Source organism: Oreochromis aureus, linkage group 18 (assembly GCF_013358895.1).
Source record: "Oreochromis aureus strain Israel breed Guangdong linkage group 18, ZZ_aureus, whole genome shotgun sequence".
Lineage (NCBI taxonomy): Eukaryota > Metazoa > Chordata > Actinopteri > Cichliformes > Cichlidae > Oreochromis > Oreochromis aureus.
Window position 1 is genome coordinate 13,075,178 of NC_052959.1, and position 68,636 is coordinate 13,143,813.

General features: G+C 41.2%; 1 protein-coding gene across 1 annotated transcript; it reads right to left on the reverse strand.

The window, feature by feature from the left end:
• Positions 1 to 11,753: 11,753 nt before the first annotated feature.
• On the reverse strand, positions 11,754 to 54,588 carry LOC116318672 (leucine-rich repeat and immunoglobulin-like domain-containing nogo receptor-interacting protein 3). Its single transcript, XM_031737761.2, has 4 exons — positions 54,410 to 54,588; positions 16,845 to 17,454; positions 15,321 to 16,064; positions 11,754 to 15,177 (listed from the first exon to the last, which is right to left on the reverse strand). The coding sequence occupies exons 2-4, from the start codon at positions 17,397 to 17,399 to the stop codon at positions 14,608 to 14,610; spliced, it is 1,869 nt and encodes a 622-aa protein (XP_031593621.2). The 5' UTR covers positions 17,400 to 17,454; positions 54,410 to 54,588; the 3' UTR covers positions 11,754 to 14,607.
• Positions 54,589 to 68,636: the final 14,048 nt, after the last annotated feature.

Genomic DNA, 68,636 nt, shown 5'->3' on the forward strand with positions numbered 1-68,636 from the left:
TCTACTCTCTTGATATGTGTCTTTCTTTCATTTTCTTTTCCCCCTCCCCAACTAATTGATGCGGGTAATAATAGTACCATAGACACATGGTTTCTTTCTCGTGACTACTGTGCTATGTCGTGCTGAAACAATATATAAAGAAGCACCTTGTTGACAAAATGTAAGAACTTAAAGATAAAAAAAATGAAACAAAAACAAAACAGACAAATCATCATGTCATAGACTGATCCTATGCACAGACAAGGAAGGGATACCAAACAGAGACAAACTGTGCATATTTGTGAATACCTGTTTGATGGAACAAAAGGACTGTGTGGATGTGAAGGACCTCTTCCTTGATCTTTAAACTTTGACCTCTTTGAAATGGACAGTCACTGCATTCCTCTGCTGATGGTTTTCTTTGGTCACCATATGAATTGCCTGATTTCTTTGTGTCTTTTTATAACATTTTTTTCTGTGTGTGTGTGTGTGTGTGGGCAAAGCCACTTGTTGTGTAGCATCTTCTAGCGGGAGATAATCATATAAGGGAGGAGACACAGACAGGAGGGGGAAGGGTGCAGCAGGGGAGGCGGGAGCATCAGAGGCCCATCATGAGACTGGAAGGTAGCAAGTGATATTCCTCCATAAACCCATAAACTGGGAGGTGTAGTGCTCGGAAACAGGTTGTTGTCATTTGGGAATGATTTTGGAGTGTAGAGGGAGGAAAACTGCATTTTTAAAAAAAAGTTCAAACCCAAAGCAGAGTGTTGGTGAGGGAAATATGTGTGTGTGTGGCTACCTCACAGAAAATAACCAGACAGTGACCCAGCAGTAAATACCAAAGATAATCCATGCCTGCTGTGTTCACACTGGACCTGGGATGTATATACACACACACACACACATGCAGAGTTGCAGACAGATGCAGATTTGGATGCACGCACTTCCACGGAGCAGTCGTGCTGCATAGCAAACACAGCCTGTTTGTTATGTGGGAAGAGTTGAGTGCCTTTTTCCTTCAACCAGGGGATGGACTGCTCTGATCACACACAAATATGCACACACATGTTTAAATGAGGGGGTGTGGGGGGAGGACACACTGGGTGAAGGGGGTGCAGCACTGGAGGGGTCCTCGTGATATTAAAGGGCCACTTTTTCGGACTCTGAGCACTTCTTTTCACACGGTGAGGGGAAACGATCGCTTGCCATTCTGTTTTTTTTTTTTTTACACACCGATGAGATCATGTCATCTCACCAAGTCCTCTCTTCACGATACACACACGCACACACACTCCTTCCAGAGATATTTTTGTGTCATTTGTAATCCGAGAGTCGGTGTGTGTGTGTGTGTGTATTTAACTGTTTACAATGCCCTGCACTCCTGCTCTTTCCTGTCTCTCGTTGGCCACCGTTTCAATTTAACTGGTCTAAAAACAGAAAAAACAGAAACAAGTAAACAAAAAAAAGAAACCTTCCATCTCCTGACGACACATGATGTACATTGGTGATCCTCCCCCGCTCCCCCCTCTTTGCTGGTCCCTCTTTCCAGGGTAGCATTACAACAAGGCAGGCATGGGTAGACAGTTCATCTTGATATACCTCAAATCTTGACTGTAAAAGTTAATGTAGTGAAACAATAAGGACAATGTTTAGCAATGAGCGTGACATTAAAGTCACAACAAAATGATTGTTTGGGGGTTTTATTTAGAATTTTTACGAAAAAGCGTGGTAAGCTTTTGGTTTGACAGCTTTCCAGTTTTTTATTTCTTTTTTTAAAAATTGTGTGTAGATTTGCACGGAGTCCTTTTTTTGGACTGAAAGAAGGGGTATGACTGGGGGTAGAAAAGTGCATAAGGGATAAATAAAGAGGCAAGCAATGACATAATACACATGCAGCCAAAGAAAAGAAGAAATCAATATATAACAACACATCAAAGACAGAATCATTTCTGTTTTGCATCATTTTCTTTTTGTTCGTTTGTGTTTGAAAATTGTTTCCTATGTGTGTTGAAGTGATTCACATATTAAAACAAAAAGAACGAACCAAAGCACCTCTGTCATTTAGGAGTGGGATGAGCGATTCTTTTTATGCATGGATCCTATATTAGTGTATATAACCTGCGGGATGAACTGTACCTCTACAGGTGGAGGTGAGGGGGAGAAACTGGGGGGAAAACAAACAAAAAACAAACAAACAAACAAACAAAAAAAGCCGAGTTTTGGTTTTCAAGTACTTTTTTTTTTTTTTTTTTTACCCCTGTGTGTTTTATGTGCTGTTTGTGTATTTGTATAAAATATGTGTATTTGTATGTCTTTGAGATTCATTACTGTGTGTTTCCCCCTCTTGTTGTAACCTTTCCCTTTGTGTCCAGTAGTCCCTGCACTTCCATCTCTATATATCTTTGTTTCATACCACAGGCGCGAGTGTGAGTTTGTGTGTGGAGTTTCTCTGCTTTTATTTTTCTGCATTTAATCTAAATTTGATCACCCTGGCTGTTTGTCTGCTTTAGGAAACAGTCGATGCTGAAACAAACAGACAGCCAGGCAGCTGAAATATGCTTCCTTCCAGTGTTTTAAAATGGCGTCATTTGCTTTTTCCTTCAGTCAGACCTTAGAGCTCTTGAAGCCCCAGTGTCGATGTTCTCTCCCTCTTCCCTTACCAATCAATCAATCAGAGCCAAGTGTCTTTGTGATGGTAGAGACAATCAATTTCAAATAGAACGGAGACAAAAAAAGAGGAAAGATGAAGGGAGAGAGAAAGAGAGTGATGGAGGAGGGCAGAGAAACTGACTGCACAGGAGAGATGGGAGCAGAGGGGGAGTGATACTTTCAGTCTGTGTGTGTGTGTGTGTGTGCATGATCACCTTCAACCCTTGCAGAGTGACCTTTACGGTGGGGGTCGAGGCACCCTGGACCCTCCCCCGGCAATGAGGGAGATAGTGGTGGGGATCTGACTTGTTAAGTGGACATCTAATCGAAGATGTTGATCAAATGCCTGCACACATGTGCACAGTGCACACACACACACGCACACATGAACACAGATGCATGCGACCATCAAGATGAGAGCCTTTCCTCTGATCCTGATCTCACTGATACAGTGAGGGTGGTGTCAGTCATGTGGGTCTGCCTTCAGCTTTTGGAGGAAGAATCAAGTAATAACTCGAGCAAATAATACACAAGGTGAAAACCAGTGTTGGTAAATTGTGTGTTTTGACTAAAACAAATAAAGAATGAAGCAATTGGATGAATGATTTTTTACTTTTGTGTGATGCTTTTTACTATCTACTGTGGTACTCTGCTGCCACCTGGTGGCTCAAAAATAAAAGTATATGTTTAGAAAATGTTTGATCAGAAACCAGAAGGAGGGTCCTCAATTTACAGCTTCTCTCTACTCAGGTCAAATATCTCTAAATTCTGATTCTCCATAGTTCAACCATAGCCCCCTTTGTTTTTGTTACACTTATAATAACTAAGGATTTAAACTTAAACAGCTAAGTTTAAAAAGTACCCACTGTGCATTTAAACGTGCACTAACAAAACAAACCTCCCATCTTTACACAAAATAGACAAAAGTAAAGCCTCTAAAAATGTCTACAATATAATATGGAATGATTATAACATTTTCTGTAGTTTTCCTGACTTTGTTGTGCAATTTAGAGATGGTGGCTCTGACAAAAACTGAAGATGGAGCTGGAGGTGGCAGAGTTAAAGACGTTGGAAGTGATGGAGAAGATTAGAAATGAGTATAGCAGAAGGTTTGGAGACAAAATTAGAGGCAAGGCTGAGATGGTTTGAACATGTGCAGAAGAAGGATAGTGGATATACTGGACAAAGGATGTTCCATGTGGAGCTGCTAGGCAGGAGGACAAGAGGAGGACCTCAGAGGAAGTCCATGGATGTAGTGAAGAAGGACATTAGAGGAAGATGATTGTCTCTGGCGACCCCTAAAGGCAGCAGCTGGCAGAAGAAGAAGAGGAAGAACTCCCTGACTTTGTTGTATCGATTTGTCTAAATTAATTTAAACATGCTGACATCTAAAATATTTAAACTTTTATGAAGTCCAAGATAAATATCATTTAAAAAATATTAAAGCTAACAGTGCATATATAAATAAGGGTTTGTTTCCATCCGTGCTCAGTTTCAGGTCTCCAGAAGTTGAGTCATCCATCCTTAAAATAAACACAGACGACAGAGAAGCACAATACAACCGAATGATGATATCACATCAAAGCTAAGATTTGCTTCACTGCACATGATGCAAAATTGAGTTTTTCTTGTGGAAAATCTAGACTGAGCCCGTCCAAATAAATATATGTACATAATAAAAAAAAAAATCAGAATGTGATGTTTTTCTGAATCTTTGTTAACAAGCAGGGTAGGTACAGACTAATTATAATAAGTAGCTCTGTGGTCTTTTATCAACAAAGACTTTGGTTTAAAAAAAGGACAACATAAACACTTTCTGATTTTTTCTAAAAAAAAAAAAGTTCTGCTGGAGAATTGTTTAATTTCTGAGAATGAAACCTGGTTAATTTTGGAAAGTTATTATTTTACTGATTGGTTGTGGGTATTTACATAATTGCTTTTTTAAGTGTGTGTAATTTATTTGTTCAATCTAAAACACATTAGGTCTCCAAAATTAATTACACCTTGTGTTTGAGTGTTCCTGGAGCCGTGGTGCTAAATCTTGAGAGAAGCGGGATTGGCTGTCAGAGCGTCACATTAATGCTCACAAACCTAACCGTACAACTGCACAATCAGGCTTGCTTTGTAATTTTACCTCCATGTGTCATACAGTGGTTTTTAAATTAAACAGTCGAGATGTGACTGAAGTGCATAGTTTCAGCTTTAATTCTAGGGCCTTAACAAAATTTTGCTATAGGAATTTCTATATATAGTCTCCTATTTTCAGCTGCTCAAAAGTAACTGGACAAACCAATGAACATTTTCACAATGGCTGCCTGAAGTCCTGAAACCATGGATATTACCAGATGCTGTGTTTCCTCTCTGCTGCTTGTCTGGCAAAGTCTAATCTGGCCTTCTCGTTCTTGTGTGTAACCAGTGGTTTGGACCTCGCTGTAAATATTTGTGAAGGTGTCTCTTAATTGCAGACTAACTGTAGATACTACTACCTTCTCCACAGAGTTCTTGACTTGGTTGATATTGTGAAGTTGTTTTTAACCATGCCATCATGCATGTTAGTTATCCTCTGAGCCGAGGTGGTCTGTGCATTCTTTCTTTTAAAGAATGAATCACATTGTTGATTTGGCTGCTTCTACAGGTTTTGCTTTGTCTCCGAAAGGTTTTTGGTTTGGTAGTCTGATGATGGCCTCCTTCACTTGTACAGATGTGTCTTTGAGCTCTTTGAACCAGATGTTTGATTGCCTTAATTAATCATGAAATAATAGGATAACAGGCCTAACTATCATCAATTGTCCAGGTAATTCTGAGCTTCTGAAAATTGGGAACTGGGAATAGAAATGGCTGTAACTCACTTACTATGGTAATTAATATCAATATCAATATCAATTTCAAGCAATGATCAACTTTTAATTAAAAAAGAAACAAAACAAAACAAAAAACGGTTCCATCATTACAATACAATACACTACACTTGAATTAGTATTAGCTTTTTTGCGTGGTTCAGTTTGCTAAATGTCATATTTTACTACTCATAATTATCATTTGGATGCATGTTTTATGTATATTATTTTCATTATTATTTGTTCAAAAATAACCATTAAAACATGAGAACATTGTTTTAGAATAGAATAGAATAAAATAGAATAGAATAGCCTTTCACTGTCATTGTACATGAACAATGAAAATGTGGATTATTCACTTTCTTTGTGACCAAGAAATTTCTGTAATGTCTATTACTCAGCAATAGTTTGCCCCAAAGTCACATAACCAGCATCAAATGATTTCAGCCCCTTATGTGGAGCAAATTTTAAATACAGTGTGTTGAGTTTCTTCTTCTCTTCTTTGACATTTCTTCAGTGTGACTGTATCCACAGAGAGCGTTTCACTGCTCATCAACTGTGACACCAACATGTTGTGTACTTGCTTTAGATGTTAGTTTGACAGAAATGTAGAGACCTTTTATTTAAATGTGAGTTGATTAAGACCATAAGCACATAGGAAATGAAAGAAATGCCAACCATGTTACCTGTCAGCCTTGGGGAACACAGCTGACAGGTTATCAGGGAACAGGCCTGTTGTCATAGTTTATTCCTACATTTAGTGTTTGTCATTAAAAATAATACATTACCTACTATAAAACCTTAAAAAAGTATAATTTCATAGTAATTCACTGGATACTTTTAGAAAGGATTAACGTAGCTGATCTAAACTGTAGTTCATAGTCTAGGTACAGCATTTATATTACACTGAGTGAATAATTACACTAAACTTCACTACCTGATTAAAGGAGCATTTGTGTTCCATCTGTATTATCTTCAGCAATATATCAACAAAGCAATTATTTCATGAAACATGGCTCATTCTGATATGATTCAGTGGTTTGATGAGGTGGCTTCCCGCTGACATTTGCACAATCTGATCCACAACTGCAAAGTGCTCCTTTAAATCATTACATTCATGCTCAGTGTTTATAGAAACACAGAGAGAAAATGAAAACGTCTTTATTCTTTTATTTTTCTCCTGTGATTTTTGTGTGATCAATCTTATAAATGTTGGCTGAACGGCAATAAAATTGATGAAGTAGATTTGTAGAGGGGGGGAATAGTATATAGATGTTATTAAACCCTCTAAATTCAGAGTAATGCAGATTTAGGTTGATATCAGCTCTCAGAAATCCATCATCAAGCCCAAACTTCATACTTTCAAAACCTCCAAAATGAATGCGTCATTCACGTCTTCTATGACTAAGATTCTCTTTAACCAAATATTAAATGTTCATTTTATTTAAATATTTCAGATGTACACACACACACACACACACACACACACACACAAAATTGTCAGAGCTTCAGCTTGACAGTTAAAGGTACTCTTTTTGAACACTATTCATGTGACCACAATAAAAGAGCAGGTTGTGAGCAACTGGGGAAACAACATGCGTTTGTTCAGTTCTTGCTTAGTGCACGTGAAACAAAATAACACTGATTTCTTCACATTGTTTTAACGCTCCAGATATGAATTCTAAACCTGACTATAGAATCACTCTGATGAGTTAAAGGATTTTGAACACACGGGTAATGTGACAACACAGTAAAAAAACACTGATTTCTTCACTTTTTGGCTGGAATTCTAAACAGGATTCAGTCAAAACAGGGAGGTCACATCATGCTTTTATGACGAAAAAGGAGCTCATTTACAAGACAGACGGTATATAAAACATACATTTAAATTAAAAAAGAAGTCATATGTGTTCTATAGACAAATACATTATTGTCTTATCCTTCCCTTTGAGACCAAGCAGCCATGGGACTGAGCAAAACATGGGCGATCCCCGGAGAAAAGAAACAGCCGATAAATCCTATTTTACTATACCTACACTATTTACAGTTCAACAGTCATTTTCCTCTGTCAGACATGGCAAGGAGGTCTACAGATTGGATGACATGATATGGCTAATAGAGCTAATATGTACAGTTCCTGTTCTTCTTCTCCAAGGATCCACTTGCTATGGCACAAAATTTACATGCTAGAAATATTCACGTACACACAGACGCTCAAGAAGCCGGAGAGGATCAGAGTCCAGGTTTGGTATTGATTGTATAACAGTCTCTTTGATATTAATGATTGATCGTTTTAACGCCATTCGACCTGATAAGCTGCTGTTTTTACATTGGCTCTGCATTTAGTTGGAGCTCTCGGCACCCATTCCTAGGTTTCAGCGGTCAGCGACAGTCACATGAAAGAGGAACAAATATCAAAGAGTGATGGATGAAAGATGTTCTGAGATACTCAACGAGGTCAGTGCCAGGCTGATAGATAGATAGATAGATAGATAGATAGATAGATAGATAGATAGATAGATAGATAGATAGATAGATAGATAGATAGATAGATAGATAGATAGATAGATAGATAGATAGACAGATAGATACTTTAAGTATTAGTATTATTTTACCTGTTTGTATTGAATAAGAGAGCGCCAAGAAATACAGAGCTATACCAAATGAAAGCTTCCTCTAAAGAGTGGGAGAGGCAACAGAGCGTTTTATTACCCCAGACCTGGAAAAAAAAAGCATAAAAGCTGGCACCATCTCGTTTTAAGAGGAAATCATTACAACAACAAAAAAAAAAGAGGAGCAGAAACCTAGGAATGAGTGCCAACCAGGTCTATGTGAGCTCTGTATGCCTCCTCCTACTCCAGAGAGACTTTGAGAGAGTGACAAGGTTCAAGATAGATCAATGAAAGTATGCCATTAATAATCCTGTCCCCACACAGCATGATTGATCAGTCCCACCATCCTGCTTGGAATATCAATAGCTTTATCAACAGCTTACACATCAGAGCAGATCATCTGTTTGAAGATAGATATGTGTAAAAGTACAATCATCCCAAGTAAACAAATGCTTCTTTATATATATATTCGTGAATGCCGGTGACTCTTTGCCCCCTGGCTTTAACTTGTACCAGATTAAAACACACGTTAGTCGTTTCAGCCAGTCCCATGGCCAGCGACGATGGCACCCATGGCTCTCTGTACAAGTGTAGGTGAGAGTTTGGCAAGACCAATCACTGTATACAAAAGGCATGCATAGATTTAATCTGCTAAGACCACAAGAAAGAAACTTGTTTTTTCTTCTTCTCTAGAGAGTAGCCGATCATTTGCTGAGCAGCACTTAATCATATACAGAGAAAGAATAATGCTGTGAAGTTTTTTGGGGGGAGGGTTTGGTGAGACTGGTGGTGGGGGTTTAAGTGTGTAATCTCCAGACTGAGTCAGAGCAGTTTGCTTTTTGATGAGATGGAGGCCTCTCCTGCTCCCACTGCAGGCAGAAACACACCCAGTGCCAAGACGGGGGACACGCTATGGCTATAAGAAAATCAGTGAAGCACTGACTTATGAAGCTAACAGTCAATTTTCTCGCTTACCTGCTTGAGACCCCGAGCTGTTGCTTTGGTACAACAGCATTCAGGATTTGTTTCTCATACTCACAGTGACCACTGGGGGTCAGTATTGTCACACAGAAGGAAGTGGAGGTGATTTTTTTGTGTGTGTGTGTGTGTGTGGGTCTGTTGGGTGGGGGTGGGGGTCTGGTCAAGGTTAAGATGAAGCATTTGTCTGTCCGAGGTGCTTTAAAGTGTTTCAGCAAAGCTCTGCAGCATGCTCACAGCGATTGTTTGCATCACCGCCTCTTTGCCTGAGAAACTCATCACAGGTCACATCTCTGTCTGACACTGATGCTGTTAAACAGCTAAAAGTCTATTTGCATGACACTCTGTCTGAGAGGCCTGTTATGGAAATGGGACTAATAAGGCAAGTAATCACCCAATCAAGCCAGGCTCGCTCCTCTGTCATCCTATTACTGCTCGTCTCAGCTCTGATAAATCTCAAGTCTAATCCAATCAAAACCAGCAGCTGTAGGATGCGGAGCAAGAGATGGATTTATTTAGAGCTAACATGGAATCAGAAATGACAGGAGACAAAATGTAGTCCTGGAGATAAGACTGACATGGTTCTTTTTTGCTGTTGTTGTGGCCAAAATTGTAAGCTTAAAGCGTTTAAAGGAAAGCCTCCCTCAGTGTGCTAATGGAATGGAAACAATGAGACACACACCAAAAAACCAAAAATGAATAATTCAGGCTTGACGCCACGACTGTGGTGTGTGTCCAAAGGGTTTTTTTCTTCTTGTTTTGTTGTGGGTCTTTGAAGAGTTTCCTCAGTGGAAGGTACGCTAACGGTGAGGTTGCTTCTGCTCCTGCTGTAAATGGGACGTCTAGACTACGGTGTACCAACCGCAGGCAAGGACAAACCAGCGGAGGGAGCGGGGGATATCTCAGCCTACTTTCTCAAGAATCGTGGCAGAGGAGATGAATCAAGCTCGCCTCCACTGGTATCTACAAACACAGAGAGTCTGTCAGTCAGAGTCAGACAGGCAGCGGCTCAGCTGCAAAGCTGTGTTGTGTGCTGCCGCCTTTTTGAGGAGAGCTGTTGAGGATTTTTTTTTGGAAAAGTGTCTTTTTTTTTTTAATCAATTAAACTCTTTAGCATACCAATAAAACCTTTGAAAGCAAACCTCTGCTAGGAAATTTAAGATGCAGGACATTTTTTTTAAACAGCATCTAGCTTGAAGCAAGCTTTTGGAGCTTGAATAGACACAAGTGCTTCGTTCCAACCCCGATCAGCTGGAGGTGTCAGGTTTTTAATGAATGGACTACCTCCTTGTCAAGATGACTCAGTGTACCTCAGTAGGCAGAAAGCGAGCGTATAGGCGTTTAGTCACGGCTCTGCAACAACCCAACCTCCTTTCTGCATTTGCAAGTTAAAATGTGTCAAGATATCATGAAGAGAAAGTATACAGTACAGTTCACGGGGTTTCACACGCAGAGAAAGATCCCAGAGTGGCACTGTGCAGAGAGGGAAAAGTTCCAGACATTTTTTATTTTAAGGAATGGGTGTGTGAAAAATGGGAACCAGTGGGTTTTTTTGTTGGTTTTTTTGTTTGTTTGTTTTGATTTTCAGGGAACCTGGGTCACCCCTTCCTTTCATCTTTTGTCTCCAATGATCTAATCACTGCTCCGCGTTTGATGGTATCACGAGGAGCAACACATCATAAGACAACAACACTTACTCACCAGTCACAGTGAACACGTGTCTACTACCGCACAACCATATTCCAGCCTAATACTGTGAACAGGGACAACGAGGAGATGAAGAAAGAAGACGGGGGCGGGGGAAGGGAGAGGGGGCCACGAGGACGGTAAAGAGGGAAGAAGGAGAAGAAGGCCAAAAAATGAAAACACACCTTCATCTACACTTACAATTTGAAATCCATGTTTACACAATAACACCATCCACAATCGCTACGCACATTCTCACTGTCATCTAAACCTAAGTTTGCACTGAGAAGTACCGGGGGATGGAAACACAGAAGGAAGGGCTGAGGGAGAAGAGATATCCACGAAGGCAACGTCCTGTTCTCAACACCACCAGAGCCAAAATGGCTGCAGACCCTGTCAAAGACGCTGTTAAAAAACCCCCCCAAAAAACCAAAAAAAAAACAGGCTAATTTGTTCATCTATTCTTGTTCGGCCTCATGAATCTTTAAGAGCTGTTCAGTTATTCATTCTGACAGAGAGGCTGTGGTTTCATCATTCGTTACAAGCCACAAAAATGGAGTTTGCAAGATTTATTTCGCAAAGGAGTCTGAGGGTGTCTCTTACCTGGGGGAAATGATTTTCAAACCATTAAGTTGCTATATAAAGCACCGTTAGACCCTCTGCAACCCCTGACATGTGTAAATAGCAGCTATTTTTCCAATCTAACTAATCTTTTGGCCTTTTGTTATTGCTATATCCATCCATCCATCCTCTTCCGCTTATCCATAGTCTACCATGGTTTTCTTTATTTGTTTTCTTTTTTAATTCTATGAAACAACATTTAGTTTTAACATATTTTCCATTACTTTAACGTTCTCTTGAGTTTAGAGGCCATACCTGTAAGGTATGCCAAGGGGCATTAGCAGTGATAGCTATATGTAAATAGACATATTTACCTCACCACAAATGTTTTGGTTCTTTCATTTATTTTATTATTATTTTTAATCATTATTATTATTATATATATATATATATATATATATATATTTAACAGGATTTCACCAGATAACAGGACACCAACCCATTTCTCTCTCCCCCCTTTTTTTGTGGCTTTGATTCATTGCTCATACCGAGGCTCTCTGAGCTCTGGATAGCTTTAGCTATATCCACTTTTCCATTGTTAGTTTCTTTAAAATATTCATGTTCAGCTTGGTGATTGAAGTATCTGATTAGGTCTGTCATTACAAAAGTTTTTGGGGTGTTCCTCCCCTGCGTTTAACTTTGGCGAACTTTGCTTATTTGCCTATGCTGCTGTGCACGTGTTGTGCATGCTGAAACGTCCACACATGAGGCTCATTGGCTGGTCACTGCTGAAAATCCGCCGATTCCTGTCCCCAGCTGATCGATCGGCGCACCTCTAATTTGTTCTCATTCAGGATTTGGTTGTTTTAAAAGACACCGCAGTGTGTGAGCTGCTCAGTTTTTCATGTAATTAAAGTTAACATCACATTTATTATTACAGTGTGATGTATGGACATGTCCATTTAAAAAAAAAAAATGGCAGCAGCTAAAATGTCAAATTTGAGTATTCAATAAGCCAAAGCTGTCATCAGGATGAGTGAATCAGGCTGCGTTTTACAGTCTATGGTAAATCGATGATTTACTTTAGTGTGTAAAGTTTTAATTTCACAGCTTTTAGTAACTAGTAACTATCCGTTTAATCTTTTAACTTTGAAAACATTTTTTTCTTCTCAACAGAACAGCTTTAGATCAAGTCTCAGCTGTGAATGAACTTAATGCTCTGCCTGCTTTAGGCTTACGTGCACCTTGAGATCTGAAAGGGTGCTACTGCATGAGGTGTTGAGAAGAGAACAATCCCACATGGAGGACGAAGAACATTAAAACGGTAAACAGCCAAAAGGTCACAGAGAACAACAACTGAAAAAAAAGAAAAAGAAAATAAACTGAAGGACAAACAGAACACTTTAAAACAAGAACATTTTTTGTCTTTTTGTCTTTTTTTTTCCCATTTTAAAACCACAGTACTACTCTCCACTATACGATGCACATGGCGTGGGTAGGGTTAACACGACTTCATTTACATTTTAAATCCTCGGTCTCCAGCCAGGGACCCCTCCCAAAGGAGGACCCAGTGGGGGTGTGTGGGGGATGTGGGTGAGGAGGGGGGGAAGCACTGGGCTAGGGGGGCAGAGACATTCGCACACCGGCCCTCTGAGAGACAGACAGAGAGCAGCGAGTGCCGCACTTTGTGGATTTTCATTGGTCCGTGTGTCGCTGAGTGTTGTTCCTATCAGCCCAAATAACCTCGATGTGGTTTTATCTCCTCTGAGTGTGTGCGTGCGTGTGTGTGCGTGCTATGAGGTGAAACTTTATGCAAGCCCGGTGACAGCAGATGGTCTTGTGATCATTGCGACAGCTTGTAAGATGGCAGTGGCAATAATTATATAACTGAATCATGCACACACTACTGTATAAAAATACAACCTACACAACTATGGCTTAGCTTATGCACTTACGAATTCACATCACTTCTCTCTCGGAGAATGGACTTTTAGCTTTATGGCTCCACATAAAGTATTGCTGGAATGTTTTACAGTTTATCAGAGTAAATATGCATAACCATTCTCACTCTGTAGGCTAGTTATTTCACTTTTCCTGAGAAAAGAGGCTGTACGTGTGCCGCCTTCCACTCGTAGGATGAGGGTGTTTATGTGCGTTAATGTGAACACCTCCTAGTGGGACCGTGTGTCCTCTGTCTGCCTCTAAGTATGAACCAACTCGCCAGGCTGCTCCCCCCTGGCAGCGCTGGTAGGGTTGGGTGTCCACCAACACAGCAGGGACGAGGGGCAGGAGGCAGGTTGACCCTCTTGTGTTGAAGAAGAGCACGAAGGGGAGGCAGGGCAGAGGGAACAGAAGTCACCCTCCTCTTCTACCCAGCAACCCTCCTGTGGCCACCATCCTGGTCCCTCCTGTGTTGGTTGGCATGGTTACAGTGGTGGCCTGTGACCGGTGGGCACGACTTTCAAACCAAACCCACCGGGCCACAGGCAGCTACAGCAACTCTCAGCCGGTGCGCTCGTCCCAAACTCACACAGCTAATGTTGTAAAACCTCACAAAGAAGAAAAAGCCAGATTTTTTTTCTTGCTTTATGCAAATCTTATTATTTTTCAGCTTTTGTGCATAAAAGCAAAGGCCATATGATAATATTCATAAAACGTTTTGCTCTTTGTAATCCTTACTCCTCAGCGGTGGTCAGAATAAATAGAAAAACATATTTAACTGTCTTTCAAAGCTATGTGTTTTTATAAGTGGTACAAACTTACAGCTTAAAGCTACATGCATGATTAGCAGCACGGCAGGCTTTAGAGAGAGTAATTAATGGACAGAAGCTCTCTGTACTGAATTTCTTTTCAAATCCCTGACTCTACAAAAAAAAGAGAAATTGAAATTAAAAAGGAAACCTTATCATTTCTCATTAAAGTAAATGAGAAACAGGACTATCACTGTTCCACAGGCCAGTGATCGTGCCAATTTACATCTTATCACCTATATGTTCTTTCTTCTGTGCCTATTAAGCATAAATGACAAGTAGCTAGCACTCCTTAAGGTATAATTTAAGGAAATTTTGACCACAAGCTGAATAAAACTGCTGAGAGATCAGGGTCAGATTGTTTTTGTTCACAAATCGGACCAAATTGAGAAGTGGCTCCGGTTTTGTTGTGGGTGCTCGAATGAGTGGAGCCACGGACAGGGACTTGTGCTGTCAAGCTTCTTTGCGAGTCAGAGGCTGTGTGCGTTTGCGTGTGTCAAACACGTTTATGGGACGTGCTCATGCCTCCCCCGAGGGACCCCTGGCTGCGTTGTTTCATATCATTTTCATGTTAAACTTCCTGGTCCCTCCTGAAGAGCTTCCAGTGGCGGGTTCAGATTTCCGGAAGGAGTACTCCACTGTGAAGTTGTTCCTGCGTTGCCCGCGTCCCCGGCTCCACACGAACAACAGCAGGAAACAGAAGAGGACAACCCCGAGGAACGTGATGCAGCCCATTGCCGTGGAGACCAAGATGGTGGTCAGGTCAAAGGTGAACTTGAGGAAAACGCGTGTGCTGTTTAGATTTGTGTCGTTGAAGAACTCGCTGCTGTACAGCGAGCGGTTGAGAAAGAAGGCTGAGGCGGCATCCAGCGGTTGGCCACGCACCGTGAGTGTGGCAAAGTAGGTGTCATTGCCTCCGGCGTTACTGGCTATGCAGATGTATGTCCCACTGTCAGTGAGCTGGGCGTAGCGGATCTCCAGGGTGCCACTTGGGTGAACTATAATGCGCCCTGAACTCTTAGTTGTGATCCGCCTGCGCTGTGGAGAAATCCAGACAATAGAAGGGGGAGGGTCTCCTTCGGCTCGACACAGAAAACTCACCGCTTGGCCTTCACGAGCGATCATCTGGAGAAAAAGAGTGAGCGGATGAATAAATACACAAGTTTAAAAAAAGCACAGCAGAAATCTATATGTAGGAATATTTTAAAACCTTAAAACAACCTTGTTTATGGTTGTAGAAAGTTTAACAAACCGTCACCATTCATTACCTGCTGCAGTTTTCGGTTGCGTATCTTAGGTTTCTGGCATGTGAAGTGATCGAAGAGTGCAGAATCGGTGAAGGAGCTGAGGCTGACGCCTTGCACCTCCACCGGCCCCGCACACACCGGCACTCTGCCGTCAAAATTGAGGGTCTTGCGCCTTTGCAGGATCCACAACAGACGGCAGTCACACATCAGGGGGTTCCCGTCCACTCTGAGGGTCTCCAGACTGTTGACAGAATGGAAGGAGCCCTCTTCCAGTGTCTGTAGGTCGTTTGAGGAGAAGTTGAGCACGCGGATCTGTCGGAGGCCTCCGAGGGCATGGGGCTCCACTGTCATCAAACCTGTGCTTACCATGATGAGCTCCTTCAGCCTCAGCAAGTCTTTGAAGGCCCAAGGCTCTAATGTGGTGATTGGATTGTAGGACAGGTTAAGGTGGGTGAGGTGGACAAGGTTCTTAAAGGAGGCCGAGGGGACAGAAGTTATGTTGGTGTTGGTGATGGAGAGCCAGTGGAGGTCCAAGCCCTGAAAACTAAGAGGGGAAATGTACTCCAGGTACGGCCAGTGGTCGATATCCAAACCCCGCAAGCTTGATAGCTTGCGAAAGTTCTGGTCCTCCAGGGCAGTGATGCTGAGGTGGCGAAGGCGAAGAGTGACCAGGCTGCGGAGGTAGGACAGCGTCTGACCAGAGATGGATGTCAGGTTGCAGCGCTCTATTGTGAGGTCCTCCAACCCCAGCAGACCTGAGAATGCCTGGAGATAAGAAAAACATAATGGGAATTTAGGAATCACTGTTTGCTTATACATAAACATATATATATTTATTTATTTATGTTTAAGTAAGACAAACAGACAAAAGTTGGTTCAGTATTTCACCAGAACACCGTTTTGTTGTTGCTACTGTATGTGAGGTACATGCCAAGAAAAGTACACACAGACTTGTTTAATTTTTAATATTTCATAATCATTCTCAAAGGAAAATATCAGATTTGTGGCCATAGCAACCAGCTCTGAGTATGACGAGTTTTAAAAGTGCTGAGACATGTTTCTGGTTTTCTCTGAGGTCTAACTATAGTTGGTGTTTTAATAGTGCCTTAATCTCTTAATACGTAATTAGAAACAATAAATTCAAATAAAAGTAACAGAATCAATTTTTACACACTCTACTGTATTTGAATGTGTGCTGCTGTTAAGCTGTTTGTTAGTATTTGAACAATAAAACAATATTTAAATGTATCATTTTATTTTTTGACACAAAAAATATTCAGATGTGTCTGTAGTGTAAATGTAGTCTAAGTAACAAACCAAACACTGAGCTGAGTGCTTTTTTACTTATTCATGGGGAAGCTGGAAATGTGTTACATGGATGCTGTGTAACTGGTATCAATGTTTTTATCTTGGCAAGGAAAACCAATAGACTTTGCCAAAATGTCACACCAGGATTTTTTTTTAAATAAAGTGCAAATTCTTGTATCCATTTCCCATTTCATCAATAAGCTCAGTTCACTACTAGCCAGATGCTTAAGAGCTTACCTTGTGGGATATATAAACCAGGTCGTTGTCTCCGACCTCCAGGTGTTTTAGACTTTTCAGGTCCTGGAAGGTGTAGTCCAATAAAATCACCATCTTGTTCTCACTAAGGTCTAGGCTGGTAAGATTGCCAAGCTTGGCAAAGGCTCCCATGGGCACCAACTTCAACTGGTTCCCCCTTAACTTCAGCACTTTAAGATTCTGGAGGGTGGAGAAGGCATTCTGTTCTAAGGTGGAGATGAGGTTCTCACTGAAGTCCACTTCCTCCAGTCGTGGGTACGGTGCCAGGTCTCCCGCCTGCACCCAGCGGAGCCGGTTCTTGCTGAGGTCCAGGAGCCGCGTCTCTGTAGGAATACCCTCTGGGATGTTGGTGAGCCGCCGTCGCTGGCACGACACTGACCTTAGCTGGGCTGAACACTCGCACCGTGGCGGACAGGCGTGGCTGTTTCCTGGCAGTGTCAAGGTTATCATGGTAACCAGTGAAGTCGCCAGGACCCATCGCCACAGCTTCGGCCATGGCACTAAGGCACGCCCACCATGGCCAGGAGAGCCAGTCATGGCCCTGGTCCTCTGACTCCTCGCCTGTTACAGGCAGGGTGAGTGCGCCAGACACCTGCAAGACGAGACAAAGGGAAAACCGGAGTTACAGAAAAGAAGTGAAGGGAGAAATAGAAAACAAGTACGGAATAAATATGTGATGAAGAAGGGAAAGAGGATGTAAGAAAGAAAGATGGAGCCTATAATATAACCTATCAGCTCCCAAGCTCATTAAAACAGACCTAAATCCACAATGTTGTAAATTATCAATGTCTCCAGCAGTTTAAGTAAAGGAGTTTACTGCGGAGATTTGGGGCATTTCGTGACACAACACTTAAACATAGCAGATGAGATCCCGTCACAGGAACAAGGAGCGCTTTAAGATAGTTTAGAAGATTTGTCTTTTCACTAATTTATCTGTGGTTTCAGTTGGAGAACTGGGACGCCTGGAGCTTCTTGCTTCAGCTGAATTCATGCATCTTGCATCTCCTCCGCTCCCCTTCCAGCATCGAGGCTGTCTGCTCCATTTTGACAAACACAATGAATTTATTATAATCACCGTGCATAAACAAAGATGGAGCTCCTTAATAATCACAGTGTGTGTGGAAACCATGCACGCTGTGACGAGGAATAGGTGTTTGAGCCATTGCATGCATTCGAACAGGTACGCTTTGATGCAAGTTTGACATTTTGCTGGGTATGAATTAAAAATGCTTTGAGGGAAAAAGAGATGAATCATTTGTGCTTTAGCATTCCTTCAGGCAGCCGGTCATCTCTCCCACACACTGTTTTCAACATGAAGACAGTCAAAGAGCACCTGGCATTGGATCTGGAACACGGCTCTGTGTCCATCCAGCTAGCAGAAGTTTCATACTTTAGGAAGATGCCATTTAAAAAGAAAGTTTGGCTAGAAGAAAGTTTTTTTCTTCCCTCAAACAAAAACTACTGACCAAAAACCCCCAAATGTTAAACTGTTTGTTTGTTTTTCAGATCAAGTGGATATGAGAGAAAATATATCATCACCACCAGGGAGTATCATGTTAAAATGCACTCTGATGCTGTTTCATGTTAAAATGCACTCTGATGCTGGCAGAGGAGGAAGGCAGAGCTGAACAGATTAATAATATATGGGTTGGTTTGTCCGTAATGGGCAGTTTTCAGAGGGCCAGCCACACAGTTAAAAGAGCCAAAAGTTGCTAGACTCTCTCTTTTTGCCGATGAGGCTGTTGCTTCAAATTTCTTACAGGAAAACAGCCTCTAAAACGCCTAATCATATCCGACTGTTTCAATGCATTGGCATCAATGGGATCAAACAGGATGAAATGGGATTTAAGCTAAATATAAATGACGGCTGACAAATTCTATGCACACATATGCACATACTTTTCACACAAAATCACACAAACACAAGCTGTAGGAAAAAAAAAATCCTCCAGAGATTCTGTCTCATCTACTAAGCCTCAAGGTGGATAAGTCCTTCAATTTTTGACAGGCCTGGAAAACACTGTGTTTACAGATCCCATATCTGAACAATCTGGTAGAAATCTGGCACAATCTCTCCTTTCGCTGGGAGACAAAACTCAAAACACAGAGAAGCTGCTGTGCAGAAACAGACTGACCCACTTCTCAGCAGCAACTCGGCCTCGCACTGTCAACCATCAGCAACTCACCATGACCACAACAACAGAGCGGCAAACTCGGTGGAATAGTGCCCAGGAGAAAAACAGAGAGATCAGAAAAACTAGCAGAACTCTATCAAAGTCCTGAAATAATGAGATTAAATCACAAATCAGGTTCTGTGTCCTCGTGTCTTCAGGGTGACTGTTGTGGAAACACTGATGATTTTTCTCCTTCTTGCACCTTTTACCCTGCTAAAGATTTAGATTGCATCCCATCAACTATCATCTGAATAACATGAAATGATTTTTCTCTAGTGACACAAATTACTGGACGCTATCTGGAACGTATTTTAAGGGAACCGCGAAGTTACAAAGTAGTGCTTTTGGTCATTATTTTTACATCTTTAACCCTTAATCACACATGCCTAGAGGCTGGTGGGCAGGGACACAGACTTTATTAATCCCACACTGCTACAGCAGCACAAGTGTCAGCAAGAAATAAAAAATAGAAATCCATCCATTCTTTCAGCTGGGGTGCTGGAGCCTATCCTAGCTAGCATAGAGCGAGAGATGGGGTACACCCTGGACAGGTTGCCAGTCTGTTGCAAGGCTAACACAGAGAGACTGACAACCATTCACACTGAGATTCACACCTATGAGCAATTTAGAATTACCAGTCAATCTAACCCCACTAATTGCATATCTTTGGACTCTGTGGACTCAGAGAGAACCCATGCAAACACAGGAAGCACATGTTAGCTCCACACAGAAGGACAAAGTGCACAAATAAAAAAAAGGCAAAAAACTATACAAGCGTTTATTTCTACCATTCACAAATTGTCTCTATATAGAGTAAATACACCCACAGAGAATTTTTCATATTTGGAAAAGGTGTAGTGGGAGTGATAATACACACGTACATTTTTGCAGGTATCTATTGTATGTGTGGATTATACAGTCTGACTGCTGTCAGGATGAAAGACAACATTCAACTGGGGCAGGCATTCTTCGTGTGATAAAAAAAATCAAAATATCTTGAAAATGCAGACGGTGATGGAGATGCAAGTGGAGGATTATTTACAGTGAAGATAACAGAAGTGAGGGCAGGACAGAACATAAACCCAAACTGGGTGAAATTGCTCAACAAACCTGTTAAGACATAAGGTTAATGGGAGATATTGAACAGGGATGGCAGAAAAGGACAGCAGTTAAAATTCTGACGAGACAACAGCGAAGAATGAACACAGAGCCTGTGTGGGGAACTGTGGGAAACACACAGTATAACGTGAAATAGAGGGTCACTCTGGAAATCACACATGGGGGAGAGACAGGTCCCCTGATTAACCAACAGTGACAGGTTGAACACTAACAAAGAGACCAACAGAGGGGCACAAACCCAGTATCTAAAACCCAAAGCACAAACCATCCCAAAACAGCCCAGAAATAACAGTGAAAATAATGCAATAAATACACAAACACAAAATCACTGAGTCGTGGACTCAGGATCATGACCCAGGATTTTGTGTTTTCAATTATGGTGATATTGGTTCTGTTCCTTCTAAAACAATGTTTAATCTGTTCTGCCCATCTATTCCTGTGTTAAGTCACGGTCCTCTGAGATGTTTGATCCTTGTGTATAAAGTTTCCTGTTTTATAGTCCAGTTCTTGTGATTTATGAATCATTTGAAGTTGCCTCCTTTTTGTCACGTTAATCACTCCCAGATGTGTAATCTTACCTGTGTTCTTTGAGTTAAATTTTAGTCATCTAGCGAAGATGTGCCTTTGTCCTTGCTGGTTCGTCTGGGAAGACGCACAGGCCCTCAGTCTCCCAACGTCTCTCCATATAGGTCACATCTGACCTCCCTGCACTATCAGGTTTGTTTTGTTAGTTTTACCAACAGTTTGGGTTCATGTCACCACCAAAAGAGTTGATTTGTACTCCTGTCAATAAATATAGGCACCTGCACCTGAGCTGCTGCTTCTGGTCCTAAACCCAGACCACGGCTTGGGGCAAGCTAATGACAGGTACATTAGCGATACCAACTGGTGTGGAGTGTGAACCAGAATATCATTTACAACAAAGAAGAAAACAACTATCAGCTGCTCATTTAATAAAAAGGAGGTCACCACAACAGGTAGAGCTGCACGCTTCATTTAGCAGAGTTTTACACCAGATGCCCTTTAGATGCCCTGTGGATTTGTACTTTCTCCCACGGGATTTATTGCTTATTAGGCAAGTGTGTAAACTACTTTACTATAGAGACTCACTCAAAACCAACCAACCAACCAACCAACCAACCAACCAACCAACCAATCAACCAACCAACCAACCAGCCTTCCACTCAAATCCTCTGCATAACATTTTAGTATGTTTTAGAAATTAGAATATTCTCTGATACCAGAGTTTACTGATGTTTTGAATCAGTTGCATTATCTCAGCCTCATAATTCTGACACTATTTTTCCACAATTGTCACATTTCCCTTTCTTGTGTTTCCTAACACACAGACTCCACATGGGATAGCCTATATGGGCCCTACATGTGTTTTCTATAGACAGCCTATATTGGGCTACCCACAGAATTCCCTCTTGGGGCCAGAAAGGGCAAAAATACTAATATAGATTTTGGGTTTGGGCAGGGTTTGCACATACAAAACCATAGAGGGCCCCATAGGGCAAAACTACTGTGAGCCCATTTCGGTCCCATGTGGAATAGATGCAGGTTGCCCACACAGCCTCACAGCTACCCACTGTGGGCCTGCATGGGCATGGTTGCTGGGCAGACATTCAGCTCTACACACAGCTGTTCCCATACATAGCCCACTGCACGACTATAAACTCTTCACTTAGTGTATCCAGTGTCTCCGTGTGTGTTAGTGTACATCTTGCCCAGCTCTTTGGCATTGTGATGGATGCAGCCTGTCTCCGCACCCCCATGAGAGTCATCCTACGGGTCAGTGGCAGAGTCACAGTATGAATCACTGAGCTTACATCGTCAAGGCAGACAAGGTCCTTACTGCTTGGCTCAAGGACAGACTTGGATTCCTTAACACACACACTCTCTATCAGGCACATGGGCCCAGTGCTCTGCGCATCATCTGGTGAGCAGGTGATAAATACACACCTTTACTCTGACTCCCAGGCCACATACTGAAAAGAACATTTTTATATATTGTTGCTTTAGTTGCTTTCTTTTAGATTAGCAGCCTGTCCCTCAAAGTTTAAAAGCTCAGTCTTACAGCTTATCCTGCACCTGGACAGTGGACATGCACGGAAATCACAACAGGAGTCCCTAAAGCTGCCATACAACCTGCAAATTATCATCTTCCAGATGTTATGGTAACAAAAGGGCAAATCCCACAGCTGTAGCCAGCGAGGAAGATAGAGTCACAGGCCAGCTGTCCAAGGAGAAAAAAACATGAAGAATGGAAGGAGAAACAGCCCAGAAGCTAAAAATAACTAAATTTTTGATGGCTGACCTAATGAGCAGATGTTTTGGAGCAACATTTTTTCTCAGCCACTGCACAGGCAAGACACTGATGACCACAGCCAGATGTTTCAGACACCGGTTGTTTCACCTGCTTTATACAGTCAGGTTAGTCTGATTATAAACACCACGCACTCTTCCCAAATAACTGCAGGGAAAATAACATCATTGTGGTTTGGTGTGTATTTGTGTGGCAGTGTGCCTGACCGTAAATAGGTCATGCATGTTGACTGGTAGCCTTTATAAGCCTTTATATTTGGCCGGCAGAGCGTAGAGCTCCTCTCCCCAATATCCCTTCTTTAGTGTCCCTTCTTCCTCAGCTTTCTCTCTCTCCTTCACTCTCTCTCTCTCTCTCTCTCTCTCTCTCTCTCTCTCTCTCTCACACACACACACACACACACACACACACACACACACACACACACACACACACACAAAATAAAGACCTCTCAAAAATAAAATCACACTTTAGCTTTCGTGATGGAGGTGCAGTCAAGCAGTCAGCATGTTATTAGAGAAAGCTTTTACATTTTATTGCTGCAAACAAACCGAGTTGCTAACTTGACAAGTTTTTATATATCAGAGGAAAGCTGACAGTTTGTACTTTCCATTGCTAAGTAGCTATAAGTCCAATATTAAATCTGTGCTTAGTCACTCCATTTTAAGCCCAAGTCAAGTGTGGAATAGAGTTTAGCAGATCTCTTGTGGGGATGCACCCAGTGCCAAAGAGGAAAAGAAAGTAAGGGGGCAGACATTTTAATGAAGATGAGAGTCAGACAAATCTCTGTTTTGCCACATTATTGTAATCTACAGTGAATATTAACTAATGCAAGTCAATATAAGTAAGCCTAAAAAGTCAAATTAAGTGTTTTTGTGCTCCTCTTCATCAAAGTTAGAAGTCCTAAAGGATCAACAACTCCCTGACTGCATTGCAGAAAGAGAAAAACAACGCCCAAACTTAAATCCTAAATGACAACAAAGGAAAACTGAAATCAAAATATAATTAGGGTGGGTAAAGAAAAAACAAGAGGAAAAGCCAGAGGAAGAGGCTCACAGAGCAGGATCCCCACAGTGATGAGAGGAACAAAGCCTGCGGTGGGAACGCACACATATAAAATATAAAGTGGAACAAAAGTAAAACACAGGAAGTACACAGGAACACACACAATGTAGTCACTAGATCAACATCTTCAAAGTTTTCAGTCATTTGTCTGCAACATCCAGTGACAGCAACACTGTGACCATAAACCAAAGCTCCCAAAGCGTCTGTAAAAACAGAACATTTTTCAAGCTGCACTTCACTGAGCTGCAGAATGCAACGTGAGGGACACTGCAGTTGTTTAAGTTTGCATAAAGAGATGATACTCATGATGGTGCTCTGTGCCACTCCTACCCTATCATTGCCGTTCTTGAAGTACTCTGAGTCACAGAGTGTGCGAGTTTGGACTGATCGAGACTGACATACAGTCTGCTTTGACCTTCAGCTGATTGGAGCCAAAGACACAAACCTTTGACTTGACTGCAGCTGTAATGTTTCAAAGGACTACACATTGCTATATATAAGATCTAGTTCATATTCAGCCTGAGATGGACTCACTTGCTCACTTTCAGGAATCTACTAGGCACAAGTTTGAATTATGGGCAGAAATAATGTTGTTACATCTGTGTCTTGAATCAAGTACTGTACAAGGCATACAAGACACGATGAAAACAGGAAAGGGGCTAAAAAACTTCCATCAATCATCCCATCACAGATTGTAGTCCTCAACCAAACATCAGACACTGAAATGGCTCAAGGTAAAAAGTCTTTCCATGAATCTCTAAAACCAGATTCTCAATGATGTAGGAGCTCATTGGCTTCATGATCCTTCACAATTCACAGGTTGTGATGTGTGATGTGCAGCAAGCAGGTGAAAAATTGACTGAACTTTACAAACTAATTAGAATTAAAGTCAAGGAGGCTCACAAACAGTCATAATTATGATAAATCTGACCAGCAAATATGAGCTTGACCTTGAGAAAAGTTTGGGTGAAGACCCATTAGGTGATCATTGTGTGCAGGTTTCACAAAAATCAGACTGACAGTCTGGGATGAGCAGCAATTCTTGTGAATTGTTGAGACGCCATTGCATAAGCTCATCACTCCTTCAGCTGGATGAGCTAATGAAGGTGGCGGTGTAAGGCTAGCTAGACCTAAAGTCCCAGTGCAATATGAATTTTGGATATTCTTCTATGTAGGCAGTTATCAGAGAGGGCCTTGCCTATTTCACCAAGACACTATCAAACCACATTCTGCACACATTACAACATCATTGCTTCACTTTAAACCAGCGTGCGGTCCAGACCTGCCACCCACTAGAAACACATGACACCAAATGCAGCTCAGAGATATTTTTTTTCCAGTTTTTAACTACCAGGAATTGCTCTCCTCAGTTTTGAGGCAGTTACAGAGAGGTGGTTAGAAAAAAAAGTGACGCAACACTGTGGTAAACATGGCCCTGTCTCATTTTTTAAAAACATTTTACTTTGATCACATTTAAAATTAGCATGCAATTTTCTGCGGTTCTTTTTAAATTAATTTGGAGGTTTATATGATTTGCAAATTATTACATTCTGTTTACATTTCTATTTTACAGTGCATTGAAATGCCCTGTTTTGAAAACCCCTCTGAAAACCCTTGTTTGCCCTGAGTCTCAGTGGTTGCACTAACCATCATGCTCATGATGTTGAGCTGTGGATGCAAAGTAACATATCTGCACTGTCAGTCTAAATCCTATCATATGCTCCTGACAATGCAGCACGGTGAGACGTGTACAGCACACCCAGCGTATCATCAGCCTGTGTTGATGACTGTCTCCTCATACTGTGGATGATGTTTCATGAAATGAAAGATGCTTTCTGACTCACAGTATTCTACTGTATTGTTTCCCCTCTAACCAGGCGATCCCCAAAATACTTCACAGATCTCTATGACTTATCTCAGATTCCACCTCTGTTTCTTTCCTGACAAGCACTACAAAGCGAGACAGCGACTGATGCTGAGAGTTAGTTAGTTAGCAAAAAAGTGGCATGAACTAGGAAAGCTGAACCTTTGCCTCAGTTGTTTAACTGCATCAAAGTCTGCCTCGATCACAGAGAAACAGAAAGCCAGCGCATGCATCGAGAACAATGCCTGACAGCCACAGAGGAACAACAACAACAGAACAAACAAAGCTAAAACAAGCTGAGATAAAACCCCACAAGACAAGAAATAAACAAATAAAAATATATGTGCTGTTTGTTTATTAAGAGGAGAATCTCTTCCAGCTCTCAAACAGCGTCTTCAAAAAAAAAAAAATTACTTTCATCACGCCAGAAATAATCTAAATGTTGCAACAACTGTTTGTTAAAAAAAGACTGCACACACATATATATGCACACACACACCAAATGCCAACACCATAAATGTCCCTGATTTCAGACAGGAGCTGTCTGTGTTGGTGTGTGGGCAGAAGGTAGACACCGCTAAATGGATTAGAAGGGAATGAGCCCAAAAGGTCGTTTCATCTGTGTGCGTACGAGTGTGTGTGTCTGTGTGTGCGTGCCGTGCTTTCACTTTGAACTTGAGCAACACTGAGACCTTAGTGAGGGGTGACGCACACAGCAGGGAGTCAGACTGGCAAATGCTGTGACATTGATAGCTTTAGTCTGTATCAGTTTCACTCGCTGCAACAGGAGGTGCTTAAAGTGATTAGTCACATGCAGCTAATCCATAAAATATGCTGACATAATGTCAATTAGTCAGCAAATAGCCACAGAAGTGTTTATGGTACCTTGCTTTCCTTCACCTGAATACTAAGTAAAATGGTAAAAAAAAAGTCATCACAACTGGAGGTGGGGTGTTTTCGGGTTTTAGGAGATGTCAGATTTGAAGTTATTTGATGTGAGCTTTTGGTACAGATCTGGTTTCAGCTACACATCCAGGTATTATATAAAGATATCTTAAAATTTAATTTGTGACAGGTACATCAGAAGCAATTCACTCATCATGTTTATTGTGGTTGGTCGTCAAATGTCACTGACTTTCAGTCTTTGGTCATCATGTTGCTGCCAATTGCTTCCAGTGTCGACACAGCTTTAGGCTCCTGAAGGTTTTAATCTATGTCAGACATTTCAATGAGGAGAGAGAATTAGAAGGAACTGAACATGATTTATTGATATACAGAATTCAATTAAGGTATTTGCTGATTAGACTCCGATTGCCCATCACAGCCGAAGGGAATCCCAGCTGTGACAGGGATTAGTGCAGGACCCATCTGAGTCTAGACGCTGGTGGTGGAGATGAAGATGTAGACTTGGATGGAGCCTCAGTAACACGAGAGAGGTGGAAACAGGGAGTAGGTGGGTTGCACAAAAGTGTCTCCCAGGGAGAATGACAGATGCGCAGTGTGATTTAAAGCATGGAGAGTGGAGGCTGATTGGCATGAAGAAGGTGGGCAGAAAGATGATTGGACTAGACTAGTGATGTCACAATGAGCTTGTTAGTATTGAAAAGTGGAAGTCGTGCAAGCTTGGATCAGCCACCAAACACCTGGGAAGCAGACAGATGTATGGATAAAGCTCTTCTTTTTCAAACGTTTGCATACAATTTTCATTACAATTTGTATGTTTCCTAGCAACCACAAACCAACAGGCTAAAATGACTGATTTGTAGAGTTTATGCACATATAACATGTTAGAAAAGCATTGTATAGTTTTCATTAAACAACAAGAGCATGTAATTTATATCCACAAAAATGTCATTATGCATGATGCCTAACCACCTAACACTAATGTCACAGACAAAATATTACTGTAGTACTGGTATGTACTAGTTTTGAGAAATTAGACCCGAGGCTAGCAGACTACCAACCAAATGACTGACTGATTGACTGAGCAACCAAATAACAGACCAATCACCTGGCCAACCAACCAACCTACTGAGCAGTAGAAAAACAAACCACCCAGCCACCCAACCGACTATTTACATGTTTTATTGGTTTAATAATAAATAACCATGACCTGAATATTAACATGAGCTCCAGTTCTCTTAGTTCTGTATGCAAACAGTATGTATGCTATTCAAGACTGATTTATTAATACACTGAGTGATTTTGTAAGTTTATTTCTATTCTGTTGATATCAGCAGACAGGAGAAATCATACACTGAAAACAGCTGAAATGAATCTGAGTCACTTCTTAATATATGCATAAGTTTAACATGTGTACATTACTCAGTATTAAGAGAAAATTAATATTTCTCAATATTAACATCTATGAATCTGATCCCAGAGAAACAACACTTCACATACAGATCAAACGAATGTGTTTTTACTGTATTTTTGACTATAAGCGATCAAGAAATCTTCAAATGTTAAGTGGATACGTCTATTTCAGAGAGGACACCTCCTGGTCTGAGTGAATGACGAGAATCAGGAGTTAATTTTCTTATTGGTTTCACAGGTCTCTGCACATCTCGCTTATTTTTTTCCGGTCAAGTCACTTTCTGAGGTGCAGTTGTTTTGCAGTTCTTGTTGCACTTTAAAAAGTAATTGCTGCATGTAAAGTGTCCCTGTGAACATGCATATTGTGAAAACCCACCTCTTTGATGTCTCATGATACTTTGTTCCTTTTGCTCCCACACATTGCTGGCTTTGTTATTTTTCTTTTTGCTGTAGTAAGCGAACAGCTCAGTACAGATCAACCAGACCATGATAAACATCAATGAAGTGTGTGTGTGTGACAGAGAGAGAGAGTGTGGGCAGGTTTCAATCCCCTGAAGTGATTATATGTGAGCATCAGTTCTTTCTGCTGTAATTATTTACTGTGCTCTGGCTGCAGACGAGACCTGAAAGACAAACTCTGTAGGTACTTCATGATAAATCCATCCTCTGAAACAGATGACACTCCTTGCGTTGCAGCTGATCGAGTCTAGTTGGTCAGATTACAGTAATAACTGAAAATCGTAAAGAATGAAAATTGGTTGAAAGTATTCATAGCCGAAAGCAAGCGCTAAATATTTCTCAGCGTCTCGGCTTTCGCAGCAGCCATTCTGTGAAATCCCTCGTGCACCTAAAATAGATTAAACTGGAATCCTTCTTGCAAACACACACACACACACACATACAGACACACACACATAGACAGTGTTTCCATCTCATTTTCTTCCTCTGCCTTTGTTTCCTCTCTCACTTTCTGTCTGTAATCTGAAAGCTGAAGACAGTCCTGTTTGACAACTGTGATAAATATACACACAGGGAGGCTGGGATTAAAGGGAAAAACAAAACACTGCAGCATCCTGTGAATCACTTGAAATGCTGTTTGTTCTCTGCTAAAGTAGAACAAACGTCTATGAATTCATCTGCAGACCTGTTGTGTCCCATCTGTTGCCTTTCATTAAATCTTGATGAATGAAATATTCCAGTTAAAAATCTTAACTGACATACATTGTGTAATTTGTTGAGGGGAAAAATAATAATTTAAGAGTCCTGGTGTCGAAAATCAACATTTTGATAGCTTGTGTGTTCCCTTAAGAGCTGTATGTATAGTATGTGCAATCAGAAAAAAGAAATGCATGACAATTAATCTAAAAAACATAATCTGGGCCATGCACGGTCACATTAGACTGTGTTATCATGTCTTTAACAAAAATTAAGCCAAAATGCAACAGTGTGTGAAAAACTAAATACGACTTTAGTGCTACTACAGGAATTAAGCAGGTAAGTAGCACCCACCTAGTACCTAACTAAGAAAAAAATCCATTTCAAGTGTGAGCATGTCAATAAAAGCAAAAGTTTTAGACATTTGTAGGTCTGGATGATTCAGCTGTCTTACTAGGATCCCACTGAGGAAAGACATCAATCTAGCAGGGTTTATAAGGCCATTTCCAAACAATTTGAAGTTCATCATTCTACAGTGAAAAAGCTTATTCAGATGTGGCTAACCATCAAGATAGTTTCAGATATTCCCAGGAGAGGATGTACCAGCAAATTCACCCAAAGGTCAGACCATACAATGGTCAGAGAAGTGCTTAGATTCATAAATTTGCATCAAAACTTCTGGAACAATGTCCTTCAGGCAGATCTGATCAAAGTGGAGATATCTGGCCAAAATACACAGACACAGAGTTTGGAGAAAAACATAGCCACACATGTCATGTCAGCACAAACCTCTTAAACTAACTTTTAAGCACAGTGGTGTCAGGGTTATGATTTGGACTTGTTTTGTAAGAAAGCAAAAGGGCAGAAACACAGTTGGCGAATGAATGAGATCGTAGTACTGGATGGAGGGAAACACGGACAATAAATACATGAGAGGGAATGAGGGCAGAGAGGAAACACCCGCGGAACACAGCTGGCAACAATCTAACAGACGAGACCGGAAGACCCAAAACTGAACATGAGGCGCACCAGGCAGGAGACTATCAAAGTAAAGCAGGAAGTACGGGAACACACACACTGAGACGCAGACTGACGAAACCCAGTGAACAGAGTGAGAGACAGAGTGAGGGAAAGAGCGAGGGACAGTAGCGAGGGGCGAGAGACAGAGTGAGAGAGTGAGGGGTGAGAGAAAGAGTGAGAAAGTGAGGGGTGAGAGACAGAGTAAGAGAGTGAGGGGTGAGAGAAAGAGTGAGAAAGCGAGGGGCGATGGGGCAAGGAACCCTAACAGACTGAAATGCTGTGGCGGGACCGTAAGAGACCTGTGAATAAATAAATGCTGCAAACCCCAATGAATTCTTGTTAATAAATGTGGGTCAAAATTCCTCCAGAATGATGTGAAAGACTGATGAAGTCATACATACACTGCGTAATATGTCGTGCGTTGTTGTTCATCTCAAGTTAATGTTTCTAAAGTCAAAACAAAAGAAAGAAAAGAAAAACATGTTGGGGATGAAACCCTTTGTGCTCTACGTGAAAAACATTCAAATTACTTTGATTCATTCATACGTTTTAATAACTTTTGTAATAATACAGTTATATTTTATGTGATGGCCTGGGGTCCTTGTTTGGCCTGCCTTCTGTTTCCTCCTTTCAGGTCATTATCTATGCCTCGTCATCACCGAGGAATGTCTTCATCTGTTTAAGGGTCTAAAAAAGTTGTTTTCCTCCCAAGATGTCTCTCTCTCTCCCCCAACCTGAACGGCTGGTGTCTTTCACGCATCCAAATTTGTTTTCATTTAATTGCGTTGCACTTATCCTTTGTTTGTGCCACATGTCCTATGGAAACACCCACAGATTTGTTTGTTGTTGGCTCAGCTTTGAGTTAAAGTTTTTATTTTGCTGTGGATCTCCCTGTTTTGCCCAGAATGAGCCACATTTAACATCTATATGCTTAACTAATCCAGCAAAGAATCGTAAGCAAACAAATTCTAATATCACATATTTTTGGTACAGGCAAAACTTAATACATGATATTTCTTAGTGGATCTGACCTTCATTGTTATTTAAAAACAAGAAAAATAATCCTGTTTGACATTTTCATTCATGTGATAATGTCATGCAAAGATGAGCAAATCCCACATACCAGTCTACTGCTGGACCATTATAATAATGTATATAAACTTTTAAAATTTGTTTAAAACATGTAGTCATAGGAAATCTGGAGATTAGAACACCCAGTTCTAATCTCACATTATTAGAACACTGGTATAGTACAGCTAATTTAAAATGTAAGTAAATGATTATTAGCCATCAACTGGTTACTGGGACAGAAGAGGTTAAATGTTCTTCTGGTTATTCTGTCTCATCAAAAATGAAATGCTTTGAAAACAGAAAGCATTTCAGCCAGTGCTCACTTTTAGTGAACATGGATCTTTTTGTTTTACTCAAAGGCATGGCACATTTAATTAGCTGTAGCTATTCTGATGATTCTCACACCCCGCGGTGTTTCGACCTGTTTTTTTCTGGCTCAAACCTGAGCACATGGCTACACATACTGAGAGCGCAGACACATGAAAAACACACACAGCATCTCTCTCTCTCTCTCTCACACACACACACACACACACACACACACACACACACACACACACACACACACACACACACACACACACACACACACACACACACACACACACACACACACAGGCAGACATATAGGTATAGTATGTGTGGTAACAACAGCGCAACAGAGGGCAATCTGGGAGTCTTATTAGATTGTCCTGCCGCCATATGCTCTCTGCTAAGGTGTGCATCTGCTCAACCTGTTTAGATTTTTTAGTTGACTCCCAGTTTACTGTGACATCAGCTCCTAATGAAGCGATTTGATCTGGGGGTTCAGGGGTCATAAATCGTGTGTGCACTGGCCTTTTCCACAAAGTCGGCAGCAGTAGTAGAATGCCAGGGCTAAAAGTGACACCCCAACAAAAGTCACCTGTACAAACTTACGTGCAGGCAACTTAAACTCTCTACTCACTTTACTGCCTATCACAAGATTGTGAGTCAAGTGTGAGGTTTTCCCTGCACACATATTTGCGTTTTATTCATCATCATTTAACAGTTACGACACTGTGTGGTCTTGTTATTCAGTGTTGGCCTGATTACTCAGCAGGTTGGAGCCAATACTGACATGCTCTCCATGCTGAAGGATGCATGGAATCAACCTTTAATTCTCATATCAGATCTGAGCGGCACTGCTGTGATATCGGGGAAATGATCTGCGAGTTGGACTGCACTCCTTATATGAACCATGTTTCTTCAGGAATAATGAAGAGCTCGCTCTGCCATATCCAGAGTGATGACTTACAAGTCATTAAGTCTGGTACCTGCACTGCTGAAGGTACACAGAGCTGCACAGATTGTGTCTGTGCACACAGGAAAAAGCCTGTGTTTACATGTTATGAGCGTACTGAGGAAAAGCATTTAGCTTGGCAATTGTTTAAGCTCGGTGTAATTAACCATGAAGGGCAGAGATTATTACAGTATTAGCAATGTTGCAAGTTTGGAAGAAAGAAAAAATGGGAGATGAAATTTTTTTAATCAAAGTTGACCCGTTTTATCAAAAAGAAAGCACACACGAAATCATTTTGAGTGACACAATGACAAGTGACTGAACAGCCCTGAATTAGTCTCAGCCTTTAGGGATCTGTGGCCTTATTACTGGTGTGGATTGAAATGACTCATTAATTATCTCACACATGCTTCCCAAATACAAAAAAACACAAACTGGCCACCGCCATCAGCTTTATGTGGTGGCAGTATGGTATTTTCCTATTTATGTTTTTCTTTTCCCATTCAGGGTACTTATGTGGCATATTTTTACATGGCATTGCAGTATTTAGTGGGTCACTGGGATAAAACAAGATCTCAGACAGATAGACAAACTTCTCCTTGGCGCAAACAGGAGACTCTGTCATCGCATTTCTCATTACCAGGCTCAAGACAGGATATGAAGGGAGTTCATTTCTGGTGTAATTTCCCTTCTAAAGGCTAATGACTTTCCAGATAACAAGATGGTGCGGCAATCCCCAGGGCTGGTCATTGGGAAGTGAAATCACGTCTTCTTGTCAGCGCCAACCGTGCGGCTGCAGATTGTGATGATAACTAGGCGACTCGTGTGAAGGAAAACATTTCCCTGGAGACATCTCACCTGAGAGGCAACAGCCCATTTTTTCACCCTGTACGACTCAGTGTGTATGGGCGTGTGTGTTTTTCAGTGTGTGAGTGTGCTGTTACGTCCCTGTGGTATCAGAAGCAAGGAAATTAATTCAATTCTCCGGCTCGTTAAGATAGGTGAAAGCCGGACAGGGAATTTAAAAGAAAGATAGCCAACACTTCCTTGATATTCCACCGCAAATACGTAGGGTGCAGGACGAAGTGTGATGAAAACCAACTGATGAGGCGCGGGGGATTGAAATAGATAAGTGTAAAGCTGCATAATATAACCACAATATGAGTGAAGAATAGATTTGGGCATCAGGGGAAGAGATAATGGACATGGAGGACCGTAAAGAAGTGAGTGTGATGGATGGAAGAGGAGGAAAAAGGCAGACGGGAGGGAGGTAAGAGGGACACTCTGTCTCACTCTGTCACTAATGATGGAGGAAGGTCAAAGCTATTCCACAGTTGAGAGAATCTAATGATGCAAATTAGGCCTGACGCTCAGTCAAATGCCACAAGAGGGGCCCAGAAATCATGATGTTGCTGAATAACACACAGTGAAACTGTCTGAGGGTTGAAATTTAGCATTTTAAACATCCTAATTTATTTATTTCTATTAATCGCAAGGCAGCAGTGGCAAGTTAAAAGGCCACATCATCCCACAGAACAAAACAGAGCCTGACTGACTGAGCCTGGTACAAATATATAACTGTCTGTGTGGCAAGTAAACAGCAAAGAAAAGGAACAAGTTGGAAGCAGAAAGAAGGGGGAGGGGAGCAGTGTAACAGCTTTTCCTCCTGCGGTCTTTGAAGAGCAGCATGGTGCTGGATTTGCATGGGGAGAATTTATGATGAATATGTACATAGCTTTGACCTGAATGCATAAACTGATCCCAAATGCACCTTCAGTTTCATTCAAGCTCTCTAAATTTCTTATTCTATTTTTAAGGAAAATGGTCATATTGCAAAATACAGGCAAAGAGGAAGACCGTGACATCATATAAATGTGTTGTTCCACATCAAGAAGGATGCTCATGCACAGCTGAAACGTGCAGAGTAGGTATAAGGATAAGCACGGCATATGTGTACATGGCAGGAATGTAGACAGCAGCGTAATTGCACTGCTTCATGGATAATGGTGACCCTGTTAGCCTGAAAGCTTATTGGCTGTCTATTTCTCTGATTCTGCCCGAACAACCAATAAGAGCCGCCGCCACCGTTTCAGATGTGGGGATGAAGGAAGAGAAAGAAGGGGGGAGAGAGAAGGACGGTGAAATAGAGGTGAAGGTTAGGGAAAAAAACCACGGGTATGGATGGTGTGGGGAGGGGAGAGAAATGGAGAGTGACAAGGTTGGAGATGAGGGATAAAAGAAAGCAGGAGATGTGGAGGAGAGAGCCGAATCCTCTGTACTGAGGAAACAAAGGCGACAATCCCTAAGCAGTGATAAAGCCGCTCGGCTTGCGGTTGTACAACACCAACAGAGCATATGTGTATGTGTGTGTGTGTGTCTGTGTGTTGAACAGCTCTGTGCGTGTGTAAAATGATGGTGCTTCACAGAACATTAGGTGATCATCACACTTTCCGGATCCTCTTCTCACCAGAGATCCCAGAGGAGGATATTTACCCCACCCTCTCCAAACACAGACACACATGTCCGTATACACACATATGTCTTTGAAGGCTTTGTAAACGCTTCAGAGACGGAAACAGATCATTGTGAGGAAGAAGAGGAGGAAGAGGAGAAAGATCACAAGGGAGGAAGTTTCTGGAAAGGTCATAACCGCTGTTGAACAAATAAGAGCTGCGGGAGAAGTGAGGAAAAGGTGAAATGATGAAAACACACACACGCACACACACGTGCACGCTCGCGATAAGAAACTGAGAATAAAGGAAGACGAGCCAGAGAGCGGGGAGAGCGAGCTCTGGCCACTAAATAGGATGTCAGGTTGCAGATAGGTCAGGGTTGGTTTGCTGATTGACACCCGACTATCTGGACTCACAGCACTGTGACAGTTTCTATTTGCCAGTCCGTGTCTGCACCTGCGTGCCTGTGTGCACAGACTCACACACACCTCAACAGCAAAAACATATATTTTCATGTAATTGGAATCAAAATCATTTGGACAACTTCTCATAATGACATTGTTTGTTTTGCATGCCATGATTTTAACATTAATATTTAAATTGGTAATATGTGAAGTTTGTATGCCGGGGATGCTTCCACTGATATTAAACCACAAGGTGACTTTGTAAGTCTGTATTTGCATTACTTGGCTTTGCCCAAGGGTTAAAATCTCCCATCTTAGGACTTAAATATTTTTACAACCTGGTTAGAAAAACTTCCTTTTGTCTCTATATCAAACTTCTTTTCTTACTTTTAAATAATCAAACTAATTTGTCTCTTATAACTGAGAGAAATATATTCAAAATCGCCACATTGCAGGAAAATTCCTTTAAAACACGGGCTACTACCAAAGAGATGAGGTCATTGAAACCCTGATCACATTAGTGATAACCAATCGTGACATTTATCCTCTGGTACATCCTTTTCTCTGGAAGACTTGGCCACCGCAGGAGGAATGTCAGTACCCCGCACTAAAAACTGATAAGAGAAACCCTTAACAGCTGATTAGTCAGATGATTTCTCTCCCAAAAAGCAGCTATCAAGTCAATGATGACAGACCCGCCTCCCTGAGAGGACAGTAGAGCTGTCAGGGTCCTTGAGCTCCTAAAAGAAGCTGTGGGACTCTGGCACCGAAGACACACAGAGACAATTGGAGTTCTCCCTAGGGAGCATCCAGTTAAAATTCAAGGACTCTCTCTTCATCCCTCATTTTTGTTCCCTCTAATGCTCATCTCGCTCCCTCTCTCCCTCTTAGCGAGGTCATGGCTGAAAAGTTTCAATGATGCCCCAGGAGGCAGAGAATAATCATCCAAGTGTGCATCTGCGTCTATGTGTGTGTACTCAGCTGCATGATCGACCTTATGTGCGTACAACGCCACGGGTCTGCATTTATGGCAGTACTAGCGTCATGTATGGATGTGTAGGAGGCAGACCGCTTGATGGCCTCTGTCACGCCGTCACAGGGTTATCAGATCCATTGCCGGCAGCGGTCAGTGTAGCATTTGGACCTCGAAAAGGCCATCTGAAATCAAACTGAGGAGCATTTATCCTCTCTCCTGTTATTTCCTTTTCATGAAGTATCATAAAAGTCAAACCGAGAGCTTGCGGGACTCATTTTAGGCCATTCGATAACTGTCATCTTAAACAGCAAACATTAAATTGGTGTCAAGCAGTGAGACGGCATGCGCTCTGTAATGAGATCAATGGATGCCTCTGAAAGGGAGGAAGCTGTTGACATAAGCTGTCAGCTACATGTTTTGCCATCAAAGCTGTTCAACAGAAATCTGCAAAAAAACAGAAGCAAACAGTATTCATAATAATGTTTTCACACTGACTTGAGGATTCATACAGGGTGATGTTCAAACCTATCAATACACAAACATCATGTAAAAACAGACAAAAAAACACATCCAAACAACACAGCTGACTATATCCAGAGGATGACAATCCTATCCTCTCTGCTTACCATGCAGTCCTTCCCAAGGACGCAGAAGACATAGAAGAATTGTCTCTATCTTCATGTAGAGCGAGTGAACTGGTGGGAGGAATAAGAGAGAGCAAGTGGGGAAGGAGAAGAAAGAGTGAGCGCTGCAGGAAAGGCGCTGACAGCTCGCCGTTCGAAAATAGCCTGAATAGCACTGCTTCAAAATAATTCCCTTTTTCTCCCTGATCCTAATTTCAACCACAGTGGCTGAATTATTCATTCTAGACCAATGACATGCAGCGAAGGGGACAAAGAGTCATTGCTCTATTTTGATTCACATAATAAATTCATGACTAGATGTTTAAAAGAAAAAAGAAAAAGGCGAGGGTGGAAGGAGGAGCGGAGACAGTGGGGGGGGGGGCTCGGGATAGGCTGTGAGCGCCAAAAAGTGTGAAACAAAGAAGAAACGGGAAGGGGCAGAGAGAGGGGGAAAACAAGGCTCTCAAATGGGGAAAGGGTGCACAGGTTTGGGAGATAAATATTTCAAAAGGAGCTTTTGTGTAAAAACCCACACGAAAACATGAAGCCATAGCAGACACGCCACATCAACCAAGAATCAGCTGAGAGGGAGGCTGACACCCGGCGAGGAAAACTGAAAGGAGAGAGAATCAAATGCTAACTGAACACCACATTATGGGGATTAAAAAGCCCAGTCATGTTACATTCAAAGGGTGTTGTAGGTAAACTTAGCCATCACACCAAACTATTCACTGCACAGATTCTTTTCCTCTCAAATTAGAGACTGACCAGAGCCGAAGGAGTGACTGAGAATCGTGAGTGAGTGGGTGAAGGAGAAACTCAGACAGGCTACTGCTTGGTCATGACTAAACAAGAGACCCACACCTTGGTCACATGACTGATCGGCGATATTTAGCTGACTACCTAAGGTCACATGTAAGTCCACACAGGAAGAACAAGGCTCTGTTTGACATTCCAGGCTCTGGTTGCCTAGGTAACCCTAGTTACTAGCAGGTTACATGTAAATCAACAGTATCCTGCGCTCTCATTGGTAGTTGCTGCAATCGCTTGTCTGGAAAAAAGTTGATCTGGGGTCCTGTGCACTTTGCGTCACCAGCAGCTATTTCGTTCACACTTGTTTGCTTGAACTCGCCAAATGTCATTCACGCTCTGTGGTCTCTGGTCAACATGCTGCTGCTAATTACTTCCATTGTGGAGCAACTTAATATTGTTTATGCTAATTCCTTGTAGTTGGTGAATGGTTGCAAAGAACTATATTAAATGAGTGTGATTACATGAACAACATCCCCAAGTGAACTCATGTTTGTGATGGTCCTGCTGTTTTTCCCTGTAGTCTCTCTGTGTTTTCTGGCAGGTTCCTGGTAGGTGGGGTTAATTAGTGGAACTGAGAGCGCCCGGCCAGTCTCCCTGGAGCATTTAAGAGCCGGGTGTCTCAGCTTTCATCTTTCTCTTCATTCACCCAGCACCATTGTATTTGTTTGTTTGGCTTTAGCCTGCTTACCCTACACAACAACACAAGCTTCATGTTTGATCACTCATCCAGCTGCTGACACACTTTTAACACTGACTAACACATTAAATATTGTTAAGTTTGTTTGGGTTTTTTTTTTAATGCTTTGTTTGGTTAATAAACTGTTAAAATTTGGTTCAAGTTGTGTCTCTCCCATTATTATTAGTCATGGCTGAGTCAGATCATGATGCTTATCACTATTAAAGGACTGGATGTTAGCTGAATAAGACAGCCTGTTCTTTCTGAGGATAACACAGTGTAAGAGTGTTGCATTACAGGTTGTTTATAGCCACAATGTGTTACAAAGATTAAAGATTTTACCATGAAGAAAAGCTGTTGATATTTTTGTCAGAGTGTCCCAGAAAGAAACAAAAGCCTATCATGTTGTTTTGATGCTGCGAGAAACTGGAGAAAAGCAGGAAAAACATTCAGCCTCTTAGCCCAGACTAACAAAAATAATCTTTTTGTTTAATGTTCATGAATATAAGTTTTTTTCATCTTTTTTGTATCAGTGAGTACAAAGTTTTGAATTTAATATGAATGATATTAATTTCAGAAACATGTATTTTGCCCTGAGAAAAGCAAGGAGGCATCACCATGGCAACAAAGCCTTAAAAGATGTGGTAACTGTTGCATTTTACCGCAAACCAATATCTTTTTGTAAACCTAACCAAGCAGTTTTTAATGGCTAAAAATAACCAAGAGAGTTATTTACTTCAAAATGAGTTGAAAATCTGTGAGGTGACTCGAACTTGGCTCTCTGGTGTGAAATGATCCACTCCACCACCGACCCCTCCAACATCCAGATGTGAAATCTTTTGCCTTTTAAAAGTGGATGAGGACATGAATCTGTACATATGGGGTGGGCGGCTGTCATGTTCAGAGACTTGAACATAATGTTGGGAAATTCAGCTTGAGGAACATGAAAAAAATATGTAAAATATGTAAAATCTACTCAAATCAGGAGTTTAAAAGTCAAGACCATTTCACATGCTGCCATGAGATGGTGTGGAAACTCTACACAGAAGAACCCTCATGCTGTGAGCCAACATTGCTAAACATGTGTCACACTTAAATGCTTCAGATCATCAAACCAATCTAAGCAGAAAGCCAGAGTGAATACAAAATGCAGTTTTGAAATTATTTTATTTATTGACGGACAAATGTTATTCAAATTTATCTGGCTCGGTGTGAAAAGGTAATTGTCCCTAAACCTGATAACTGATTGTGCCACCATTGGCAGCAAAAACTGCAATCAAGCATTTGTGATAACTGCCAGTGAGTTTCATATCACTGTGGAAGAATTCTTTGTTTTAAATCAGCAACACTGGAGAGTTTTTGGACATGAAAAGCCTGTTTAAGTTTAGGCCAAAGCATCTCAATCTGATTTAAGTCCAGACCTTTACTAGGCCACTCCAAAACTTTCATTTTTTTTCAGCCATTCAGAAGTGAACTTGATGGTGTTTTTATTGTCTTGCTGCATAACCCAAGTGTGCTTAAGCTTCAGGACACAAACCTATACCCGGACATGCTCCAGGATTTTCAGGTAGAGAGCAGAATTCATGTTTTCATCAGTTACAGCAAGTTGCTCTAAAGCAGCAAAGCAGCACCATGTTTGACTGGTGTGATGTTCTTTTTATGAAATGCTGTGTTTTACACCAGACGTAATCAGACTCAAACTTAAAAAAAAAAATTCAGTTTTTGTTTCGTCAGTCCACAGAATATTTTCCCAAAGTCTTTGGGATCATCAAGATATTTTTTGGCAAATGTGATATAAGCCTTTGTGGTCTTTTTGCTCAGCAGTGGTTATCTCCAAAAACTCTCCCCTGGATGCCATTTTTGCCCAGTCTCTTTCTTATTGTTGAATCATGAACTTTGACCTTAACTGAGGCAAATGAGGCCTGTCGTTCTTTGGATGTTGTTCTGAGTTCCTTTGTGACCTCCTGGATGAGTTGACAGTGCGCTCTTGGAGTCATTTTGGTAGGCTGCCACTCCTGGACATCAAGTCCAAGTTTCTTCCTTTTGTGTATAATGGCTCTGACTGGTTCCCTGGAGTCCCTGGAGGCTTTTTCGCGACCAATGGATATTGCTTTTTTACATAATGAGAGGTAGGTTTTGTTAGCTTTTTTCCCAAAAATAAATTAAATTATCATTTTAAAACTCTGTTTGTATTTACTCTTTGACTAATATTAAATTTGTTTGATTATGTGAAACATTTAAGTGTCAGAAATATGGGTGGGGGGAGAGAAATTCTGAAGGGGATAAATATCTCACAGCACTGTAAGTGTAGGTCAGTGTTAAAGGTATGTCCTGGCGTCTTTAGTAATGATGAAGTCTTGATGAGGACCAATAGTAACGATAAGAGAAAACTGAGTACATGATAAAGAGGATTTTGGATGATTATGCTACCCTCAACTGAAAACACTGCATAGGATTCTTTAACTTTTTTTTCTAAAAAGAGCACCTAGGAAAACTTTTGTCAGTTTAGTAATTTACGAAAAAAAAGATGATCTACAGAAGAAGAGGCAAAATTGCCACAGGCTTGTGTCCTTTTTAAACAAACCTCAATTTAACAAGCGGCTGAAACAAACTGAGTCGGGGACACATGGCACTACAGAATCTGTCACACAAGAGCTGATGAGGAGCTGCTCTTTATATATGGGAATGTAAATGTGCAAATTAATAATTCAGGCTGTCTTTGTTTTACCTTTTCAGGGAGACAGAAGGATCTCTGTGGTTGCAGCCTCCATTGTCTGCACTTTGTTTTCAAATAATAAAACATAAATGCCCCAACTGCCTTGCTAAAAGGCAACACGCAATGGAGCGAATGATTTGAGGCAGTTTTGCTTTATAAATGAGAGGAGAAGCCAACCAAAGAGGGCTATCATTTTGAAGAGGCAGCTAACCTTCAGGTCTACACGAACTTTAACAGATATTGAATACATTTGCACAGTGACTCAACTGTTGGCCCCTTTATTATACGTGACATGCATAAAAGACAACAACGACACGCATGTGCTGGCATGCCCAAGTGACTTTCACATGCCTCCAGTTCTGCAGGAAGGGTGACGATGAACATGCGAGCCTGGATGAATGTGTGGGTCTCTGTATATATGTGTGTACGCCAATGGTGAAGTGTCCTGAGGCATTCTGCAAGCCTGTTTGTGTAGCAGTGAGGCAGAAGTAAAGTCTGAATCTGTGTTCCCTCAGAGCGAAATGTATGTGCGTATGTGTGTGTGCAGAATAGGGGGTCAGCGCTGAAGGACAGCAGAGAAAATCCGTCCATCTACACTGAACAAGACTAATTACTCCCAAAGGAGTGAGAAAAAAAATTCAAGCCAGATACAGTTTATAGAAAACTGGATTTTTCTCCACTCTGTGCCTGAAGAAACACTCATGATACCACAGCTATGAAGTACTTTTTTCATAAAGCGATTTAAAAAAAAAAAAAAGGATTTGTTGTGAAAACATTTCATCTGATTCTGGTGTTTCTCATCAGTACCAAAGCTAGAAAAGTTGTACAATACTGTGCAAAAGTCTTGAACCACCTCTCATTTCTTTATACATAGACTTTATTATACAGACTAACTCAAGTGATGAGCTAGTTTTGTGTTTACACATAATTTAGGTAACTACCATTTCAACATTTTATCTTTAGCAGTTTGTTACTAGCAGCTTGTCACAAAACACATCATTTGTTCCCATGTATTTAGCTGAATCTATTAAAGAAAAGCCCAAGATAATGTGAACAGCATCTGATGAACAGCATCTGAAAGTCATGTTCTTCAGAAACTGGAAAAAATCCAGAAAATACCTGACACAGGACCTGAGAGAGACATCGTATCCTTTAGCTGATTCACCTACTGTTCACTGAAATCTCACCAGATGAAGAACCACGGTGAAATAATAAAACCTGCACAAGAACTGGACTGAAAATAAGTGGCAACTCCAGGTCTTGTGGAGTAATGAACCCAAACTGGAAATTTATGGTTCAAATCGTTGTCATAGTTTAGTAGTTTATAAATCATGATTATATACAGTTCTTACCCTTTTCAACAAGCCCACTCTGCCCCAGTTTGTACATGAAGATGAAGAAGCAGGACCCAAGTGCAGACATGAGCAGGCAGGCAGAAACTGTTTTAGTGGGTTATTAAAGTGCAAATTGAAGCTTACAAGTGGAAAACTGGGACAACAAGGAAGCAGACAACAAGAGCGAAACAAGAGGAACCAGGCTTCCATGATGTGACAGAAAAACAAAGGCTAGATGGCAGGTATAAAGCCACACAACACCTGGTGAGTGGATATGGTGTGATCGACTGCAGGGGTGAAAAGAAAAACAAGGCAGATGCTTGAGCTATGATGTATAGTGTCGTACATTGTCTGTTTCATCTGTACAATGTTTAGATTTCATAAGACCCATCATTTCAATCAACAAGTGAAAACTAGTTCTCCCTAATGAAAGAAAAAATATTGTGTTCTGGTAATTGCAAGTTTCAGTTTGTCAGTTTTAGTTCTGCCTATTGATTGCTCAGTAAGTTAGCTTGACTTTAATCTAAAACACAGTCACACAAATGTAAATTGCCCTTAAAGGCATTTCAACTTCTCCAAAACATTTTATTTTCCTCTCCAGCCGTTTCTCTCTCTGCCTTTTGTGGAGGAAATCACATTTTAATGTCTGTGGGGAGCAGTGAGCAGTGTTCACAAAATGATACTTGAATCATTAAAATCCAATTTGCAGGACTGGGGCACAAGACTCCATCACAGCTATCAGCCGAGCCGTCCTCTCAATGCCGCACCGTTTGTGTTGTGCCTGTACAAACTGAGGGATCAGAGAGGGAATCAATAGCAATACGGCATTCCTTAACAGAGTTCTTATGGATCAGAGAGCCGTTCATCTACTGAGAATCGCAGATGAAAGAGAGAAAGAGAGCGACAGAGAGAGAAAGAAGAAAATGAAGCGTACGAGTGAAACTCATTGACCTTATGTGTGTATAGAGCGTGCACTGCAGACACACACACAAACACAGACATACACACACACTTGAAGAGTGTTCATGGCTCGAAATCATGCTGTTAGAATTAATGAATAACGTCCCCCCTGCCCAAAAGGTTGGGCCTACAGATGGCATTACATGGCAACACACACACACACACACACACACACACACACTGCAGGTTGTGGAAGCCAATTACTTCCATCAGCAGTTTTGAGAATATTGTACATCAGTATGTTTAAATGTCAAACTAGGTCACTTCAGGGCATCACGTGAATTCAAAAATGAATTATCACACAACTGCGTAATAACACTTTCACCTCCTTTATCTCGCACACGTAGATGGAGTACAGAAAAGCAGAGAAGCAGAGAGAAGAACGTGGAGCCACAATATCCTGTAATGATCCTTAGTTCAGCTGCATTATTAAAAGATAAGGTTATACAATTTAACCTGCATTAACATTCAATTAACAAAAGGCAGGGATGGGTACGCTGTCACAAACACACACATATGCACGCATGAACGTTATCTCCTTGACCTGCATTAGCATCTGCGGTGAGCAAAGCCGCACACTTCATGACCTGCATCAACTTTTAATGAAGTCTGAGAAACATGATTCCTTTATTCATGCAGGTGAAGTAATGGGAGGACTGCTACAAACACACAAACACACACACACACACACACACACACACACACACACTGAGTTGTTGGAACCAGTTCATTTTACTGCAACAGGTGGTGAGGCTTAAAACAAGCTCAGCTTTTGTGTCAGCCTTTCTGATTCAGCTGAATGACCCTGAGTAAGAAATTGAAGGTAGTTGCAGTCTCATTTAAAAGGCAACCACACAGATGTTGTATCACAAATTACTCCTAACTTAAAGGCCCACATAGAGCTTTCAGAGCTTTTTACTGACATACTAATTTATTTGAGAACCAATGATCTTCCATGATCTCAGAAATCCTCCTTTCATGGTCTCTTTATTTGCTGGCTTCTCTACATTGCTCAAAAATGTATATATATATTTTTTCTTTTAAGTTTGTCTTATTTATGTTCAAATGTTTTTATATAGCGCCAATTAACAACAGCAGTCGCCTCAAGGTACTTTATATTGTAAGGTAAAGACAATACAAAAATGCAAAAAAAACCCCCCATCAATAAGATGACCTGCTATGAGCAAGAACTTGGCAACAGCGGGGAGGAAAAACTCCCTTCTAACAGGAAGAAACCTCTGGCACAAGCAGGATGAGAGAGGGGCACCACCTGTGAATTAAGGGAGGAAGACATGAAAAGGAGACAGTGTGGAAGAGAGTCAGAGATGAACAACAACTAATATTTAAATTTATAGTGGTGTATAAACACATAGAGAGTAAAAAAGAGGAGTGTAGAAGAAACACTCATGGGAAGCCCCCAGCAGCCTAGACCTATTGCAGTGTAAATAAATAAAGATTCAGGGTCACCTGACCCAGCCCTAACTATATGCTTTATCAAAAAGGAAACTCTTAATCCTAATTTAAAAGTAGAGAGGGCGTCTTTCTCCTGAATCCAAATTGTTTTTTGTTTGGTTGCTTTTCTCTAAACCATTCAGTAATGATTGCCAGTGTAAAATTCATTTGAAACATATGCCACAGTGCTGATTTCTCATGAGAGATTAATGTTTTTCACTTCATCAAATAAACACTTTAATTTTAGATTTGGTACATTTGGTACACAAATCTCTGTAAACAGATATCTGCAGGCGGGGGAAAAGATTTCTCTTTTGGATACCAGAAGCTATCTGGTTTTCTCTCGAAGTCTGAGTAGTATTGATGAGTTAATGTGGGACGCCGGCTCATTATTTACAGAGGTGCAGGTCTTACCACTTGTTTTCTTTTAATGTGGCAACTCCTTTCATGAATGTTCTTAAACTGCTAGCTCTGTGCTGCTACTAACCCCGTCTGTACAGCTCTAATTGGCCAATTGGACAGTGGAAACAGCCGTTGATTGAGCACAACAGCAGGCTGATTTGAATAGCAAAGACATTGTTGCTTAGTGATGAGTACCCAGACGTCTGGTTTTTGAGAGATGATAAAACTCTGGAGCAAATTTAGAATCAAAAGTCATGCAATGGTGTAAACAGGCAGAGGTGTAGAGATTGCAGTGAACTACTGGTTTGATGACATAAGTCTGGATGTGCTGGTGCAAAACAGCCTCTTCTCATTTTTATGTTCATTTTTATGTTTTTCAAATGCCGGTTGAATACAAATGAAATGAAATTTGCAGATATTATAGAGAATCACAGTAAGCGTCAACACAGCGCTGCCTGTTCAAGGTCATTAACTGCTAGCTTTAATGTGACAACTCTAAGAGCCAAGCTGTGTATTTTTCATAGTCAACACAAAGTCTCTGTATTTCCATGACTTCCTTTTCTCTGTTTTGAATGAGAACTGTGATAGTAATAGCTGTTGGCAGAGTGTGACATTAAATGCAGTTATGCGATGCTGCCACAAAAGGCTGTTTGTCTTCAACAGTTATTTTTCTGCTCTGTGTGGATGAGCAAGAAACCTTATTAGGAGTGCTCAGAGTGAGGTGTCAAGGAAGACAAAAGCGCCACACACATGCAACAATGAAAGGTTTCTTTTAAAAGACAAGACAAGCACTTAACGTCGGCAAAATGAGGCTCTTTCGTGGCTCTATCAAGCTGGTGTTAAACTCTTTAACACGAAAATGGGATGGACACACCTTTAAGGACTTTGTATCTCTCAACAGGGGAGAGTTTTGTAATTAGAAAGGAGAGATTTAGTTACTTAATCATCGCTAAATTGAATTTGAGCCTTTAATTGTAAAGACATTGAGAATAACTCAAGGGATGGTTGTGTCAGACTGAATAATGAAGCAAAGCCAAATGCTAATTCATTATGAGAGCTAGGCAAGAGATAGCAGGTGACCTTAAAACTTTTCCTATCAGACCCAAGCAGCTGGGAGACAAAAGACATAGACAGGGGGAATGTGTAGGAGACAGACTGACAGAAACCGTGTGCATAGCGAATGAACAGCAGAACCTGGAGCACTCGGGGGTCACGTCTGAGAAAACGCAGCCGAGAAAGTAAATTAAAGAAGGAGAAATGGAAAGTGAAAGGGCAGCATGAGGAAAACAGGGCAAAAGTGTGAGGAAGAATAATTCATCACGAAGGAAAAAGTGAAGGAAAAAGAAACAGCAAGTGAAAGAAGGAGGAGGCTGAGGCCGCAGAAGTGTTGTACTTTTCACCTGCATGTTATTTGGCCTGCAGCAGCCGCCTGCTTGTTCATTATTGACTGGAATCATGCCCTTTACTTTACGCTGTACATGGGAGGCTACACCAGCAGCCAGCACCTTAAAGGCCTAATAACCTCACCGAACACACGCTGAATGATACTGGAAGCAAGACCATTAACTTCAGTTTGTGAGCGACCTCTGATGCAACAAGAGCCTCCGTACTGCAATTCAAGACTTTAATAAGGACTAGTGTTTTATTGTGTGTGTGTTTGTGTGTGTGTAGCTGAGCATGGGGGTGCGTGTGTGTGGGTAGACGTGGGCGGTGTGGATGTGACTCTCTGCCCTTGTCCGTGCAATCACCTCATTCGCGATCGAGCAATCTAATAAAAAACAATCCGCCACGCTGTGGACCTTGTTCTTAAGACCTCAAGGTCGACCATTGTCCTCTCTCTCACACACACACACACACACACACACACACACACACACACACACACACACAAACAAACATGTATACACACAAAAGCGCGTGCAGACACTTGTGCACACACTGACATCAAAAGCTCTTTCAGCACGCCCACATACCCCCGGTCATCGTCTCAATCAAATCCTTTCATTGCACCAGAATCTTTCCTCTTTTCACGCGTCTCCTCCGGTGGACACATAATGCTCAAATTTTGCTCTCTGAAGCTTTATCCTTTTATATATATCTTATTCCTCCATGATTGGTATTGGTGAGAATACAACAGTGCTCACAAAATTGAGGGCTGATCTGCAAGAAGCTGAAAAAAATTATGAAACAAAGAAAATGTGTTGATTTTTAACAACCTGCACATCAAGCTGTAAAAACAACTTTGGGGTATGAGCGCCTTATATAGTTAACACAATAAGTGCACTATCCTACAAATGATGATTATTTTGGTAAATATTTGGTACTAATAGGTGGAGTTGTCAACAATACATAAATATATAAAAATCGATACTCAGATATTAATCAATGCTAAAATTAATACCAGAGTCAGATACTCGTTTGCAACAAACAGTGTAAACAACTTCACACAAACAAGTAGACACGCAGCTCTTCCCCTCAATAACAGGTGAAATACTGGACATTCATAACACTGAAACACTTTCAGAGGTCTGTAAAGGTCCCGTTTCAACAGCATGGAAGTGCACATGTCAACATTAGCCATCTAACTATTAGCAATGTACGCTGAACAGATCACGGGTGGAATATTGAGCCGTGACAGAGCGGATTACGGACATGTGGAGATTGGGCAAGTTTCTGACTGTGCAGACCAGCGGGGAAACCATAGATGAATGTGTGGAGAACTAATCCAAGCAAATAAAGAGAGAAATCTGGAACACGGCAGCCGAATCAGACAGCTTCAGTCTTGAAGAGCTGAGGAGAAAAGCTGTAGACTGAGGTGGAGCAGTGAGAACAGTGGGTGAGATACTGCAGGGAAGATGTGAACAAGATGATAAACTTTTCTACTTTTGCAATAATTTTTAAAATGTGTTTCTTATTTTTTTAAAGCCAGTTGTGAGCTCAGTTTTAGGATGGGGTCAAAATTTTCAAAAATGGTATTGTATTGAGTATTTTCCTGGATATTGGTATTGAGTTTGAAAGTCTAGAAAGTCTAGTACCTTGACAAACCTGGAGGGAAAACAACTGTACAGATTCTTCAGTGTCAGAGAAACACAGTCATTCATTTAGAGTCACACTTTCTAGCCATCTGACAAATTCATCTTTTTAGCTCCAGTTTTGGTCTCTACCATCTCCAGGAAATATTTAGCTTAGGATATGTCCACATGTTTTCTCTCCGTTTTGGCCTCCCGTCCACACTGAGATGGCGTTTTCCCCAAGGTAAAACGCAGCGTTTTGAAAATGCTCTCGAAAACGCATACATTTCAAAACGGAGCTGTCCCGTTGCAGTGTGAACACTCGAAAACGCAGACTTTCAAAAATGATGACGCATGTTGGTCATATGATGCAGTCATGTGACCACTTAAACCAAGATGGCAGACGGCATCGGACATCAGTTGTTTTGTTTGCTCACAATTTTGGTAGTCGAGTCACAGCCTGCTGTTGTTCACCCATGTGAACAAGTTTTAGTGTGGACCACAGCTCTTTGAAAACGACTTTGCTGAGTAGTACGCGGGCGTTTTAAAACGCTGTTTTCAAATCTATCCGGGCTTTTTCATTGAAAGGAAAGTGCACTGCTGATGGAAATGAGCTGAATGAGAAATTGGTGCCGGGTAGAGGAACCTGGTACATTTTAGGGGATAAATCAAATTGCATCAGCACTACGACTAAAAATTCATACAAAATCAGCCAGTGTCAAATTGCGATAACAGGAGTCAAAGAAGAAGAAAGCAAGTGAGACGATGTGTCGAAGAACAAAAGAACATATGAGGCAGTGGTGAGTTGATATTAGACTTAGATGTGGTTACACTTTTAGTCTGCAATGTTTGTAACACAAAATGCAATCTGCTATTCAACGGAATGCATCTAAGCACACACACACTCCCACAAATGCATCCGGGGTAGCTTGGAGTTCAATAAGATAGTTGAACATGGGACGAGGACACTTGAAGATGGAGATACAGGGATGGAATCACCGACCTTCCAACTGGCTGGCAGACAACCAACTCTACTTCCTGAGACGCCCACTAAACATGAGATAATACGTAACCTAACATGTAACCATAACCAATGATCATCTACTCCTACAGGGAGTGCAGAATTATTAGGCAAGTTGTATTTTTGAGGAATAATTTTATTATTGAACAACAACCATGTTCTCAATGAACCCAAAAACTCATTAATATCAAAGCTGAATGTTTTTGGAAGTAGTTTTCAGTTTGTTTTAGTTTTAGCTATTTTAGGGGATATCTGTGTGTGCAGGTGACTATTACTGTGCATAATTATTAGGCAACAACAAAAACAAATATATACGCATTTCAATTATTTATTTTTACCAGTGAAACCAATATAACATCTCCACATTCACAAATATACATTTCTGACATTCAAAAACTTCAACTAAGATCATTCCGCTCTCGTCTATTCCCCGTCACCTCTGGTGTACCCCAAGGCTCAGTCTTAGGCCCTCTTCTCTTCATAATATACATCCTCCCTCTAGGTACCATTTTCCGCAAATTTGATCTCCAGTTTCACTGTTTTGCTGATGACACCCAGTTATACCTCTCTTGCAGACCTGACTCCTCTCTACCACCTTCCTCCCTTTCAGAATGTCTATCGAGCTAAAATCCTGGTTTACCTCTAATTTTTAAAGCTCAATGAGGATAAAACTGAGATCCTCCTTATTGGCACCAAATCCAACCTTTTGAAGGCGAACCATTTCTCACTCACCATCGATAACTCCACAGTTTTCCCTTCTCCTCAGGTTAAGAGCCTTGGTGTCATCCTAGACAGTTCACTTTCCTACAAATCTCACATCAATAATCTCACCCGTTCTGCCTACTCGGACGCAATATTAACAGATTACTTCCTTCTCTTTCCACCCAGTCTTTCCATTCTTGTCCACAGTCTTGTTACATCCCGTATTGACTATTGCAACTCTCTTCTGCATGGTCTCCCCAAAATCCTCCATAAGCTTCAACTGGTTCAGAACTCTGCTGCTCGCATTATCACCAGAACCCCCTCCTACCAGCACATCACCCCTGTTCTTCAGGAACTTCACTGGCTCCCTGTGAAATCCCGGATAATATTCAAACTTCTTCTGCTCACCTTCAAGGCCATTCATAACCTCGCTCCTCCTTACCTTTCTGACCTGTTAACCACTACCTGTTCTGCCCGTCCACTTGATCTTCCTCTTCTATCCAGCTTGCTGTACCTTCCTTCCGCCTCACCACCATGGGAAGCAGAGCTTTCAGCTGCTCTGCTCCCAGGCTGTGGAACTGCCTACCCCAGAAATAAGAAACATTGGTTCTTCCCAGTTTAAATCCCAACTCAAAACTCATCTGTTCAAATCTGCATATTCACTGTGAATCCATTGTTTGTTAATTTTATCTTGTGCTTTGTTTTATTGTTCTTATTTTTATTGGAATTGTTCTTATTTTTATTGTTTTACTATGTGAAATTGTAAAGTGTCCTTGGGTGACTTGAAAGGCGCTTATAAACATTTATTATTATTATTATTATTATTATTAAAACAAATTGCACCTTTCTTTGCAAGGACACTCAAAACCACATCCATGGATTCTGTCAGTGTTTTGATCTGTTCACCATCAACATTGCGTGCAGCAGCAACCACAGCCTCCCAGACACTGTTCAGAAGGTGTACTGTTTTCCCTCCTTGTAATCTCACATTTGATGATGGACCACAGGTTCTCAATGGGGTTCAGATCAGGTGAACAAGGAGGCCATGTCATTAGTTTTTCTTCTTGTATAGCCAGCCACGCTGTGGAGTACTTGGACGCGTGTGATGGAGCATTGTCCTGCATGAAAATCATGTTTTCTTGAAGGATGCAGAACCACTGCTTGAAGAAGGTGTCTTCCAGAAACTGGCAGTAGGTGCGAGTTGATGACTCCATCCTCAACCTGAAAAGGCCCCACAAGCTCATCTTTGGTGATACCAGCCCAAACCAGTACTCCACCTCCACCTTGCTGGCGTCTGAGTCGGACTGGAGCTCTCTGCAATCCAGCCACGGGCCCATCCATCTGGCCCATCAAGACTCACTCTCATTTCATCAGTCCATAAAACCTTAGAAAAATCAGTCTTGAGATATTTCTTGGCCCAGTCTTTCTTCAGCTTGTGTGTCTTGTTCAGTGGTGGTCGCTTTCAGCCTTTCTTACCTCGGCCATGTCTCTGAGTATTGCACACCAGGGTGCTTTTGGGCACTCCAGTGATGTTGCAGCTCTGAAAATGGCCAAACTGGGGCAAGTGGCATCTTGGCACACTTGACTTTTCTCAGTTCATGGCAGTTATTTTGCGCCTTGGTTTTTCCACGCTTCTTGCGACCCTGGATGGAATCGATTGTTCGATGATCACGCTTCAACTTTGCGATTTTAAGACTGCTGCATCCCTCTGCAAGATATCTCACTATTTTTGAGACAAGTCCTTCTTTTGACCCAACAAAGGAAAGGAAGTTGCCTAATAATTATACTTCCTGTTGATGTCATTAGACCACACCCCTTCTCATTACAGAGAACATCACCTGAGATTGGTAGTAACCTATACAACTTGGAGTAAGATAACATGCATGAAGAGGATGATGTGGACAAAATACTCATTTGCCTAATAATTCTACTCCCTGTAGTAGTAGTTTGCAAACCGTGTGACAGTGATGTTAACACACAGACACTGTCGACCAAGGCAGCTGGTGTAGAGTGTAAAATGTTATAAATAACCAAATCTTTCAATAGTGGAATGTGGACATATTTTGTAGGAGAACATTTCAAAATTGTAATAAAGGAGGAGCAGACAGCAGCTAACCGAATCGACAAAAGTTACTTTTGGATGGTCCGGTACTGGTTTAAATATTAAAGGTACCCAGCCCACACATAATAATGCTGAGTTGTAAGGCTTAAAATAGGCATTCATGTTCATTAAACATCTTGATCTCAGCTCTATCAGGTCTATGTTAGGTTTAGTTAAAAAGTCTCACATGTGTGGTGGAGTAACTTCTATTTTCTGAGAGGACAGGGTGTTTCAAAAAGAAGCAACCAATTTAAAAAGGCTATATATATTTAAAGTAATGGGCATAGAAGCTTGTGGTAAATTTTAAAATACAATAGTAGTTTTTACATGTAAACCTTACAATGTTCTCAAGTGCTCAATGTTTCCCCTTCCAGACAGACATATGTCCACACAACAGTCAAACTCGCAAAAGCACGTCTTCTCGGAAAAATATGGTAATTGGTGTAGATGTGGGCGAATAAGTCTTTTTCTTTAATGCGGATTTATCACAGACATTTCAGATATGCTCGCTTTTACCCCTAAATGGAGGTGTTTTGAAAATCGGTTGTCTTCTTTACAAGCTCTGTGCCCACCTACTATAACATGGAATAATAGAAAAAAAGTTAAAATAAAATACAACTTGTACAAAAAACGATTTTCTTTTGTAAAGATTTTGTTTCCAGCAATGATCTGTGCCTCTGCCTCTTCATTCTTTTTCATCACCTTCTTCCCCACGGGTGGCTGAAAACTATCACTTTGCCAGCATGTCCACTCACTGGAAAAACACATCTGCAATAAGCACCTGTCAACACAGAGGCCAAACAGTTTCACCCACATTCTCCCACTTTTCTGTCACACTCCCAGCCTTTCCTGTCCTAAATATCCCTCTGACGAGCCTTTCACTACATCACTTTAATCTCCTCCTGTTTAATTTTATGTCGTGCTTGCCTTCTTCATCTTTCTATTCGTGACATTCTCTTTCTCTTATCTAACTTCTCATTGATTCAACAGTGTCTCATTTCCAGTCTTGGTCTTTTCACACACTACGCAGACTTGGCAGCAGAGAGGACAGCGATATTATGCTTCAGGTAGTTGGCAAGCGTCTGCACTTAAAGGGTCATACTGATGGTGGGAAGGTGGGAATAAGTGCATGTCTTTGTATACGTGTGTGAAGGCTGGCTCATTACCAGTGGCGATTATAGAAAGAGGGCAACAGGAATAGAGGTAGCTGAAGAGTCTGTGAGTGCAGAAAAGACTCTCAGACACAAACAGCAAGTTTGCCTGTATGCTGGGAGCTATCTGCCTGCCAGCAGTGTCTGAGTGAGTTTTTTTTCCTGTTTAGTTTTCAGGAAGACAAGACCGAGCAGCGATAAAGTTAGAAACCCAAACAAGTTAATGAGGAGCAGGAAGTAATGAGCTGATTCCATGATTAGAGGCATAATTCTTCTGTACACTGAACACCCCCTCCTCCCAGATCGAGCTTCATATTTACGTATCTGTTCCAGATCTATTTGAGTGGTATTAACATGAAGTGGCTTGTGTGCTCATGCTTCACTGCTGCTCCTTTGCTCATGGTTCAGGCAACCATTAAAAAATGGCCATGAAATGACCACCTATCCTTCACTTTCATTGTTGAGGAGACAGACAGAAAAACCAGCCAGCCATGATGTCCAGAGGGGCAGATTCAGGTAAAGGTAATTGCTTAGCAAGAGAATGAAACAGGAGATAGGATCAGGAGGAAAGGGAGAGAGGTGACAGTCTATAATTGGAAATAGAGAAAGGAGGAAGATGGTGGAAAAGGAATGAGACGGAGAACGAGGTGGGGGGTGTTAGATTCAGAGAAGGGGGGGGGCTGATGGCTAAAGCACCTAAGGCACTCTTGCCATATGCCCCCCGCCACAACATGACATAACACACGACCACGCATGACACGTTACCACACATGGCATCCTGCAGTGTAGCATGGGTAAAGTAGAGCTATTCATGTCTCAGACCAGAGTGAGCAAACAAGTCCTCACTTCAGCTGTTTTTCAGCCAGGTTATCGTTTCAGATGAAAAAAAACCAGACCGCAGACTGTGAGCAGAGCGCATAACTCATGTAGGTAATGTAATGAGCGATGTTTTAACTAGAAGAGTCGGGCGATGTGAAACATGACAGCATTCCATCAGTGAAGGTTTATTAACATTCATCACTTGGGCAGCTTACAAAGCCTTTTTAAATGCCTCTAGTTGAGTGCACAATTCAGATATGCGATAGTAAGAAAGCATGATCATACACATGCACACACACACACACACACACACACAGACAAACACACACACATAACCTCTCTTGTTCATTCTCTTTTCTTTCCTGCAAGTATCTAAGGGCAAGTAGGGAGCCTTGTCAGGGTGGGTAGTCGTCAACCCTTAAGCCCAGCAAACGTGCACTGTTGCATTTCAAGTGTGTCTGTGCTCTATTTGAAAAAAACACAGAGGCCGTTGAGGATAAGATGTACATGCCCGTGTGTGTGTGTATGTGTGTGTGAATGTGTTCTGCACAAGTTAACATACCCAGGACTGAAGCGTGGTCCCTGATCCCTCCTCATCTGTCCAGCTGTGTGCGTATGTGAATCTGTTTTCCTGTCCTCTTTGCCCACAAGTTTCTGACGCCGCTCCGCACGTGCGAGCCCTCCGAGCCTCAGGTCTCCCTCAGTCTGTCTCACTCTCAGACCTTGGCATCAGCAGCTGTACCAAACGTACCACTCATCCCCCTCTTCTCTCTCTCCTTCTCCCTCCCTCCCTCCCGCAGGCACGCTCGTGTGTACGCGCCTCCTTTCACTCCTTGTTGATTAACGTCCCAAAATAAGAAGGGGGGCTCACACTGAGACTTTCCTCTCTTTCAGCCGGTCCTCATCAGCTGGTCAGGTTAGCCTTCATCTCCCTCCGGTATGGCTGTGGGATTATGAGGAAAAGAGAGGGAGGAATGGGGAAAGGAGCGTGCTGTTGCTGTTGCCTCTGCCTCCTTCAGTATGAGCGCCTCTCTCTCGTTTAGCATGCTTTTCATCTCTCTCTCTCTCTCTCTCTCACCTCTCTCTCGCTGCTCTCTCGCTCTTTATCTCTCACCAACCCCCTCCCTCCCTCACTTTTCTCAGTCACTCTCTATCTGCTACTGCTCAGGCTGTTAGGATTCACAATTCAGTGTGCTGCTGAGCGTATGGCTGAGGGAGCCTCTAAACAACAGGGCTGGATAAAGAATAAAAAGAATGACAGCAAAGATTAGAAGACAGAAAAACAGCAGATGTATTTGTAAGAATAGATAAGAGGATTACTAGTGCTCCTACTACTACTGCTAGTACTGCAGTCATTTAGAAAACAATAATATTAAAGGTAATTCTAAGACTTTTCTAATAATCCAGATTTACTCCTTTACACAATTCGTAGTTGTCTCCTTCATAATCTAGGTTGCTCTCTTTTTATCACTGATTGCACTGAATGATAACAGCCTTGCGAGGGTGCCAGCAGGTAGAGGAAAGTGCCTACTGATGATGTGCATGGGCCTGATAAGAAATGATAAGGGCCATTCACTAGGGTGGCCACATCTGAATCAGATGGTGAGGCATATGTCATTCTGGGCTACAGTTGCATTTGCGAAAAGTCCAACTCCAAAGTCTTTGAGACCTAGCCTCAAGTGCCCTCGATGCAGAGGTCCAATCTCCTTTTCTTATTAGCATTGACCTAGGAACAACTACAATTCATCATGCTAAACAGTGGAAATGTGAAAGGTGACCTTTAAATCTTAAAATAAAGGCATGAAGGTGTTGCATCCTGCTGCAGCAGCTCTATACCAAATAACACCGAGCTGCTCCTGATTAAAGAAAAATGGTGAGTATAATATACAAAAAGAGGATTTATGATGAAATGTCATTCTTCCAGTGAGTTTGTTTTGTTTAATCACCTCCCCCATTTTGCCTGGAGCATGCAGAGAGAGGGAGCGAATGAGAGAGGAGGGAAAATAGACATTTTTATTGTTCGGTCCTGTTGCCTTGTCAGGGTAGATCAGATCACAGGGAACTGAGGTTGAAACACACACACAGAGAGAAACGCACTCTTCGAGCCTGACTGCCCCTGAGGTCAGTTAACAGCTCATCACAGGAAAGGAGAAGTCTGGCCTGCGACCCCGAGGCCAGGGGTTGGGCAAGTCATGATGCCTGGTGGAGGCCAAGTACAGCAAACACCTACCACTCCCACCTCTCAGCCAACCTGACCTGCCTGCCCGCACACATACATTAAAACATCAGATCACGTGTTTTTCCTTTGCTGAACCCCCAAAACATTATAGATAATGGTCAGGTGAACTAAAAAAAAATTCTTCTTTAACCAGAATGCCTTCTGGGTGAGGTGTTTTGGACATGTCTTACTGGGAGGACTCCCCAGGGTGGACCCAGGACACACTGAAGAGATTATGCCTGCCGGCTGGCTTGAGATCACCTCAGTGTCCCCCAGGATGAGCTGGAGGAGGTAGCTGGGGACAGGGAGGTTTGGGCATTTCTGTCTAGACTGCATAGATGGATGGATTATCTTCTTCCTTCCTTAAGTCACAGCAACACTTTCCTCAAGGAGCTATATACTATAATGTAAAGACTCTCCAGTAATTCTAATACTTGCTGTAGTGGTAATTACTCTATGCTACATGATCACTGTAGCTAAAATCATTTATTATGAAGATACTATTATGATATCTATGCAAGTGTATTGCATTTACTTGACAAGAAATGAGTCTTTTCTCTGAATTAACAAGATGTCTTAAAATTGTGAAAGAGTCTTCACTGACTTGAAAGCTTGAATTCCTAATTATTTAATGTTTCTCAGTATTTCAGGTTGCTGCGGTGACCAATAGTTTGCATGTGAGAGGCCAGCTTGTCTGCAAACACTCATAAACTACTTGCCAAGTGAACTGTGAGTTCAAAGTAATCCGGAAAGAGGGAATGTCTGCCTTAAAAGTAAAAGTCTGCTTTTTCATATGTGTTGATAGCAGAAGTAAGGCACAATTTTTACTTCAAAGGCGAACTTTCTCCATTTCCATCTTTTTTTCTTTTTTTTTTGCACACTGCTTTCAAGTTTCGCTACAACTCAGAGAGTACTTAATCAGTGTTTGCAGACAAGTTGGCGTGTTTCAAGCAAAATATGTGCAACTGTAACCATCTGCTAGTGACCAAAGCAATCACAAGCTTTTTAGTTTAGACTCTCTGTGTGACAGATTTCACCCAAGTCATAGTGACTGCTCATCAAAAAGTCTGGGAATCCAACTTTTTGGGGATTATCATCTGATCATCTACAGGTCTCTAAACCTGTATGCATGAGGCCCAAGAAGACACAACATGTATGTAACAAAATTTAGATTTGAGAATAAAACCTCTAACATGTGAAGTTTTCTCAGAAATAAATCCTCTGCTATAGTGACTGTCGGCATAAAACTGCCTCCTCTGATGACAGTGAAACTAATTAAATTAACTAATTAAATATGCAGCACACATCGAGCCAAGATTGGTCGTCTGCATGTCACAGACAGCCATGAGTTGTTTTCTTTTTTTTAAGGTTTAAGTTTCTCAGCTATGTAAGTGTTTTGTTAAATAAAGAGGTTATTTCATTTTTATACACTTCTTAACAGATAAATAGAATGACATCTTGCGAAACTATCATTTGCTTGTATTTCAGCCAAATGTGTGTCACTTGGCCGAAACACCAGAGGAGCAGGTTGTGTTTTTCTCCTGCTGTGTACTTTATGAACAACCTTTCAGTTTTGCAAATGGTTCAACATAAAACCAGAGAATAAACAAACAAATGTTTCTCTGTAATACATTTAATCACTGCCACTGTGTAACCTGTGTCCTCTAGAGACTCTAGGCTGCTACAGAGGTATTCTCATTTAGACCTATTCTGCCACATCAAGCTTGCAGAATAGTTTATCTTCAAGATGTGAGTCTAAAGCCAACACTATTGAGTATTAAGTATATGCCAAATGTTCCTCGTCTACATTCCCAAAGTGTTTGTAGCCTGTGCTCTGCTCCGCATTACCACCACGGTGAAGATGGAGACTTTCAAACAGGAACTTCTTTAAGGTATTTTGGATTTTGGAGTGTACCAAGTTGAATTCAAACAGAGGGGTAACCAGTACTGTTTTATATAAAGATATAATGAGCAGATTTAATGTTTGTGTTTCTGTGGGAAAAGTCTAGAAATTGTCATTTGAATGTCTTCATGTTGTTTTTGGATGAAAATGCCAACTACAAGAGTTACAGTAACTGATACATTTCCATACATGGTTTGATCCTGTGGTGTAAGTGGGCTATATAGGACAGGGATAGATTCTCCTTAGAGAGTTCAGTTCAGTGCAGTGCCTCATTATTAATTTGCTGGCTAGTTCCCCAGTAGCCACGAGCCTTGCCCTGGGTTTTGTTTTGGTCAGTTGCCAAGTTTACTTATGTTCTATTGAACAATTTGATTTTTGTGTAGATTTTCTTTATTTTTTCCACATAAAACCATCCCGATCTACTTTGTTTATCTGGTAAATACTGTAAATAGATTAAAAATCAACAGAAGATACTTCCTGTCTCCACATATGCATTTGTTCACACCAGCAAATTGTTCTAGCTAAGACTGATGGCTGCAGATATACCACCTTTCACCAACTACACACTTTTCTTTAGGATAAAAAAATAATCTTACTTAAAATTGTAGAATTTATTCCTTGGGTCTGCCTTAAACAGCCCCTGATACACTCATGTGGGTGTACAGTGATATGTGCACAATGTGCCGTCACAGTGGGCGCAGAGTGTTAGCATTAAGACTACAAATGCAAGAGCTGTGGGTGACACACTGAACCCATGTGACAGTCTTCTTTCTTGAAATCCCACATTTGGGAGGAATTTAAGTTGCACTGACATTTTGGACAGAATACGATGGCATTTGAATTCTGAGTGCAGGTGGGACGTGGGTCAGACATCATTGTATCAGATGGCTTGGAAGAAATATAAAAGGAATTATCGGATGCAAACCGAACCTGCATAACTAGTGACTAGAAGCTACTGCAAGAAAGGTATAACCAGCCAAATACAGGTGAATGTATATAATAAATGGAGCTGTTTAGCATAATTTTTTGATGTTCGAACCCAACAGGGTTTTTATCTCACTTGTGGAAATGATTCAGGCTAACAGCATGAATCACATGCTTAGGCTTACTTCAAAATATGCAAATTTATTCCACAATAAGAGCAACTTCTTACAGAAAACAGAAGATTTGATTAAACATGAAAATATATTAGGTGTCTCTTCTGTGTTTGTGTGTGTTCCAGTCTTTATGACTGAAGCAGCTGTGTCATGAAACTAATCACCGCCTTGTCCATTACTGTTGTGTTTGGCAACTTCTCTACATTTCAGTCTGTTCAAAAAGCTGACCATCAAAAGCCGGGGGAATTTTTATCCGTGACTGTGGTACACTGCCAAAAATACCACCAGCTGCTTATATTACCTGAGCTATTTCCCATCAAGTAACTCTATACTGGTGATGTCAAAGTCTGAAAGCAGGGCGACTTATGTGTTAAAAATGTACACATGTATTGCTCGGTAAGCAAAGGTTAAGTCCTTTTTTTCCCCCAAGTCCATTCTAGTCCAATAATTTAATAGCTTAGGGTTACAGCCACCTTTAACACTAATAATTGGAAGTAATTGTTTTTCTGTAAGACTTTACCAGTAACTCACATTGGGTTTTTTTGTTTTTGCTTTTTTCACTCAAAGGTATTATTTATTAATATCAGTCAGGAACTATCTTTGAAGAAACCTAATCCAGACATGAAACAAAACCAGGCAAAACAATGTGTTAAACCCAGCTACGTAACTAAGCAACAAAAGGAGAAAATGCTACAACACAAAAAGATAGTTTGGCACTTCTGTTTCAGTAATCTGTACAAGGAGTGAGTTTTTTAGGGGTTCTTTTGTTTGTTTTTTAAACTCCTGTCCTGTCTGGCAGCTTTTGCAATTTGAATTTTGATCTGAATTCACTGCTGTGCCAAACACATTTTTCTTTTCCAAGATCAGTTCTATAATTTCTCTACAGGCTCCTCTTGTTCAGGCTTTATCTGTTTATTTCTTCAATTCTGTTTGTGTTATTCCCAGCTGTTATTACATCATTTCTTCAATTCTGTTTGTGTTATGTGGTATACAGTCTGACAATGTCTTAGGTAGGACAGGCAGAAAGAAAACAAGCCCCCCCTTACCTGGCAGGGTGTGTGAAACAGGGGTGTAGGAAAATTGGGGTAGAGACCAACCCCCTACTCTAAGGTCCAAGGATTGAACCACTGGCCTTCTGATTCATAGTTAACCAGCTCTTCTTTATTGTGGATGAAGTTTTGCCCACTCCTCTATACAACATTACATCAGTTCATTGTGGTTTGAGGACATTTGTTCATCCACAGCTCTCTTAAGATCCCCCCACAACATTTCAATCAGGTTGAAGTCTGGACTTTGACTGGTTCATGCTTTTGCAAGACCCAGTTTCAGCCAAACTTGAGCTGTTGAATGGACAGCCTCACATATGACTCTAGAATACTCTGGTATACAGAGGAGTTCATGGTCGAGTCAGTGATTTCAAGGTGCTCAGGTACTGTGGTTGCAAAACAAGTGCAAATCAAAACCTCGTCACTACTGTGCTTGACAGTTGGTATGAGGTGTTTATGCTGTTTGTGCCAAACGTGGTGCTGTGCATTATGGTCATTATGACCAAGCAGCTCCATTTTGGTCTCATCTGTCTTGTAATTTGTTCAGATGCAAGCTGTGCTGCCATGTTTTTTTTAATAGAAAAAAGGCTTTCTCTTGGCAACACTTCTAAACAAGCCATACTTCTTCAGTCTTTTTCTAATTGTACTGTCATGTCACGGTAGCGTTTAACGTGCTAACTGAGGCGTGTAGAGCCTGAGATGTAGCTCTTAAGTTTTTGCAGAGTCTCTGTGCACAAGACTCCATATGTCTACATTAAGAGGTACTTTATACTCTCTTCCAAATATAACTCATGTGTTGTATGAACTAAACTAAGAGTCCATGCAAAACTCAGCTATGGCTAACACAAGCCTTCAGGACCCTGTTTTTCAGTGGGTTCTGTGTTTTGCAGAAAAAGATATAGGAAGGAGTGAATTTACTATTAAGAAGACTTTATGTTAAATGTTAAGACATGCCACTGGTCAACAGTTTTCTGCCTATCTATCTGTGAATCATAATAAAACATTGCCATCTTGAACATCTCTTTTTTTTCAGCCTTTGCTGAAACTACATTGCCAGTACAACCTAAAGCAGAAAATGCACAACTGCTTGTTGCTTAAATGCAATGTTTTCATTAGCAGTTCTGACATTTTTAAATAAAACAAAATCAGAAGAAATTAAATTATTTCTTCAGTTTCATATTAATTCATTTTGTTGACATATTCTCAAAGAAATGCAGACGTTTGAATGTGAGAACCATTTAAGCAGCGAAAAGCCATACATACAAGTAGGTGATACATTAGTTCAGACCTGTGTTTATCAGTGGTTGATCTAGAAAAGTCTTTTTTCTTTTTTTTCTCAGACAGAAACACTTTATTTGTGTCTGACAATAACAAACTGACTGCCCTGTGGCTCAGCCTGTGTCTGAGAGAGGGCAGCTTACTCTCTGCTCTCTACCTGAGCCAGCCACGCCATGACAGGTAATAACTTTGCTTTGGGTGCAGCCGAAAACAAAATGGATTTACGAGAAAAGGATAACTTTTTTTTGTCCTCTGTTGTTTACCTTCTCCATGTTGCCCATCTCATTCTTGCATGTCTGCTGCTCTTATTTGGCTGAGAGAGAAAAAATCCCTGATGGCCCATTCATTAGCAACAAAATTAGGGAAGAGAGGAATAGCGGGTAACTGTGATGCTGTCGGCAGTACAACACTGTTATCTGCTCTAGTGCGCGTGTGTGTGTGTGTGCCACTGAGAGTCTTATCAGTGGAAACAGACCTGGACGTGAGCAGGGTTGCGAGCAGGAGGAGAAGGTGGATGGGGGGGGGTGTTGGAGGAGGGGCAGGAGCAAGGCAACAGTGAAATTGAAGGGTAAGAAAATAAATAGGAGGGGAAACGGGAAGAGAGGAGACGATGGACAGTTGACATATGAAATACATCAAACAGGGATGTGATGTGTTGTGAGTGAGTACAGTGTGAAATATAACTCTAAAGAGCAGGAGAGCGGGAGAAAAATGGGAAGCGGGGGGGAAAGAAGGAACAAATGTTGGTTGAGGGAGAAGATAACTAAAAAGTGATAAGGATGTCTGTTCAGGTGGGACGAGGCAGGCTTCAGAAATTAGGTTTTTGATGGACTGATCTTCTAAGCAGGTCCCTCGAGGGTCGCCACATGCCCTCATCTCTCACTTTTGGCTCGTGTCCAGAATTTTGCCATGCGGCTTCAGATGGGCCTGAAGCATTTTGTGCAGTGTGCTTTCACATCATGTATACAACAATGGCTGCAGCAGGAAATTACATTAAACTCTATAGTTGATCTGTGTCACTTTATTTGAGTGTTAGAGTTTAAATTATGTGTGGTTCAAATCAAATTCTCATAATGGATTTAGTCTCTTTGGCATGAGAAGGGCAACACATAAACTGATTGTTTTGGTCACTTGGCAGTAAAGTGTTGAAGCATTGATTTATTATTACTTTAATAAAGCTGTTATGGCACACTGACAAACCCATTACACATCCAGCTGACACGTGGCCATGTTCTCCACACCTGATGAATGTTCTCTCCCCATTTTTGGTCTCATACCAAGTCTGGGGAGAAAGTCTGGCTCTTCAGCCGCTAACTGTGTTCATCTATGCTTTTTTAATCAGTCACAGCTTGCAGTTTGGTGCTCTGCAAGACTGAAGTGAACAACAAGTGATAAAAGTGGCAATTCTTTGTCATTAAAAACTTCACTAAATATTTGCAATGAATAAAAGCAAGTCAACCACGATTACCCTGTTAAAAGGACATGCAAGTTTGCTGTTGGAAGGCATTGTTAGCTTGTTTCACTGGGAGCTTTTTATCCTGAATAGTTTTACCTCACTCCCTCCAGTACACAGCTGAATACAGTCCTGCACCCCTGAAAAATTTAATGACTCCCTGTAAGCTAAAAACAGCCTAAAACCTCAAACATGTTTTTTTTTTTTCCCCCCTTTGTGCTTTGAGCAGAAAATGCTCTGATCCAAACAGCTACATACGTTGCCCAGGTGCTCGGTCTGAAAGTACTGTAACAATAATTTATGCCTCGCAGTGGACTCTCAACACCGTCATCTGCTCCTGTTATGGTTTAATCTCTCAAACCATAATATTTTCAGAACAAATTGGCTTTGTGAAACCGATTTCAGATGCTCAACAATGTGCAAAACATCTTGAGCCAACCCTTATTAATTTTTTGCTATGTAATAGGAACAGCAATTTATTGAAACATGTGGAGACATAGATGTAAATACAGAATGTAGGGCAAAAAAGAGTTTGTCCAATTCTAGTGAGCCTGAAAAATCAATATTTGACCACTTTTATTCTTCATCCTCTGTTAGAACCCTCTCAGGCAGCTTACTTGTAATTCATTCAGGAATAGTTCTCCAGGTTTCTTGAAGGACATTCAAAGCTCTTCTTTGGATCCTGGATGTTTGCCATACTTCTTCAGGAATGTTGATATGTGGGGTCTGGGATTTTCAGTCCAGTTCTTGTGTAATTTGGCATACTTCAGCCTTTGCTCCCTGTTTCCTTATGGCTTCTTGACGGCCACCCTTCCACTGAGACCATTTCTGATGAGTCTTCAGTGAACAGTAGATGGATCAACTGAAGGGCCAGATGCATCTCTCAGGTCATGTTTCTGGGTTTGTTTTGGAGGTTTTTGTTTTTCCTGTTTCTTAAGGACATGACTTTCAGATACTGGTTGTCTGCTAGAGATATTTAAGTGGCCTGCCACTTATTCTTTTGTCTTCCACGAGTCCAGCTTTAGCAAGGACACACTGCAGACCATGCAAAGATATCCCAAGTTTTAGGGAATCACCTTGTTGGAGTAAGGTGAACCACTCGTGTTTTAGTGACAAGCTGCTAGCAACAAAGTGCCTAAAGATACAATTTAAAATCCGCTTTTTGCTAAGTTGTCTGTTATGTGTAGACATACTTTGAGTTTGGTGCCTTTTCTATGCTTGAATGATTCATAGGTCAGTGTTAAGTAGTTTAACAACAAACAAACAAAATGAAAATGGTCAGGTACAGGGATTAGGCTAAAAATCAGTGAAAAGGCAGCCAACAGCCAAAGGAAAAAGTTTGAAGGACCTCCAGGAGGCCTGGAGAACTATTGCTTAAGACCACTTTACCAGAAAGTCTGACTGTTGGAAAGAAAATATAAAGAAAAGAGAGGTGGATGAAGACTTTTGCACAGCACTATATACATGATCAGATCTGCCTCAGAATGTATAATTATCAATAGTATATCTATGTCACAAGTTGCTGAGCAAATGTCTGCAAACATATGGACAGATACTAAAATACTACCATGTTAGTTAACATGTTCTGGATCAACTGATTAAGTTTTGGGTGAAGTCTTATATAATTCCCCTAATTAATTTGTGTTAAGGCTTAACTTTATGCATGATTAACGGTGTAGACACATTCAGTGCCAACTAGGCGGCTAGTTGTCTGCTAGGTGTCACCTCATGTTGTTCGACTCACTGAACAGGAACTCTGTGTGCTCGACGGCACACTTTGGAACATTTTTCAAATAATCAGCTGTGTAGTTAAGTGCACCAAAAATTTTTAGATAATGAACATCTATGATTTTATTTTTCATGGTAGCACTAATAAGCAGATGTCTGGGTACATAGAAATTCACCTTGTTAACCAAACGAATTAAGTTCAACCCATTTTCTCCAAATATTGCCTTTTCTGGCTCCAAAGAAAAAAGATGGAAACAAGATGGTCCACAAGGTAAAACTAAATGCTTCAAAATGCAGTAACATTATCTGTCCATTTACCTCCATAGCAACCAAACAGTGGCCATGAACACTAAAAACTTAAAGAACATAATAAACGTAAATTTACAGAATGACACTAGCACAAATTGTGTGTTTCTCAGTGATAGCATCAGCGAGAGTAAAAGGCATCATCAGCAATGTGCTCCACAAACGCTCATCAGCTCTGGAGTGCCCTGAAGGCTCCACAAACACACATTGCCTCACTCAGAAGAATCAGCAGGCAGTCAGAGCCAGTGTATGTGACTTCCAACAGAAAGTCAAAACAAGTGGCTCTGACATGAAAAGACAGGTGAGGAGAGGGGAAGTGAAAAGGAGTGTCAGGAAATGTAAAAAAAAAAAAAGGGGGGGTGACAGAGCTTAGTGGGATGGAGATGCTGTGTATTTTAGAGGAGACTGATGGAAAAGTAGAAAAAGAGATTAATAAAAATCATCTCTGGAGGGGGAAGACAGAGAGTGTGTGTGGCTGGCTCCAGACAGCTGGAGATAGGGGAAAAAAGGACATTGGTGAGGGTGTGTGTACACACAAGTTTGGTATTACTCATCATGTGAGGACCTAACTCTGTTTACATAGTCACATTATGACCTGTCTTCCTTCTGAGGCCAAAAAACAAGTTCCCATAAGGTGAAGCCATATTTTAAGGTCAGGGTTAGGTAAGTAGTGGCTCTGGAAAAGGTTAAAGTAAGACTAGAGGAAATGAATGCAAGGCATTGTAATGTGTCCTGGATACAAGACTGTGTGTGTGCATGAGGTGGTGTGTGTTTGTGTTAAAATGAAAACAAATCTGCAAGGTGTAGAGACAAGGAGTGTGTGCGAATTAAGAGATATGGAGATATGACAGGGGAGAGGCCCTGTGAAAATCAATGCTGCTATGACTGAGAGAGATAAAGTGGATCGAGGAGAAGTGGGGCAGCGGAGGAGAGAAAATGGTGACAATAAAGCTGGAAGAAGGGAAGACTTGAGAGAGGCAATGAGAGAGCGATAAGGAGAGAGAAAGAGACAGAGGGTGTGATGAGTATAGGAGAGAGGAAGATGATTTGAGAGGAGCTGTTGTTTGTCCTCGGGCTGCTCTCTTCGAGGAAGGACAAGAATGTGGGGGTGGTTAGCAACATTTACTGACATAAACTGAGAATGTGTGTGTGTGTGTGTGTGTGTGTGTGTGTGTGTGTGTGCTCATTTTTCACAGCAACCAGTCACCAATAACATTATATAAGAATGATCAAAACAGAAGAAACCATGGCAACTGTAACCCACTAGTAGCAGCCACTTGCTTCACACACAGAAAGAACACAAAATCAGGTGTGGCAATGCAATTACAGACGATAAATATCACCCAAAAAAAAAAATCCCTCTTTAATATTCTGGGCCTGATGTTATTTTTACCATGAGAGGGGAGAGGAGCTTGCAGCCTAACAGGGAAGAGATGTTTTTGTTATCGTGCCACTGCAGACCGCAAGGCTCTTAGTCAGAAAATTTCTGACGGGAGCCCAGACAGTGACAGGCATAGCTTCTGGGAGATGAGCGTATTTCAGGCCTAAAACAGAGGCTTTGATGGACAGAAGATCAGGGCATCTGGGTCACTGATGACTCCGTCGCTTCCCAAAACTCAGGCACGAGCCTCCAATGACTGTCTGGATCCCCAGCTTAGGAGAGGATGAGGGGGATAAATGAAGTAGCTCCAGAGAATGCCGTTTCACTAGCTACAGCTTAAAAGCTCATTTGCATCAGTTTCACCATCACACAGGGCTAAACTGGGTCTTGCATGGCCTAAATACCGGTTAGCCCACCTGTCTTTACTAATCGACCCACAGGCCTTCAAATTACTTATCAGAGTGACACAAAAACAGACCTACACAGCAAGTTTCCGTTTACTTTAAAGCCTCTGCCTCTGCCTTGTCTGTGGGCACCAGCCACATGACTACTACACTGAAAGTAGAATTTTACAAAAAAAAAATATTGTTGCACAAATTCTAAATGTAATTGTTTCATTTTTTATAATAATACACTTGGGTCGCTCATTAATCTTTTGGTCATTAATCTCTAATTAATCTTTAAACATATCAAATATTTAAAGTGAGAAATGACCATCTTACCATTTTAAAGAAAAAATAAGTTCTCTTTGTATTTGATGTCTTTTAAAAACAGCTGCTGGACTTTTGGGAGTTGAATGTTGTCCCATTCTTGTCTACTGTTCTTCTTTGTCATATTTTTTCTTTCATGATGTGCTAAATGTTTGCAGTTGGTGAAATGCCTGGGCTCCAGGCAGGCTGATTCAAAACTGAGTGAACTGAGCGCCGATAACAAGCCGAATGGTCCCTCTCCTCTCTAGTCTGGAGGATGTGGCGTCCATGTTTTCCAAAAACAATTTCAAATTTTAATTCGTCTGACCACAGAACATTTTTACACTTTGCCTCAGTCCATTTTTAATGAGCTTTGGCTTAGAGAAGATGGCAGAATTTCTGGATCATGGCACAGCGAACTGTGTTCACAGACAGTGATTTCTGGAAGTTTTCCTGAGCTCATGCTGAGATTTCTACGACAGAATCATGTCAGTTTCTAATGCCGTGCTGTAGGCCTGAAGATCAGTCAAAGATTTTCAGTCTTGTCCCTTGCGGCTTGCAAGAATTCTCCAGATTCTCTGAATCTTTTGATGATATTACGTACTGTAGATAATGAAATATTCACAACTTTCACTTAAGGAACTTTATTCTGAAATTGTTCCACAATTTTGTAGATAGAATTTCTCTGCAGATGGATGAACCTCCACCCATCTAAACTCGGCATCTCTAAAATGCTCCAAGACCTAGTTATGTTAATTAATGTTAATTATTAATTGCCAGTTACCAATTAATCTCATTAGCTGCAAAATATTCCTCCAGCTGTTTCTTTTTACTATTACTTACTTTTCCAGCCTTCTGCTCCTTGTCCCAATTTTTTTGAGATATGTTGACCAACCAAATTCAAAATGTGCTCATATTTTTTTCATGAAATAGTCAAACGTCTCAGTTTAAATATTTAAAATGTTTTCTATATTGAATGCAATGATTTGCAAATTATTCCATTCTGGGTTTGTTTACGTTTAAAATAGTGTTTTAGCATTTTCAGAATTGGGTTTTATAGGAAAAAGAGTAAACAAGCTTTCTTGTTTGAAAGTCTCTAAGAAGAATATGGCAGCACAGCTTAAGTTTGCAGAGCTACACATGAACAACCCACAAGACTGCTGGAACAATGTCCTTTTGGACCCATGAGACCAAAGTGGAGATGTTTGGCCATGATGCACAGCACCACATTTCATGAAAACCAAACACAGCGTATTTTGCACAAAGATCTCTTACCAACCATTAAGCATGATGGTGAAGGGGAGGTGATAAGTTTGGATTGTTTTGCAGCCACAGGACCCGTGCACCTTGCAGTCACTGAGTTGACCAAGATCATCCTAGACAAAAACCAAAGAGACTTGCGAAGTAATTAAGATTCATTCTCTGGAGACAATGCTGAGAAAACAGAAGCTTTGTCTTAGAATTTTTAGTTGAGAACAATTAAACCTTTAGACTTCTGCTCAGCACTGTGTGGGCACGCACAGATTGTGTTTTGTTTACTTGTTTATCACCTTCCTGTTGGTTTTGTTGAACTTGCTAGGCATTGACGATATCACAAAAATCCACAACAAAAGCATGATCAGCCAAAATTCAAAGTGCATGATCCCATCACAGCTGCCTTAAGGAAATGCAGGTTTATGAACTTATTATC

Excerpts from the sequence above, each read along its gene's own strand:
- LOC116318672 (XM_031737761.2), bottom strand. The coding sequence starts at position 17,399 with ATGACTGGCTCTCCTGGCCATGGTGGGCGTGCCTTAGTGCCATGGCCG. Across the intron at positions 16,065-16,844 it reads TGGTTTATATATCCCACAAG|GCATTCTCAGGTCTGCTGGG; the intron begins GTAAGCTCTTAA and ends TCTTATCTCCAG. Across the intron at positions 15,178-15,320 it reads GCAACCGAAAACTGCAGCAG|ATGATCGCTCGTGAAGGCCA; the intron begins GTAATGAATGGT and ends CTTTTTCTCCAG.